This window comes from Vitis riparia, chromosome 1 (genome assembly GCF_004353265.1).
Source record: "Vitis riparia cultivar Riparia Gloire de Montpellier isolate 1030 chromosome 1, EGFV_Vit.rip_1.0, whole genome shotgun sequence".
In the NCBI taxonomy this organism is placed as follows: domain Eukaryota; kingdom Viridiplantae; phylum Streptophyta; class Magnoliopsida; order Vitales; family Vitaceae; genus Vitis; species Vitis riparia.
Genome location: NC_048431.1, coordinates 22,828,635 through 22,900,723, shown reverse-complemented (window position 1 = coordinate 22,900,723; position 72,089 = coordinate 22,828,635). Strand labels below are relative to the sequence as shown.

The following is a 72,089-nucleotide window of genomic DNA, read 5'->3' as shown; positions in this document are numbered from 1 at the left end:
TTAAATATGAAAATTTGTCTATATTAAATAAACATAATAATTTGGAGTTCTTAACAACTGATATTAATTATGATTGTGTGAAGAGTAAAATAGCTTCGATGAGCCATCGATTGATTGTGTAATTTTATCTCCCAATCGTCACCTATAATACATTAAATGCACAATAATTAGTTAAATGATCGATCAATACTTTTAAAAAATATCTCTAATGGCTAATTTGCTTCTAATACATACATAAATGCCATCCAACTCTTCTTAGAAGAACCCAGTATTCATTATCACTCATTGAAAGAAAATTTTACACTACACCTTTGTTTAAAATCTTACATTTCCGTTTATTGCACCTCAATCCTAATTTCACTTGTTTTCCTTAAAGTGAAATTCTAGAACTAAAAATTTGTTTCAATGAATTACTTGTATTTTTGTGAAAATCTAATCATAAAGTATTACTTAAGAATTCTTAAATGTGAGGTATCATTTAGAATGATTTTTTAAAAAATGAGGTACCTATTGAAAGAAATTATAAACGTTTTTTGGAACAATAATCCAATTTTTAATAGTTTAAAGGTTTTGGCTCAAAAAATCCTATCGATAATAAAGCACTCACTTGAGTAGAATTTGCAGAAAATGAACATAAGTCAGGATTGGATCAAACCATTATAAAACTTGTCTTTGCATTTTCTCTTCCATTTTTTTTATTTAATTTAAATATATTAATATTTTATTGTTTTATATAATATTATTGCTCAAATCCTCACTTGCATTCAAAATTGCAAAATTTTCAAAAAGCAAGTATCAATTAATTCACCTCACCACCTTGGTGATTACTTAGATTGATTAGAGAATAAAACAAATACTAAACATTTAGATAATTATTATGGGTGGGTAATATTTTGGATAGGCCACGTCCTTTCATATAAAAAAAATATATATATATATCGGGACAACATGTAGGCCTTGAAGCTTAACTTTTTTTGGAGAAAACAAAATATGGCCCACATGTACGTTTAAATTGTGAATCGTTCGTTTTCCGTATTTATACAACTATTTTTAAAAAACATGTTTTGAAAATAATAAATAACCAAATATATTTTCATATTTTTTTAATCTCAAAAACAAAAAAAAAAACTATTTTTAAGAATTAATAATTAACAAACATAGCCTAAATTATTTTGTTTGATTTAACCTTAAAAAATAAAAATAAAAATAAAATGTAATTAAAAATTATCCAAAAATTTCCCATTTCATATAATTTTTTTTTTTACAATTTTTCATATAGACAAAACCCAAAAATAAAAATAAAAATAAAAAATAAAAACTACTGTATTATATAGCAAAATCTATTAAATTTAGAGTTTTTTTTTCTTCCTTTTTCTTATACTTCTCTTCACAGAAAATCTATTTTTTTATAATATACTTTTACATAATTTTTCTAGGCTGTTTTTTTTTTTGTCGTTATTGAATAATTGTGCCAACTACATTAAATTTGTATATCAATTGCTTTTTGTTGTTGCTCATAATAGTATAGACATTGAAATGCTTTTTTCATCCATCATCATATTTCTTTTGTACCATGTGGTTCCATTAATCATGGTACAAATTGACTTTTTTTACTTGGTAAAAATAATTTCAAAGTCTATACTACTATTGACAACAAAAAGCAATTGATATACAAAATTAATATAGTTGGTACAATTATTCAATAACGACAAAAAAAGATTGGAATTATTGACATGGCACACAACGAAAACATCATCTGTTAGGCCTTGAAAATTTTAAGAGAAGTACAAATTGATCAGCGTACAAATTGACTTTTTACTTGTGAGGCTATATATATATATATTCCCATTTTGATTTTCATATACCAAATGCACTTTTGAGCAAACACGCATTAAGGAATATATTACTTAATATTTTTTAAATATGAATATGATATAATTAAAATAAATAAACAAATAACAAAAAGAAAGCATAAATTTCATTATAAAGATTAAAAATATTTTATAATTAAAATAAAAAATGTATAAAAATAAAATTAATTTTATCTTCTATGTTATAAATATATTATAATTTATAATTTCAATTTATCACAGGCTCACTGTAGACTTCCAACATGACATGGGAATAATACATATTAGCTCAAATAACCTGCTTGCAATGACAATCTTATCAATTTGATGTTTCAACAAAAACTAAAAGTGAGACCACGAATCCAAAATAGAGAAAGGAAAGAATCATCATCATAAAAATTGAAGGATGACCCAGCTGTTCATTGTTGATTTTGGGCTCTGTTTTCATTACAACAGTCGGACTGGTTTTCAGCTCTGTATATTTTCTTTCCATGGAAGAATGGGGACTCCAACTCGTCGATGGCTAAGACGAAGTAGCTACACCCCATAAACAACTGAGAATCGAGAAGCTTTGGGCTTCCCCAACACTGGGATCCTGACAGAATCAGTGAATCACTGTATGGTTTATTGCTCTACGCTGAGATCGCCCCACCGGACATTGTATCTGGCTGCAAGATAGTGAGCCCCAACCGGACCACGGCTCCCATGGGGATAGTACTCGGGAATAATCTTCTTCTCTTCCAGCTCTTTCAATAGAGGTGTGAAGAGTGCCCATGCGGCATCAAGTTCATCACTCCTTATAAATAGTCTCCTTTCGCCTTCTATGGCATCTAGTAGAAGCCTCTCATATGCATCTGGAATCTCCTTTGAGTACCTAAAAAAACCAAGCCAAATCAACATAATGCAGTTCATTACAGTAGCAAGCAAGTTCTGATGAAAGACTACATGGTAACCACAAATAGGGGATCAAGCGATGCATCATGGTTTTAAAAGTGGACGCCATTTCCAATTCATCTCGACTTTCGAAAGATTAAGATTGAAATTGAAACCAAATTTAAATGTTGAATGCATAACCAAAGCAATTTTCCCAAGTTTTAAACAGCAAGGATCTACCCATCATTGTATTTGCACCAGTTGGTTATAATCAAGGAGATGATAAATTTTCAGTAAGACACCAATCTTGATATACACGTACACTACAGGGATATATGAATGGAAAGGTAATGGGATTTTCTGCATCTATCATCTACCAGAAATTTAACTTTACCTGGCTGCATAGTGAAGATTTAGATTACTACGGTCCAATCTCATTCCCAAACCAGGGACTTTGTTGTTGATTTTCAAATAAATAGCTTCATCAGGCTGCACTCTTATGACAAGCTCATTTGTTGCTCTATCAAGATCTGTCCCAAAATTCCGGTTATATAAGTTACCAGGCACATGCCTAAACTGTACCCTTATCTCAGCCCTGAGAAAAGGAAAAAAAAAAACAACACTTACATGTCACATGATTGAAAACTAAACACAAGTATGACTTAAAAATCTGTTTCTTGATTCCACATACCCCTTAGTATGCAATGCTTTACCAGCTTTCATTAGAAATGGAACCCCATCCCATCTGGCATTATCTATAAAGAGGGCAGCAGCAGCAAATGTTGGGGTTAGGCTGTCTTTGGGCACAGTCTTGTCATCAGTGTAGGCTGGGTATGTAACACCTCCTTTTGTATGGCTCTTGTACTGCCCTATAACCACATCCTCAAGTTGTAGAGGCCTCATTGAGCGAAGAACTTTAACCTGGACACCAGAGTGCATGAGAATTAAAACAATTCTACAACGTAAGATGATAAAAGATGCTTGATATTCAGATTTTGGTAAAAACCTTCTCATTTCTGATATCTTCTGCATCCAAACTGACAGGGGTTTCCATTGCAAAGAGGGCGAGTATTTGAAGCAGATGATTCTGCATTATGTCCCTTATTATCCCATAATTGTCAAAGTACCTGGAATTAACCCAACAAAAGATAAGAATATAAGCTCTTAAATTAGATAGTGACTACTTCAATTCCCATTTGAGAAGGAAAAATACCCCCCACGTCCTTCGGTGCCAAAATCTTCAGAGAATATAAACTGCACATTCCTTATATATTGCCTTGACCACAAAGGTTCAAAAATGAGGTTGGAGAATCGGAGAACAGATAAGTTTTCCACCAGCTCCTTCCCAAGATAGTGGTCTATCCTGTATTAAAGAAAATGCCATCTAATCAGATTTAGCACATATTAGTTCTATCAAAACAACCTATCAAAAGAAAGGGTTCTATCAAAACAAATAAAACCCAGTTAAAAAAAATCCACCTGAAAATTTGATCCTCTGCTAAGTACTGCTTGAGGCTATTTGTCAAAGCAGCTGATGATTCTGAATCCCGTCCAAAAGGTTTCTCAACAATGACCCTCGTCCAGCCATTAGCAGAGGAAGCTGACAAGCTTGCACATTTTACAGCATCTATGAAAATATTCGGTGGGATTGATAAATAGAACAGGCGATTGGAGACCCTTCCAGCCTGCGCAACCAGTTTATCATTGTCATACCAGATAAGATAAGGTCCTAAACGTACAGGAAAAGGAAAACATTTAAATAAAATTTCAGACAAATGTAAAGGAGTTTATATATAAGAGGCATGAGGCATTCCTATAATACCAAAGGCAATTCATCAAAATGCTAAAAAACATTGGGAGCACGCATCAAGATTTGAGTACTTTCATATTATATTGCATTGAATCACAATGGCTATGAAATTGGTTCTTATAGTACTCATTGACCAAAGCTTAGGACACACCAGTGGGCCAACTTGTGTAATCCAATGCTATTATAAATTTTACCCACTCTCTATATTGTTTGGTACATTTGGAAGGAGCCAAAACAGAAAACTTTTGGGGGGTTGAATTATCAACTAGGTAGTTGAAGAAAATTGTCTTGCAATCTTTACAGAAGCTGTCTGAACTAGGAGACTCTTTCACAGTTCCCATTTATGCTCTAGGAATGACTGGAACTGGTGAAGTAATGTTTCTTTTTTCATTCTTATACTACACATTTTTTAATCTTTGGATTGATGTAACTCACAATATTTCCAATGAGTTTTGTTAGGACCCACTTCTTAGTTGGAAAAGTTTACCAATGTGGGGTGGTGGGGTTTTTGAGGAGAGAGCAAGGCAAAGTGAAAGGCAAGAGAGTGTCAGTGAGCTTGACATTAGTGTTGTATGAGAAGCTATATATACAACACATAGACTCTTGAGAATTTGGGAGAAAAAGTTTCAGTTTTCTCTTGGGTTTCTTGTAAGAAACAATGTAAGAGTTAAATCTTAACTACTGCTTCTGAAAATTAACTTTCATTAACTGTTAGTATGAGGACACCCAACATCATGATCCTTTTAGAATGGGTGTTGAGGTAGGTGACCACCTTCTAGGAGAGATTTTGAAGGAAAAATTTGAAGACACCCCCTTGAGGTATTGAGAAAAAACCAAGTAAAGACAACAATCGAAGTTGAGGAAGAGGTCCTCAAAAATAGGCATGGTATTGGATGACAACCATCCTTGACATGTTTGAAAGTCATATCCCATCTTCACATGTTCTAGGCAACCACTACATTTTCTTTAAGATTGGATGATCCTTTTTCCAGTGTCCACAAAGGGGCTTAAGAGGTGGCTTCTTCCATCTGACAGTAAGAGAACTTTCCATATATTCGCAATAGACAGGCTATGACATTTTGTGGGGATTGCAGAGCTCAAGAAACCACCCAAGGGACACTCATCCATGCAAAATGGCATCATTTCTCAGTGAGGGAATGAGATCCAAAAACCATGAAGTGAGAATTACATAGAGATAGAGACACTGTACATGAGTCAAGCTCCCAATTGGCCTGTTTTTCATATATTATTTCTTGTCAATTAAAAAAGAGCCACTGGTTCTGCTCTATATGCATGATTTTTGTGTACCATATCAAACATGCATATTTATCTATGCCAAGGTTTGAATTAGGATTATATAGAAAGCATTTTTGGACACCCAAATCTTGCATCAACAAGGGTCTAACATCAAAAAAATTTCTGTACTCAAAAGATCCTGTATGGGAAGAATTTTTATGCATTTCAATGTCATAGTTAGAAATTCTCATGTTATATCTCATTTAGTTCTGAACTCATCCATAAATATTTTATGCATCCTAGGTTCCACCAACACACTAGATCTAAATATACCACCAAATGGCACTGTAGTCGATGAACTCAATAACCCATGATAGCCCTATTTGAACAAGGGTGGTTGAGATGACAAGCATCAGCGAATTATAAGCTATTATTGAATGAAATGCTCCAGCTAATGCAACATCACTAAGTTTAGCCATATGAGTGAAATCCACATTACCTCGTGTTCCTTCAGCTTCTTGTCCAGCTCTGTAAAGTTGTCCTCAGAATCATACTGACCAGAATGATAAAAACATCTTTTAAGGAATTGCTCCATCTTTTCACCACAGTTCTCCCTGAAAACCCGAAAAATACATATAATCCCCAAAGAGAAACTTTATCAGTTCACATTTGTTTAGCTACCAAATACAATTATTAAAAAAAAAAAAAACTAACAAACTGTCTGAGAACTAAAATTAAACAAAATTTAAAATTCAAAAACTGTCAATTTCTCCTGAAAAAACAACAAACATGCATACCACTAAGGATCAAAGGTATAGCTCACCTCTTATCAATTCTGCAAGTAAGTGTCTTGCTAACCATGTTTCTAAGTTCTGCATCAGTCATCTTACTCCGAGCATAACCAAACACGGTAAAGTGCTGGGAAAAAAAATCCAAATGACTTATATAAATGTCACTTTTAAGCTGACTGTAAAAGGGAAACAGAACTGATATAATCCGAACCTCAGGTAGGCAATCCTCATAAAAAAGTGCGAAAAGTGCAGGAAATATCTTCTTTTTGGCCAGGTCTCCAGAGGCTCCAACCACAGTAATGCTGACAGTTGAGTTCTTGTCATTACTATCAAAGCCCACCACATCTTCACATTCCTCTGAAGATGTGGCTGATAACAACCCATCTTTCAATTTCTTCAAAGTGGAATCATTTTCAATAGGGACTATTGTGGATGATACTGCACCTACACCCAATTTTTTTGCAAATTAATAGCCAATAGAGAGAAATCCCAAATCACAAACAACAACTGATTAATAAATAAACAAGTTATAAAGTGACTTTTCAACAATGAGCAGCTGAAAGAAAAAAGATAACAAATAAATCTGAAAAAAAAAAAAAAATTTGTAAAACCCCTTCTGGAAACTGAAACAAAAAGTGACCAAAAAAAGGTGGAAAAAAAATTTAAAAATCAAAAGAAGGTCTCAACAAAACCAAACCGTATTGTATTAAGCTATGTGCAGTGAAGTTTCTGGTCTCAAATAGAGAAAAAAATAGAATTTAAAACACAAATTTCTTTTCTTTCCCCGATATTGCCTTAACAGCCAGGCACAAAATAAAATACAGAATCTAGAATTCAGAAGGCGAACCCAGAAACAGAAATGGCTAAATTGATATAAAAAAATGCCTTAGAAATAAACAAAATCAGATCCACAAAAGCATAATCCTCCAAAGTTATAAATCCACCCTTCAAAGAACAAATTAGTATGAAAAAAAAACATACCCAGGATTACCCAAAATATCAGATATCTAACAAATCCTAAAAATTAGCCAACTGAATCCACAATTATATCAAGGAAAAGGAACAAACCATCTTGCAAAAGAACCACATTCTGGTAGGAGTTTCTGGCTGATTTCACAGGAACAAACCGCTTAGGAATCGAAGAGAGCTTTGTTGAGCGTTGACGACGGGCATTGGAGGTTGAAGAATATGAAGCACTACAGTGAGAAGAAGAAAGGGTCGACATGGGTCTTTTCTCAAAAAGAAAAAGGAGGGCTGCGTAGGTGAGAGTTGGGGGGTGATGGTTGAAGAAGAAAAGAGAGGGAGGCCGAGTCTTTAGACTTCGGAATCATCGAGGGGGCTTAGGCCCTTTGGGATTTCCGAAAGGTTGTGCGTCCTTTGCCCATGTGAGGGTGGACAAATGGAATTCTCCGACTTAATGGAGCCATTTTTCATGCTGTTTTTTGCTTACTAAACAAAATTAAAATGTGACGTTTTCTTAATCAGGTGGTTTTAGTGGTTGCCTAAATTTATTTTTCCATTTCCATTTGTCTTTGGTGATGTATAAAATACGCCAAACTATGTTATGATTTTATAAAATTTTGACCATATTATATAACGTCGGTTTATAGCATTGAAGAGGAACCTAGTAAAAAAATACAATCAATCATGTCGAATCATGTCCATTTTTAGATGACATTACTTTATATCTTAATTTTATTTTTTTTGTCTTTTGTCTTTTCTTTTTATACACCAATGTATATCTTTTTCTACACTTTTAATAGTGGGGATCGAAATTTTAAAGGTATCTCTTATATACTTTAGTTTTTTTCCATTATACATTTTATTTTAAATCTAGTATTGACAATTATAAATACAAATTTTAATAGGTTTTGATTAGACGGAATAGTAGTAAAATGACCCATTTATAACTCATTTATTAATTTTATATAATTAATTTTTTTAAATTATAAATACTTTTTAAAATATAAATATCATATAGTTAAAAATTAAATAACTAAATAGTGTGAAATTATATATATAATGAAAATACTAAAATAAAATAATAAATTAATTAATATTTTAAAAAAACTTGAAATTTAAAACAATTAAAAGATAATTTAAAATAATATTGCAAGCTAAATGGGTTATAATGGTTTTTAAATGTTAAATAAGCTATAACAACTTAATCTATTTCATGAATAAAGAAGATTGTGTCATGATATCGATATAATAAATAAATCATGTTCATACTTATCGATTTAGGAGTAAAATTTCTTTATTTTTATCTTTAAGACAACATAGATATCACCCATATTGCGACACCTATATTTTTTATAAGCAATTGATTGATTTATTACACAATGAAACATGCTAATATAATATGGTATTAGGTAGTCACAGAGAGAGATTGACGTAGACTTTATGTACAAGAGGATGCGTTGGATACTTGCTTGCCACCTTTTGAATCCACAAATGGCTTTTTATTTATTTATTTAAAGCGATAGAGTGATGCGTCCGCCTGGTCTCTCTATGTTTAACTTATTTGGAAGAATAAACAGAAGAGGTGGATTTAATGTTTAACACATGCAATGAAAAACCATCTCCAAGAGTTGGGCAGGAGTACAAGAAATTTAGGAAATCAATGAAAATAAGTTAATTTTTTGGAATTAATTTTAAGTGTTTTTGTTTTTATAATATTTGAATAACAATTGAAAATATAAAAATATGATAACTTTGTGAAGGATAAGTCAAAAGAACAGTTTTCCACTACTTTTTTTGGAACAAAATTTTATTTCTAAAAATTAATTTTAATAACGGTCCGTGAAAACTAATTAGAAACTTCCTTTTTTTTTTAATTATTTATTTTTTTATATAATAGAGTAAAAATGATAATATTTTATTATTTATTAATTTTAAATCTATTTTCTAATTTTTTTTTCTTGCATTATGATCTTCAAATCTAAATTTTATAATATTTTTAAAAAATTCTGATTTTCAAATGATAAGTTCTAAATTACAAATATTTTTTAAATTAAATAATCTTTTGTTTTATTTGTTTTTTTTATAAATATTACGAGAAACAACTTAATATATTAAGTTTTAGCATATAAAAAAAATGGTTGTTTGAACTTTAAATTTTTTAATTATCAAGTTATAAATAGGAGACAAGTTAGACAATAATTCTCTTTATTTGATTTGATTTTATTTTTTGCTTCTCAAGTACTTTTGTTGGGATGGATTTAAAAAATACTTTTAAGTGTAATAAAAAGAAGAAAAACCTTCTTTATTCTCTTTATAAAAAAAAATTATTTAGTACCTCCATTATACCATATTAATATGTTGAAGCGATTAAATCTAATATGATGAATATTTAAACAACAAAGGATCATATGTAGACATTAAAGCATGCATAAAATGGAAATAAACGAAACACTCACCTTGATTACTGTTGTGAAAAACCATTTTCTTGTTCCACTGCCTCTAAGACGAAGCTTAGTCTGTGATAATATGTGAATCCGGGTTCAATGAGCTTTTCCTACACCCAAGATTCAGTCCAAGTGTGTTGTGCGTGCCCTCTCCAACCAAAGAAGAAGAAACAGAGAGATGAGTGAGAGAGAGAGCTATCTCTTTTTTTATCTCCCTTGTATCTAATTTAAATATGTTATTGTGAAGGTGAGGTGATGTGAAGTCATTTATCTTATGGTTCAATAATAGTTAGTGTGGGTGCGATTCTATATTTTCTGATAGGGTTCCACATGTTTGAACACTAAAAAGGAATATAGGATCTTTACCTACCCTTACTTTTAATCCATAAAATGACGTCAAAGCAACTTTCTCATGGTAATTAAGGACTTCCAAGGGTAAGTGTCAACATCTCAAGCCAATCTTTTACTTTTTATTACTTTCATAAACATCTTTTACATAATTTTTTTTTTCCTAATCCTTGAAGTAAAATAGAAAGTTTCCGTTAAAATCAATCATCAAATCATGTTTTTTAAACTAATTTTGGAGACAACTCAAATATTTTCTTGTATAACTTTATTTTCCTTTGGATTTATAGTAACTTGAGCATTTGTAGATCTTAAACTAAACATTTATATTATATTTGTTGATGACTTCAATAAATATAAATATTTAGTTGCTATTATTTGTTATATAATTATTGAATGGATTTTTTTAAATCGTTGAAGAAGAATTTTCCTATCATACTATATGACTAAAACAGAGTTGTTGTTTTTTTGTTTTTTGTTTTTTGTTTTTTTTTTTGTTTTTTTGAAAGAAAAAGCATAGAATATGATAAGTGATAACTAAACATAAGATAAGATATGAATAATTCATCTTATCCCATCACTAATCAAACATGAGATAAGATATAATATTTATTTTCTTATCCCATCCCATACTATATTGGGTCAACCAAATATGATCTTATGATTTTATAAAAAATAATAATAATAATATTTTTATTTTAATTAATTATAAATAATTTATAAATAATTTATATGCTTATGTAATATTTTATTTTTATAAAAGCAAATTTTTTGGCTTACATGGTATTTTGATTTTATAAATTAAAAACTTCTTAAATTATTTAATAGAAGATCATAAATATGATTTTTACTTACAATTTGATTAAGTTAAATAAAAGGTATTTGGTCTTTTTGCATTCAAAAGGTTACTCATATTATTTTCAAATAATTTTATTTTATTACGTTACATCCAATTTTTTCTATATAAAAAAAATAAATTATTGAGGAGTTTACTTTTCCCAAACTTTCTTATTTTTCCAAGAAAAGTTTTCTAATATTTTCCCCCTTTTTTCATGGTATTAACAATTCTTTTTAAAAATAAAACTTAAGAAAAATAATTATTAAAACAAATATTATTCTACTAATGGTTGGATACCCATATCACTTATGATAGTTTGGTCTCCAATCCAATTGGGTCAAATCATAAGCCCACAAAAAGTGGTTGTTTATTTATTTAAATTTTAAATGTGTATTAAATCTAAATAGAAATAAAATAGATATAAAAATTTCATATAGATTCTAAATTATTGAGTTAAAAAAAAAAAGACAAAATTCTAATTTTTAGATTTAAAATGAATATTTAAAATTCTTTAATAATATATATATATATATTTACTCATTTATCTCTCTATGACAAATATGAAGTTATAAGGATAAGGATATTAAAAAGATAACTAACTTTGTATCTCTTTCTTAGTTATTTTTTAAACTAATCTTAACTAAATAAAAACATTAAAATAAATAAACAAAACAAACTTTTAATACTTTAAAAGATTATAGGAAAATATAAACAATTTAAATATTAAAACTATATTTATACACAATATAATATAGTACTAATATATGGTATTATTTAATATAATATTTAATATTTGTCAAATACTTTTATATCTTAACAATGACGGTTATCAACAAATAGATAAATAAATATTTATTAAATTATAAATTATAGAATAATTTTTAAATAATATTAAACCTAAGAATTGAAACCTATTTTAGTCATATAGTATGGTATGAAATTCCTCCTTAATCAAATAAAAAATTAATATAAAAAAATATTTTTTTAAAAAATAAAATAAAATCCAAAAGATGTTCCTTGTGGAACCAAACATTTATATTTATTGAATGCAACAACAAATATAATATAAATGTTTATATGCAAATATCATATAGATTCTGAATTATTGAATTAAAAAAAAGAAGTAAAATTTCTAATTTTAAGAGTTAAATGCCACAAACACCATTACAAAACACATATCACCAAACCTCATCATTTGTGAAACGGTTATCACCCATGTATATTGGTAAAGTTTCAAATAATCTTGGGTGGGCCAGAATAGAGTTTTGATCCACAATGAAAATTAAACCCAGCCGTCATCATATCCGTAAATTTTCAATTTTCTATGGTGGCCCTAAGAACTACTTGTCAATATATATATAAGTCATTCACGAATATGGTTAAAGGATGTTTGTGTTTTTTTTTTTTTTTAATTTTTTGCTTAAAATAACTTTTTTTATTTGACTTATTACTTATTTTTAAAATTTTTTATTAAATAAAAATAATTAAAATATTTAATTTTTTCTAAATATTAAAAATGAATTACCATAACTAAAAGTAAACCTATTGGGTTTTTTTTTCTTTCTTTTTAATACTTAATAAAAATTAATATTAAAAAAATTGAACAATTTAATATTTAAACTATTTACTGTTAAGTTTTATTTAAAATTAAGTTAAAAAAATAATCATCACCTAAATCTAAACATTTGTAAATAAAATTATATAAAAATTATGCTTAGATATGAATAAATCAAGATGTCTATGACAAATGTATATAGAATTATGAAGTATTGATTCAGGTAATAATGATTTTGAAATTAAGCCATTCATATGTATGGTGAAATCTGGATGTTTAAGTAATATTATACAATATATATATATATATATATATATATATATATACTTAGATATCAACAAATGACATTGAGATATCTAAAAAAATCAAGAAGAAATTGAAGGGAAATAATATTTATTTTCAATTAAACTCATAAAATGACCTCAAAATCTGTTCAAATATTGTCATTTGTCTATCAAATTTAAGTTGATTAAATTAAATTTTCTTTATTTGAGTCAATGAAATTAATTTTTTTTATGAAATAAAATCTTAGTATTTTAAGTTGATATAGTAATTCATGTAAAATCTTTAAGTACAAATTTTAGAAATTCCCAATTCTTTTTAACTTTTAAGTTAAATTCTCAATTATTTCTAAGTTAAAATATAAGGGATTTATATTGGAAATTTTTGCACATAACTTCTACATTCCTGTTGAAACAAAAAATTTCGATATTGATGAAAAATGACCAAACTTTTGGCGATGCTGCAATTTCTTTAGACATTTTTAGCAAAAATAAAAAATAAAAAAAATGTGAGAATGAGTTTTTTTTTTTTCATTTATAAATTAATTAGATAAAACCAAATTGAAATTACAAGCATTCAATTAAACTTTACAATTTAGAAGTATATTGTTTATTATTCATTTAAAGTTTATATTAATAAATTGGTCTTAAAAGTATTCATTTATTCTAGTGAATTTGTTAATAAAATAGTAAAACTTTTTATGTTGTTATTTGGCTTGAAAGTTTTGTTTACATTTATTGACATTTATTTTAATGGCTAATGTAGATCATTGTATTCATCTAGTTGTGATCACATTCATTTTTTTTTTTTTTTGAAAGAAATATTGCTAAATTGAAAAATATCCTCATACCCTAATAATTAAATCAAAAAAGTTGTCAATTCATTTTTTACTGATTGTTCAACAGTTCTCGATTGAATTAGTGACATTAAGAAATTAATATGTATATATATATAACTAAAAATAAATTATTTTCATTTTTTCTATCTTTTATATAAATGTACTAATAATTCAAATTATTTTTTCTATTTTTTCTATCTTTAGGTCACGAGAGAGGGAATGTGTTGGGTAGCCATGGCCTATAGCTAGAGACCCATTTTGGCAACACCAGAGGAATATTTTTTTATTTAAAAATGTTGATAATTTTATAATTAAAATTAGTTTATTTATTATTTTAATTAATTAATATATGTGTAAATATATAAAATTATGTGCATTTTATAACAAGAAGGTAAATCTGTGCAAATCTATTTTGGTGGGAAAGGCTATAAATTTTTTTGCCCAGGCTCACTGTTCAAATCCCTTCACATGCATGTTTAAGTTATTTTCATAAACAACTTTAAAATGTAGTCCCACATCGGAACTCAAACCGGAAGTAAAAGCAATACCATATATAATAGGATAAAATCCATAACAATCCTAAAAGCAGAGAATCCACCAGAAAGACGTGTTGTGGAAGTACCTGGATGGCGAAGCAATTCTTGGAGGATCTTGGACCTTTGTGCGGCTTAGAGAGAAGATGTTGATGATGCGATTAAGCATTTGTACTCACCCGATCTAAGTCTTGGTTAGGGAATACATGTGATTTAGGAGGTGAACTTGTTGAGGAGGAAGGAGGATCGGATTGTTTGGATGCTGCCATTAGCAAGCTTGTTGATATTGGAATGAAGACATAATATTCTTGCCCTTTCATCGATCTAGTTGGTTTCCAAAGGCTATGTAAAAGTAGTTTCTATTTTCCTTGGTTTTTCAATATGCCCATTTGCTTGGAATTCTGATATCTTAAAGCTTGTATCTTATTCTCAAATCTTTTCTTGTCCGATGAAGTCCAATAGTATTAAGTTAATGGAATTAAATATGAAGAAGAAAGAGATCCATAACAATTATATGCTTGAATGCTTTCAAAATGAGTATGATCCATAAAAAGGAGACTATTACAAGATACAAAGAAATAAGAACCATTTTAGATGTGTATGATCATAAATGCATATGTTGTAGCATGACCTACCAATTCAAACACACATCCAATCGTTTGGAATACATTCATGCAAAAAAATCTGATGTAATTGTTATGGGTCTCTTTCTTCTTCATAATTTAATTTCATTAACTTAATTGGATAAGAAAAGATTTGAGAAGATAAAATCAGAATTCCAAGCAAATGGGCATATGCAAAGAACAAGGAAAATAGGAACGAACTAAGGGACCAATGTCTTCTTACAACAAATATCTCTCGCTTGAACTCTGTGGCAAGACATCCAATGGCTATATCATCTCCAAAAGCCGCTGCCTGACCTTCTCTATTCTCATCTACAGTCAATAAACACTCCTCGGAGATGATGTCATATTCATCATCAGGAGAAATCAATCTCTGCAATCCAATATAACAAAGAAAGATTCAGCAGAAACCAAGATGCATTTAGAGTAACAACCAGATGCTTACTGAGAGAAGGGGGAAAGTAAGAGAAAAGAAATGAAGGGAGAAGAGCCCAAGAAACAGAACGTTTAGAGCATTTCCCATTCTTTTCCTCTTCCAAGTCCCAACAACCAAACCAAGGGGAAAATGCTCAAGAAATAGAGCCTTTTTCCACCAACCTAACAGAGCCTTTCATCGATGAAAAAACAAGAAAATTACCTCTGCATTCCCGGATAAACATGCTCGTTAATGGAAGCATCCAAACCCACGATCCTCCTTCCTAGCCAACGACTTCACCTCCTGATCACAAGTATTACACAACCAGACCTCAGATTAGGGGAGTACATATGCTGAATCGCATCGGCACCTTCTCTCCACGCTGCTGAAAGACCCACGGTCTTCCAAGAACCGCTTCACCATCCCCGCCGGAGCTCCCGCGCCTCGATCTCGCACCTCATCGCCCCTTCGTAGACGCAGTTAAGAAGAAGAGACAGTGCCATCGGGATCCACATCTCCGCCGTTTGAATAAAACAATAAAATAGTACATTTAACTTGTTCCAAAAAGGTTTTAAAACATGAAAATCTTAAAATCATTATAAATTTTATTTTATTCAAGAAAACTATTATCATATTTTATTTGAGTGTGTTAAATTATTTTTTAGAATTTTAATAATTTTTATTTTTCTTTAATTGTTAAATAATTTTATTAGATAAACTTAAAAATTTAAAAGTTTTAATCACAGTTTGAAGACCATTTCTTAGTAAAAAGAAACAAAAATATATTTCTTCTTTTATAATTAATTGATGTAAATTAATTTTCAATACAAAATTAGATTAATACAAATGAAAGTATAGTTTGATATAAAAATTAATACATTATTCAATTTGATATAAAAGTATAGATTTTTTTTTTATTTATTAGTTATAATGGGCAAAAAATTAATTTAATTTGAAAAAAAAGTGAATATTCTAAGGAAAAATAAAAAATACTTAGATAAAATAGAGGTCAAAATATTAAATATGAAAAATAGCTTTTTAAAAAAATTGTATTATCTTTCATAAATATGAAATTTTTTATTTTGTTTCATAAATATAAAAATATTATTTTAATTTTAATTAAAACTTAAATCATATTATATAATTTTAATGTTATGATATAAAAATATTTCATAATAAAATATTGTATTATATTTCATAAATGTAATATAATTATTTTGATATTATTTCTCCATATAAATTTTAAGGAAAGGTTGTTTGTTTTTTAGTTTTTTTTTTTTTTTCTGAAAGTAATTTTGGATTTTAAGTTGTTTATTTTTTAATTATTGTAATTAATTATTTATGATAATTATAATATTTGTTTGTATTAGCATAATTAAAATAGGATAAATTCATTAAATATATGGAAAGATTAACAAGAAATAAAACTCCTTTCACATAGAACTCGAATTTCTCTAGCTTAAAATTTTATTAAAACAAATATTAGTCACCTAATGCTTGGATATTCTTTGGAATTTATTTATTAATTTATGGATGTAATAGCTAGAAAATGTCTATAAATTGCATGATTCTATTTGTATAGATAAGATAAAATTAAATAACAATATTTTAAATTTTATAAACAATCAATTCCAAGACAAAATTCAAGATTCTTTAATATTAATTTTCTATAAACCAATTTTAAATTAAAATTTTGATTTACATAAATTACAAAATAAAATTTGGTCTAAATTACAAAACATTGCAAAATTGATTAAGAACTAAATTTTTATTTTATCAACATTATTCAAGGAATCGATAAAATAAGATAAGATAAATAATAATATAAAAAACTAAAAAAATCTTGATTTGATGCACACAATTACAAAGTTTATAAAATATCTATCTTTTATTTTATTATCATATCTAAATAATATTAAATGTGAAAAATAGTTTTTAAAAATATTGTATGATCTTTCATGAATATGAAAATTTTGATTTTATAAAAGTATATAGACAAAAGAGAGATGAAAAATGTAAATAAATAAATAAAATAAAAATATGAAAGAATAAGGAAAGTTGTAATTTGATACATACCATTATCCTTATAAGTCTTTAATTGTCGGGAAGTTGCTTTGACATCCTCTCATACAATATTCAAATAGTAATTTTTGTTTGTATCTATTTTTAAAGGATGAATAATGCATATACTTATAAATAAGATTTATTTCAATAATTTTATTTATGAATATTTTAGTTTAATTAGGATTTTTTAATAATAATAATAAATTTTATACGGGTTATGGAGTCTTTTTTTTTTTTAAAAAAAGAGTTTTTTAAAAACTCTTCTTAAAAATTGTTTTTTGAACCGTTTTTTAAAACATTTCCAAACACACCCTTAACCTTTTTATCTCTTTATTTCCATACTTTCCCAAAATTTGAGTCAACTTGAATTATTTTTAAATTAGTAAGTGTCTATCTCTTTTATAACCATATTTTTTATATAGGCTATTTTCAAATAAACATTAAAAACGTAAAACATTAAGATTCGTTTTCTTGATCTTTTATTATTTTCATTTATTTAATAACTGATTGTCTTTCGAGTTCTTCGTTCATACGACCTTACAGGCGTTGTGACTCAAAAAGGCAATCCTAGCTCTCTTAAACTCGGCATGACATCTACTCTTGCACAAAGATGATAGAAGAGAGAGGGAGTTGATAAACTCCAAATTAGAATGATAATGGGAAAGGAGGAATCCATCAAGAATTGCATATATATATATATATATATATGGTGGTGAGCAATTTCTCTTCAACCTCTGAATTCTTCTTATTTTGAAATCGGAAAACCCTTAAAAGAAACATATTAAGCCATAAGGGTACATCTTGTATGGCTTAGGGCTTCCATGGAACCCTTTTTAGACTAGGTCTCTTTTCTTCTTCATCATTCATCATCCATAATCCCAACCAGTTGAGAAAGATGGATTCCTTCATCTCTATATTTTTTTAGAAGTTATGATCAAAGGTTGTTCTTTTTTCATCTCTCTTGTATCTAATTTAAATATGTTATTACGAAGGTGAGGTAATGTGAAGTCATTTATCTTATGGTTCAATAATAGTTAGTGTGAGTGCGATTCTATATTCTCTTATAGGGTTCCACATGTTTGAACACTAAAAGGAATATAGGATCGTTACCTACCCTTACTTTTAATCCATAAAATGCGGTCAAAGCAACTTTCTCATGGTAATTAAGGACTTCCAAGGCTAAGTGTCAACATCTCAAGCCAATCTTTTACTTTTTATTACTTTCATAAACATCTTTTACATTTTTTTTTTCCTAATCCTTGAAGTAAAATAGAAAGTTTCCCGTAAAATCAATCATCAAATCATGTTTTTAAAACCAATTTTGGAGACAACTCAAATATTTTCTTGTATAACTTTATTTTCCTTTGGAATTATAGTAACTTGAGCATTTGTAGATCCTAAACTAAACATTTATATTATATTTGTTGATGACTTCAATAAATATAAATATTTAGTTGCTATTATTTTTTATATAATTATTGAATGGATTTTTTTAAAATCGTTGAAGAAGAATTTTCCTATCATACTATATGACTAAAACAGAGCTGTTGTTTTTTTGTTTTTTTAAAGAAAAAGCAAACTTTTTGTTAAAAGTAATTTGATTTCAAACTTCGAGTTATTTATTTTTATTTTATTTTTTTATAATTTGTTATAATTTTTTTTTTGCTTTTTAATGCTTAATAGAAAAAAAATGTTACAAAAATAAACAATCTAATACTTAACACTATTAAATGTTATTTAGTTTTAATTTCTATTTAGAATTAAGTAAAAAAAAAAAGAAAAAAAGAAAAACAAACACTACCTAAATTTTAATATTAATTTAGAAATTATTTTATTATTTATATATTTGTTGATAACAGTCTTGTTTAAGATATAAAAATATTTTGTAAATATTAAATATTAAATATTATATTAAACAATACTATATATTAGTATCATACTATATTGTATTATACATATAGGTCCAAATTCCTTTTTATTGTAGTAAATAATTATTTATTTATTTGTTGATAATAGTTAGGATACAAAAGTATTTTATAAATATTAATATTATATTAAAAAATACTATATATTAGTATTATAGATATAGTTTTAAATTTTAATCATCCAAATTCCTTTTTATTATACTTCTTTAAATTATTTTGGTTTTTAATATTTGAATTGATTATATTTTTTCTAGAATCTTTTAAACTACAATTTAATTTGTTTTTATATTTTAATTTAGTTAAGATTACTTTAAAAAAAAAAAGATAAATAAAAGCTTTTAATATCCTTATCCTTATGAGATAAATGATTAAATATTTTAAAAGAATTTTAGACAAGATTTTCATGGTTTTTACATGATGACAACATAAAATATTAATTTGAGTTATAAATGACATCCACATGATTATTATAGAAAATATGAATTTGAATTATAAATAACACCCACACATTCCCAATAAGAAGACAAATAGTAATTCAATTTCAAATAAACTGATTCTGATTGATAAGTAAAATTGAATTATAAATAACACCCACACATTCCCAACATTCCCAATAAGAAGACAAATAATAATTCAATTTCAAATAAACTGATTCTGATTGATAAGCAAAATTGCAGTTTTGATAACTATTAAGATGTTGGAGGAAATCAAAAAACAATTAATTGAGAATGAAACATATGTAATAATAAAAGAGGTAGAGATACTGTTGTTACAATATTCTTGAATTCGCACGGTGAGTGCAGTGGACCAACTTTCAAGTTTAATACAATTAACCACCTTTCTAATGAGGTTTTCTTAATTAATATTTAATTCTATTTTTCATGGTATTAATAATGATAAACAATATGATATAGGTATCATTTCACCTTATAAATTATGCAAAACATTTTTCTACTTTTACAGTACAAATTTCCTAAAGAATCTTGAACTAAAAAAAATCCAAGAGCTTGTTTCATCCTAATTAAAAAATAGTTTTCTGTTTTTAGAAATATAAAAAGTTTTAAAAAAATCTATAATAATGTTGGACCATTATTTTCTATTTTCGATTTAAAAAAAATTAATAGAAATTTTCAAATAATTTTAAAAAATAAAAGGGAAATAAAGAAAAATTTAAAAACTATAAAACACAAATAAAATTTTGAACATGAAATCATTATTTTTTTTTCTACACAATTTAATACTGATGTAAAAAATATTCAAATATGATATTCCTTTAAATTATACATGTTTCTTAAAATCTTTTTTAACTTTTCTAAAAAATTTTATTAAGTAAATAAAATTCAAATCAAACCATGCATGATCCATAAAATTGATTAATTTTTAAAAATAATTTAAAACTAAAAAACTTATTAATTAGCACTAAAAAAATTATGAAACTCAATAACATTCAAAAGTCATAAACTAATTAAAACTAAAAAACTTATTAATTAGCACTAAAAATTTATGAAACTCAATAACATTCAAAAGTCATAAACCAAAATTTATTTTAAAAATAGTGTTCAATTAATACCAAAAATTTATGGAAAAAAACTTGGCTTAATTAGATTTTATTGTTTCTTTTTTACATAAAATTACTACGTTCTTCTTTGTTTCTTTCTTTTTCACTAGACAATGATTCTAAATTAAACAATACTTAATATGTTGGATTCATTAATGAGTCTAGCAATTTTAAAAAATAATTTAAAATTTAAATGATGATACAATTAATACTATAAATTTATAGACAAAAATTAGTCTAAAAAAACTATTATTTTCCTTCTACATAGGATTATTATTTTTTGGTTTTTTTTCATTAGGCAAATGAACTTGAAATAAGCAACACGTAATACATTGGATTCATCAACAAGTCTAGTCATTTTTAAAAATAATTTGACTAATAAACTTATTAATACTAAAATTTATGAATAAAAATTAGTTTACAATGATTATATTATTTTATTTTTTGCATATAGTTATATTTATAAAAAAATTACATGAAAAATAAACTTCAAATCAAATGATACTTTGTATTGAATTTAATAGATTTAACAAGTTTATAACATAATTTAGAACTCAAAAATAGATCTAATCACTAAAAAAAATTAATAAAACAAATTTATATATTATGATCCATAATTTCACTATTTCTACCATATACACAATTTTTTTTTAAAATTTTTCACTAGGTAAATAGATTATAAATTAAGCAAGACTAATTAATAATTTAAATTCTTAAATGAATTTTTTAATATTTAATAATAATTTGAAATTCAAAAAATCGATCCAATTAATTAAAGATTAAATCAAAATATTCTAAAATATTATGTTTGTAATTGAGTACTAAATATGTACATATAATGAAAAACCTGGTTCATTTAAGTATTAAAAAATTTATTCGTAATTCATCTTAAATAAAATCTTATTAATAATTTATTTAAATAATTATTTTTTATTTAAAAAAAAAATTATGAAAATGTTAATATCCTTATGTTTCTAACTTATTTTAATATAATATATTTATTATGTTACTAACATATACTAACATAGTATTTTTTTATTAAAACATATGATTTATGATTTTATTGTAATATTATTATTCATACCTACGCATATTTATTTTGAAAAATAACTATAATAATAATAATTATGTTAATAAATGATTTTATTTTATTATATTATATTATATTATATAGCAACTTTTATCCTTAATATTGGAATAAGGTAAACAACCCTATTTTATTACATCATTTAAGTAATCTTCATATAAATTATGTTCTTATCATATAAGAACCGTGATGATAAGAGAAACCATTCCCAAACACCATTATTATAGCCTCCTCATTCATGCCTCCACGCATACCTTCTATCTCTCAAATATATCATAGGTTTAATATTTATTCAATAAAAATATAACTTTTGATAGGTAAAGTTTAAAATCAAGATATGGAGTATAATTATTAGAGAAAAAATTTATCATTTTATTTATTTTTACTATAGGATGTTGACATGGTACAAGGGAGTTACCAGATCCCTCGTCCTGACTCCTAATAGCATGGTTGGAAAATTTTAAAATATTGGAATTTTCGGCGAACTTCATCTCCAGCCCAAGTTCATTTCAACATTTAACCATTTGGGTTTTAGCCCATACTTTAATGCCCATTTGACGGATCATGAGTTTTGATATATGGGCTTTGCAGTTATGTCTTTTTTTTTTTTTTAATCATCTCTTTTGCATGAAAAGAAAAGAATTCCAATGAAGTTTGCCCATAAATAACAACATATGACTATCATTTGTTCATCTAATATACTCATTCTTAGCATATCGGTTATACTTATTCTTAAATATTAAGATGTTGGAGTAAACTAAAATTCAAGATTAAGATTTGGATGGAAGATATTTTTGATAAAATATCTTCGTGCAATGGGTCATTTGACCAAGTTTTTTAATAATATTAAATTGTTTTATTTTGAGTCTTATATCTGTTATGTTATCTTGGTCTATAGGAAATTGTTTATTGAAATTCAAGATTAAGATTTGGATGGAAGATATTTTTGATAAAATATCTTCGTGCAATGGGTCATTTGACCAAGTTTTTTAATAATATTAAATTGTTTTATTTTGAGTCTTATATCTGTTATGTTATCTTGGTCTATAGGAAATTGTTTATTGAGTCTCTTTATTATCTCCTAATTTTTGGTGATGGTGGCAGCAAATTTATTGAAACATGGTTTCATGGTCCTATTTTTATGCCTTTGTTGTTATGGCTTTGTCAAGCTAGTTGATTGTATTGCCTATTTATTGGTTGTCTCAGTACAAATAAAGTGTTGGAATTGCTTCTTTGTTCTGGTTTTACTTTTGCTCAGTTTATTTTATCAGTGGTCTCAGAGCCCGGTTAACGTTAGAAAAGTGGGTTAAAACCAAAAAGTGAGAATTGAGAGTGCCAAAACAGAGAGAGAGAGTTTGTGAGACAGAGAGTCATATAGCAGCAGCTTTGTTTATTTTCTTTCAGCAGCACAAAAAAAAAAAAAAACAATGGCCTCTGAAAATTTTGTGCAACCTACAATTCCACGTTTTGATGGTCACTATGACTATTAGAGCATGTTGATGGAGAATTTCTTACGATCTAAAGAGTACTGGCAAGTAGTCTCTGGAGGGATAGCAGAACCAGCAACGAACTCACCAATGACGGATGCGCAGAAAACAGAGATTGAAGGACAGAGATTAAAAGATCTAAAGGCAAAGAATTATTTGTTCCAAGCTATTGATCTTTCCATCTTGGAAACTATTCTGTGCAAGGACACCTCATAGCAGATTTGGGATTCCATGAAGAAGAAGTACCAGAAATCAACGAGGACCAAGAGACAGCAGCTTCAAGCACTTCGATATGAGTTCGAAACGTTTCGAATGAAGCCGGGGGAGTCAGTTTCTGATTACTTCTCAAGAATAATGGCAATTATCAACAAAATGCGAATTCATGGCGAGAAGATGGAGGACGTGACTGTTATTGAGAAAATTCTTCGGTCAATGACGCCAAAATTTAACTATGTTGTTTGTTCTATTGAGGAATCGAAAGACCTTGATGAACTATCAATTGACAAGTTGCAAGGATCTTTGTTAGTTCATGAGCAGAAAATCATCCAGGAGGACAAGGAGGAGCAAGCTTTAAAGGCTTCAACTAACAACAATGCTTTGACAATGAATAGATCAACAGATCGAGGTAGAGGCAAAAGAAGAGGAGTTCGAGGAGTTAGAGATGGAGGTAGAGGAAGAGGTGGACGAGGCAATTTTAGAGTTGATGAAGATCAACCAGATTTCCAAAATAAAGGTAGAGGTCGAAATCAACAATTTGACAAATCCAAGGTAGAGTGTTTTAGATGTCATAAATTTGGCCATTACCGTTCTGAATGTTATACTAAATTACCTAACGACAAAGAAAAATGAGAGAAATCTAATTATGCAGAAAAGAAAAAAGTTGAAACCTTGTTGATGGCTGCTCAAGTCAATGAACAACCTCAGGCAGAAGTGTGGTATGTGGACACAGACTGCAGCAACCACATGTGTGGTAGTAAGTCTTCTTTTTGTTTTCTAAATGAAGGTTTTCGTTCTACAGTGAGCTTTGATGATTGTTCTACTGTGAATGTAATGGGAGGGTGATATTAATATTAGAACCAAGAATGGTTTTGTAGAAACAATTTCCAATGTTTTTTATGTTCCAGACTTGAAAAGTAATTTGTTAAGTGCTGGTCAATTGCAAGAAAAGGGTTACATAATAACAATTCAGAAGGGTGCTTGTGAGATATATGATCCTTCGAGATGTGCTATTGCTGTTGTTCAAATGGCTTCAAACAGGTTGTTTCCATTGAAGATTGATAGTGTTCAGTCTTTCTTAATGGCTGAAGTGAAAGATCTTTCATGGCTTTGGCATTTACGCTATGACCATTTGAATTTTGGTGGATTAAAAACTCTCCAACAGAAACATATGGTGACAGGTCTTCCTCAAATTTCCATTCCTTCTCAAGTTTGTGAAGAATGTGTTGTTGGCAAACAACATCGTTCTCAATTCCCTCAAGGAAAGTCGCGAAGAGCAAAGAATGTCTTGGAACTGGTTCACTCTGACATTTGCAGTCCAATTAATCCAACTTCTAATGGGGATAAAAAATATCTAGTTATCTTTATTGATGATTATAGTCGAAAAACGTGGGTTTCTTTTTTGCAGGAAAAATCAGAAGCTTTTAGTGCATTTAAAAGCTTCAAGGCACGCGTTGAAAAAGAAACAGGGAGATCCATCAAAATTCTCCGTACTGATCGTGGTGGAGAATATTGTTCAAATGAATTTGAACATTTTTGTGATGATCAAGGCATACGAAGAGAACTCACAACTGCTTATACACCGCAACAGAATGGTGTATCAGAGAGAAAAAATAGAACCATCCTCAACATGGTGAGGAGCTTGCTTGCAAGGGGCAAAATTCCAAAGAGTTTTTGGCCGGAGGCAGTGAATTAGAGTATCCATGTGTTGAACAGAAGTCCTACATTTTCTGTTCAAAACATGACACCGGAGGAGGCTTGGAGTGGACGGAAACCAGCTGTAGATCACATCAAAATTTTCGATTACATCGCCTATGCACATGTCCCAGACGAGAAAAGGAATAAACTTGATGATAATGGTGAAAAATGTGTTTTTCTTGGCGTAAGTGAAGCATCCAAAGCATATAAATTGTTCAATCCACTCACGAAGAAGATTGTGACCAGTAGAGATGTTATTTTTTATGAGGAGAGCACCTGGAATTGGAATGGGCAGCAGCCTACTCAAGTCATTTTTGACAATGATGCTGAAGAAGAAAGGCAATAGCTTCTACAACAACAAATTCCTACGGTTTCTATACCTGAAAGTCCACCAAATGATGCTCCAACAGCAGTTGAAACTTCATCAACAGCAGCAGAGAGTAATGTAGTTGCTGAATCACGACTTCGCCGTGTTCAAAAAAGGCTCGCATGGATGAAAGATTTTGAGGTAACTGGAGTTCAATCTGATAACTATGATACAATTGCCCATTATGCTTTGTTATCAGATTGTGATCCCATTACATTCCAAGAAGCTATCAAGGATTTAAAGTGGCATAAGGCTATGAATGAGGAGATCGGGTCTATAGAGAAAAATAATAGTTGGGAGCTAGTTGAACTTCCAAAAGGGCAAAAATCCATTGGTGTTAAATGGGTTTATAAAACGAAGTTGAACAAAGATGGTGGAGTTGATAAGTACAAAGCTCGGCTTGTTGCAAAGGGGTACAAGCAAGAATTCGGAGTGGATTACAAAGAGGTGTTTGCTCCAGTAGCAAAGCTTGACACTATTCGCTTTGTGTTATCCATGGCTGCCCAAAACTCATGGTCTATCCATCAATTAGATGTGAAGTCAGCATTTTTGCATGGAGAGTTGGAAGAAGAAGTCTATATTGATCAACCCCCTGGGTATGTGAAGCAAGGTTATGAGAATCAGGTATATAAGTTAAAGAAAGCACTATACGGACTGAAACAAGCACCAAGAGCTTGGTACAGTCGTATAGATGCTTATTTTACTGAGGAAGGTTTTATTAAATGTCCATATGAGCACACTCTTTACACTAAATATGGTGTTGATAAGAAGATTTTAATTGTGTGTTTATATGTTGATGATCTCATTTATACTAGTAATAATAAAACCATGCTTGCTGATTTTAAGAAGTCTATGATGAAAGAATTTGATATGACTGATATGGGATTAATGCACTATTTTCTTGGTATTGAGATAGTGCAATCATCTGCTGGTGTTTTCATTTCTCAAAAGAAATATGCTCTAGAGATTTTGGACAAGTTTATGTTGAAGGATTGTAATTCAGTCATCACCCCAAGTGAAGTTGGTCTGAAACTCTCAAAGAGTGGAGCAAGAAAGAGGGTGGATAGTACTCTTTACAAGCAGATCGTTGGAAGTCTTATGTATCTGACATATACAAGACCAAACATTATGCACGCAATCAATTTAATCAGTAGATACATGGAGAATCCAACTGAAGTTCATCTTTTGGCTGCAAAAAGAATTTTTCACTATTTGAAAAGTACTGTAGACTTTGGGATTCTATACAAAAGGGGTGAAAAATCAAGTTTGATTGGTTTTTCAGATAGTGATTATGCTGGAGATCTTGATGATAGAAAGAGCACTTCTGGAGCAGTGTTTATGTTGAATTCTGGAGCTATTACTTGGTCATCAAAGAAGCAATAGATTGTGACTTTGTCAACTACGGAAGTTGAGTTCGTTGTTGCAGCATCAAGCTCATGTCAAGCTATTTGGCTGAGAAAGTTACTTGAAGTTTTGTACAACCAGCAGCAATGTCCAACAGTGATTTACTGTGATAACCTCTCTGCAATAAAACTCTCAAAGAATCTAGTCTTACATGGGAGAAGCAAACACATTGATGTGAGGTACCACTTCTTGCGTGATTTATGTAAAGATGGAGTTATTGATTTGGTGTTTTGCAAAAGTGAAGATCAAATTGCAGATATCTTGACTAAGCCCCTCAAGCCTACTATTTTTATGAAACTTCGAAGTATGCTTGGAGTTTGTTCTTCAAAGGAGGTTGTGGCTGCTTCAGGAACGCTTTGCAAATTGATTCCTAAACTGATTTCTGCAGATATCAATTTAAGGGAGGGTGATAAAATATCTTCGTGCAATGGGTCATTTGACCAAGTCTTTAATAATATTAAATTGTTTTATGTTGAGTCTTATATCTATTATGTTGTCCTGGTCTATAGGAAATTGTTTATTGAGTCTCTTTATTATCTCCTGATTTTTGGTGATGGTGGCAACAGATTTATTGAAACATGGTTTCATGGTCCTATTTTTATGCCTTTATTGTTATGGTTTTGTCAAGCCAGTTGATTGTATTGCCTATTTATTGGTTGTCTCAATACAAATAAAGTGTTGGAATTGCTTCTCTTTCTGGTTTTACTTTTGCTCAGTTTATTTTATCAATTTTGGTACAAGAAAATATAAAAAATGAATTTAGATTAGCGTTATATTTATTCCTAAACGTAGACTAATTCAATATCAAGTTGATTTTAACTCCAATTATAAAAAATTCCAAATTAGTTGGATTTGAATTTTAGGTTAATGTCTATTTTACAAAATGATGGATGTTGATGCTTGATTTTTGTAATGACGATTGTAGTATAGTAAATTCTTTATAATCTAATCATTATGTTTTTTTGTTAACTATTAAATTACTTGTAACTTAAAAATAAGATTGTTTTCCCTGTTTTTATATTAAAAATAATCATACAAATATGATGGATGATTAAAAATAAAAATAAAATTTATTTTTAAAACATATCTAGAAATATAAAAAATGGCTTCAGAATATATTTTCCTTCTATAAAATAAACCATTGTTTTCAAAAACTATTTTTTATGACATATTTAAGATGTTTTCAAGTTTTTCTAAGTTAAAATGAAAAATGATTAAAAATAAAATATTATAAATAAAAGTTATTTTCAATATATATATATATAATAAATTAAAAACATTTCAATTTTTTAAATAAAATTTTATTCTATAAAATATTATAGGATAGTTTTAAAAAGACAAATTTTAAAAAACACTTCTTATTAAGATTTTTTTGGATATACTTTTTGTTTATTTTAGAAAAAAAATGATAATAGACTTTGTATAAAGTATAAAACTCTTTTATAGTAACTTTAAAAAGGTAGTGGCTTTTATAAATCATTTAAACAAATTGAAATGCTCAAGTTTTATTATTATTTCAAATTTATATAAAAATTATATTTTACATTTTTTTTTCATTTTTTTTTTAAAAACGCATTCAAACCGACACTAAATTTGTGAATTTGTACTTCCTAAAAATGGAAAATAATGTTTAACTTTTGTTTTAGAATAAAATGCCAATATCATTTTTTAAAAAAAATTTTTATTCTTGATTTCATTGAGAATAAGTTTCATTTGATTTCGTTGAGTATTAGCCTGACCCATTACTAAAGAATTGTTTAACTTTTTAACTTTCAATACTTTTTTTTGTGTGCGTTCATACAAAAAATATACCTTTCCTACTTTGTGGCCCATAATTGGAAGGATAGTGAGAAGAATGGGTTGACCATGGAATCCCATTTTGCCCTTTTTATCATATAAAAATTATATTTATTTTTCATTATAAGAGTATTTTATCCTCTTCTAAATGTTGAATTTGAACATCGCAGCTCCATCATAGCGACCTATAATTCACTCCCTTTTACGATAGGAATAGAGTTCAAGTAAGCATTAAAAACATTAAAGAAATAAATGGCCATAATTTCATGGGATAATGAAAAAAAAACTTATATTTAAGTATTTGTTATCATTTTTATTCATTATTTTTTTCCCAAGATTTCTATGGAATATATATATATATATATATTGCAACTGAATGAATAACTTGAAACAACTTGTTAGAGAAGATTAGTTAGGATTAGTTAAGAATTAGTTTTTGAATTAGTCTTAACATCTCATGCCTAACAGATTGTAACAATACTTAAGATGTATAAATATATAGAGGAAACAGAGAGAGTCTACTTCTTGAGCAAGAGGAGACACTTTCTTGACAGTCTTCCAAAATAACTTTTTCCTCTATCTTCTTTCCAGAATCTTCTTTCTTAAAATTCTATCATGGTATCGGAGCATGAGTCTTCTTCAATGGAGGTCAATATCAATCCTGCAATAGCAAACACTAATCCTTTGTCTTCAACTCATTTTGTTCCAATTAACTTCAATCACTCACTGTTCGTGAAGCTTGACAACAAGAATTTCTTGATCTGGAAACAACAAATCATCTCTACGATTCGAGGCTATGGGCTACAGAAATTTGTGTTCAGTGATGATGAAGTACCAGTTCAATTTCTCACCAGAGAAGATGCGAGATCTGGAAAAGAAACTAAGGAATTCCTCGAGTGGGAACAACAGGATCAACTACTGCTCTCTTGGCTTCTCTCATTTGTTTCTAAGTCAATTCTTCCTCAGTTAGTTGGTTGTGATACATCATTTCTTCTTTGGGGACGATTAGAACAATAATTTGCGTCTCAGACTCGAGCCAAGGCAAAACAGTTCAAGACTCAACTTCAGCATACCAAGAAAGAAGGTTCAACAATTGATGAATAGCTTGCGAAGATCAAGGTTTGTGTTGATTCACTTGCATCTGTTGGTGTTTCTTTGTCAACCAAAGATCATGTTGAATCAATTCTTGATGGTTTACCCAGTGATTATAAATCTTTTGTTATCTCAATCACTTTAAGAAATGATGATTTTTCAGTTGAAGAAATTGAAGCTCTCTTGATGGCTCATGAATCCAGAGTTGAGAAGAACAACCATTCTCTTGACTTCTCTCCTTCTGCTCATGTTGCAAGCTTTAACCCTATAGAAAAAGGGAATCGTTTTAAGCAAAATTATTATGTTGCTAACTCTCAAGGTAGTCATTTAGGTTACAATGGTGGTTTTGGACTAGGTGGAGACTTTGGTCGTAGAGGTGGCTTCAATGGTAGTCGTGGATTCAATTGGAATGATAATGGAAGAAGTAATAGAGGTGGTTTTCATGGTAGAGGAAACAAAGGTGGTTTTCAAGTAAGACCTCCTTGGGACTTTAACAATCAGAATGAAAAACCAGTATGCCAATTGTGTGGTAAAATAGGTCATGTAGTAGCACAGTGCTATTACAGGTTTAACCATACTTTCTATGTACCATAGAATCTGTCAGGTAGGAACCCTTATCCTCAGGCTAATTACAGTTTTTCACCCCAAGTAAATGGTGTTATCCAAACTCCTGAAGTATTTGGTGATGACAATTGGTATCCGGACTCTGGAGCTTCAAACCATGTGACACCTAATCCTACAAATCTGATGAAAAGTGCTGAGTTTGCTGGGCAAAATCAGGTTCATGTTGGGAATGGAACAGGTTTGTCCATTAAGCAGATTGGTCAATCTGAATTCTTATCTCCTTTTTCATCTAAACCTCTTATACTAAATCACTTGCTTCATGTCCTTTCCATTACTAAAAATCTCTTGTCAGTTTCCAAATTTTCAAAGGATAATAAAGTATTTTTTGAATTTCATTTTGATTCTTATTTTGTCAAGGATCAGGTAACCCAAATTGTTCTAATGGTTGGGAAGGTTAGATATGGATTGTATGCTTTTGACTCCTCACATCTTGCTCTCAGACCAACTCAAAGCTTATCGAAGTCTCCTTTTGTTGTTGCTAGTTCCTTTTCTTCTAAAGTTTGTACAACTTCTTTGTCATCCACCTTTGATTTGTGGCATAGAAGATTGAGTCATTCTTCAGCTACAACAATTAAAAATGTTCTGTCCAAATGTAATGTTGCCTATATAAATAAAATGGACTCCAACTTCCGTTCTTCTTGTTGCTTAGGTAAAATACATAGGTTTTCTTTTTCTTTGTCTCGTATAACTTATACCAAACCCCTTGAGTTAATTCATTTAGATTTATGGGGTCCAACCCCGGTATTATCTAATAATGGATATAGGTATTATATTCACTTTGTGGATGCTTTTTCACGATTTTCTTGGATATTTTTACTCAGAAATAAATCTAAAGCTATCAAAACCTTTGTTAACTTCAAAACTCAAGTGGAATTGCAATTTGATTCAAAAATCAAGTCCTTGCAAACAGACTAGGAAGGTGAATTTCGTGCCTTTCAATCTTATCTTGCTAAAAATGGCTTTGTACACCGTGTTTCTTATCCACACACTCAACAACAAAATGGTGTTGCTGAACAGAAGCATAGGACCATAGTTGAACATGGTTTAACACTCCTTCATACAACTTCTCTTCCTTTTAAATTTTGGGATGAATCATTTAGGATTGTTGTTTACCTCTTAAATAGGCTTCCCACTGCAGTACTTCATCACAAATGTCCCATTGAAGTCTTGTTCAAGTCCATCCATAACTATTCTTTCCTCAAAGTCTTTGGCTACTCCTGTTTTCCCAACTTACGTCCCTATAACACCCATAAAGTTCAATATAGGAGTGAAGAATGCACTTTTCTTAGCTATAGTATAAATCACAAGGGTTACAAATGTATGTCTTCTAATGGTTGAGTCTATATTAGTCGTGATGTCATTTTTAATGAAACCTCATTTCCTTATTCTAAAACTATTCAAGCTTCATCTTGTTTACCTTCTACTGTTTCCCCCTCTACTTCTCATTTTTCTCCTTCAGCCTCTCCTCCAATATTGTCTCCAACAATGCTGCCAGCTCCTACTTCTCCCACTTCTTTAGCTAGACCAATAAGTGAAATGGATAATGTTGTTTCCACTCACCCACATGCACCTAATAGTATTGATACTACTCCAGCACCTGCACAAGTTCCTAGTTTTATTGTTTCTCCTCAGCAAGTTGTTTTTAATCCAATTGTTACTCCCGTACAACCTATTGTCTCTTCCATTGCAGATGCAAGTGTGACTAAGAGAATTGCCAAGGATGCTGATAATACTCATCCGATGATTACTAGAGCAAAGAGTGGAATTGTTAACCCCAAAATTTTATTACTGCAGTCAGAGAACCTTCGAGTGTTGCAGCTGCCCTTCAACAAGATGAGTGGAAAAAGGCTATGGTGGCTGAGTATAATGCATTACAAAGGAACAACACCTAGTCACTAGTTCCTTTGCCCGTTGATAGACATACTATAAGTTGCAAATGGGTTTACAAAACTAAAGAAAATCCAGATGGCATTGTTCAAAAGTATAAAGCACGGTTGGCCGCCAAAGGCTTTCACCAACAAGTTGGCTTTGATTTTACTAAGACCTTTAGTCCAATCGTTAAGCCTTCTACAATAAGAGTTGTCTTCACCATTACTCTCTCAAGGAATTGGGCAATCAAGCAACTGGATGTAAATAATGCGTTCCTCAAGGGAGATTTGCAAGAGGAAGTGTTCATGCAACAACCACAAGGGTTTATTGATGAGTAAAATCCTAATTTGGTTTGTAGACTTCATAAGGCCTTGTATGGCTTGAAACAAGCCCCACAAGCCTGGTTTGAGAAACTCCATCGAGTATTGTTGAGTTTTGGGTTTGTATCAGCCAAGTCTGACCAGTCACTATTCTTAAGGTTCACTCCTAGTCATATTACATATTTCTTGGTCTATGTTGATGACATTTTGGTCACTGGTAGTGACACAACTGCAATTACTTCCCTAATAGCTCAATTGAACTTAGAATTTTCCTTGAAAGACCTCAAGGAAGTGCATTATTTCCTAGGAATACAAGTTTCGCATACCAATAATGGATTACATTTATCCCAAACTAAATACATTTGAGACTTGCACCAAAAGACAAAAATGGTGCATTGCAAACCTGTAAGAACTCCCATGCCCAATGGTCTAAAATTGAGAGTTAGAGATGGTGATCCTATGGAGGATTTACATGGTTATCAGAGTACAGTAGGGGCTCTTCAGTATGTGACCATCACGAGGCCTGAGCTATCCTTCAATGTGAATAAAGTATGTCAGTTTATGCAGAATCCTATAGAGGAGCATTGGAAGGCTGTGAAATGAATCTTGAGATATTTATAGGGCACTTTGCAGCATGGTTTTCATTTGAAGAAATCATCTAACCTTGATTTAGTTGGATTTTGTGATGCTAACTAGGCATCTGATTTGGATGATAAACGCTTGACCTCAGGCCATTGTGTATTTTTGGGACCCAATTTGATATCTTAGCAATCCAAGAAGCAACATACTGTTTCAAGATCTAGTACTAAAGCTGAATATCGAAGTCTTGCAGGTTTGGTAGCTGAAATCACTTGGTTAAGGTCATTGTTGAGTGAGTTGCAACTTCCACTAGCTAAGCCTCCTCTGGTTTGGTGTGATAACCTTAGTACGGTTTTGCTTTCTGCAAATCTTGTTCTTCATGCAAGAACAAATCAAATAGAGCTTGATTTCTATTTTGTACATGAAAAGATCATTTGGAAGGAGATAGAGGTTCGCCATGTCCCCTCAGCTAATCAACTTGCAAATGTATTCACAAAGATAGTTTCCTCAACTCAATTTATTGAATTTAGACACAAACTCAGGATAGAAAATCTTTCTACCCTGAGTTTGAGGGGGGATGTTAGAGAAGATTAGTTAGGATTAGTTAAGAATTAGTTTTTGAATTAGTCTTAACAGCTCATGCCTAACATATTGTAACAATACTTAAGCTATATAAATATATAGAGGAAACAGGGAGAGTCTACTTTTTTAGTAAGAGGAGACACTTTCTTGACAATCTTCTAAAATAACCTTTTCTTCTATCTTCTCTCCATAATCTTCTTTCTTAAAATTCTATCACAACTAAAGGTAATCCTCTATTTAACAAGATTTATGGATGGATTTAATTGTAAATCATTTTGTTTTGATTTATTTGGTCATGATTGCTTAGAGGTCTAAGTTCTCAGGTTGAAGTTCTAATGTATGCCTTAAATTCAAAATTGAAAAGTTTAATGGTAGAATAAAAGTTCAAATCTTACTATAAAGTTTATAACATTTTTTCAATATATATTTTTTTTGTTTTGAATTATTCATATTATTATTAAAGTAAAATTTAATGTTTTGAAAATCGAATCAATTATTAAGAGTATATTTGATAGTGATTTTAAGAAATGCTTTTAATATTTATAATACTTGAAATTTTTTATTATTCAAGTATTAGAAATATTATAAACGCTTTATAAAATCACTTTCAAACACACTCTTAATAATAATAAAAAAATTATTGATTCATGATTCAGTAATTGAATAGGTGGTTGGATTATAGTCCATCAGTAATATTATAAATATATAATTTGTATTTTATTAAAAACAAAAAAAAATTATAAAATATGTATAAAAAAAACTTGAAATCAATAATATTTGGTTTTTAAAAGATATTAGGTTATTTTATTTACATTATTACCAAATTTATTATTATATAAATAAACATACACAAATTTAAGTAACTGTGGAGTTATTAAAAAGTTTGTGTTATTTTTGGGATAAAATTTTATCCTGCACCCACTATAAAATGTTAACTTGTTTTTGGATTTGAAGAATTTTAAACATTAAAATTAGAATTAATTTACTCCGATATATATATATATATATACTATTTTGAAAGTTGAATACTGCCATTTGTGTTGAATTCATCCAAATTATGTTAATGCCAGAAAAAAAAAAAAAAAAAAAAGAAAAAAAAAGAAGAAGATAAATTCAAGTATTCTAAAATCATAATTTTCTGATGTTTTATTTTAAAACGTGATAAATTAAATCTTTATAAAACACCATTTTTTTATATTTTATTTTAGGGACTATTATCTCTTTATAACATGATAATAGACTAAGCATTCATCCTTTTATTTTAATTTTCCAAGATTAAAATATATATTTTATCTCTTTTTAAGATAAGAATAAGCTAAGCATCGGATTGATGTTATACGAAAATAGAGTCTCCTCCAATTTAATCCTAGAAATGTAGAATCAAAATTCAAGTAATTTTATTAATATTAACCTTCAAAATTCAAGCAATTTGATTAATAAACCTTATTATGGTTTAATGATTTTTCCTAAAAAAAAATAAACAACATATCATAATAACATAAACAAAGCGATTTGTATAAGCTATTGGAATGAACTCCTTAATATTAATCTCTAAATGTCAATCAAAACTTTAATTTATTGTCGATAATTTTGTTTTAATATATTTGAGCCAAATCACAACATAAAAAAGTTTTAACGGTTATATATACAAATTCATTAAGATGAATGAATTGCTTTTGAAGACAAATTTATTAATATATTTCTAAATAATATACTTTATAGCTTGTAATGTTTAATAAATGCTTGTAATCTCAATTTGGCTTTTTATATAACTAGTTTATAAATGCAAAAGTGAAAAACAGAATTCATTTTTTTTTTCGCTTAAAATGTCTAAAGATGGTGGAACATCGGAAAAAGGTGAAGTTTTGGCCATTTTCATCAAAATCGAAAATGTTATCTCTAAGAAATTTTCAATATAAATCCCTTATATTTTAACTTAAAAAGAATTGGGAATTTCTAAAATTCGTACTTAAAATTTTAGATTACTCAAATTTACAAAATTTAATTTAATGTATATACCAAGATTTCAATGGTTTTTACATGATCAGAACAGAAAATATGAATTTGACTTATAAAACGTACCAAGACATTTCAAGTTGTAGACAAAAGGTAGTTCAATTTAAAATTTCTGAATTTGATTACAGTTTTGATATATATTAAGATTTTGGAGTAAACCAAAAAAACAATTAATTGGGAATGCGAAATGAGAAACATATAATAAAGGAGATAAAGATACGTGTGACTATTACAAGTAGAGATTAAAATATCCCAAAGTTTCTTGAAAATTTTGAAGATATTGATATAAAAAAAATATAGAGAAAAATTTTATTGGAATTTTTTTTTATTTGCTGAAATTTTGGGTTCAAATGATGATGAATGCATTTATTTGGTGTACAAATACCCGATTTCATAAGTTTTTTTTTTTTTTTTTAATTTTTTGTGATTTTATCTAATTTTTTTTTAATAAATTTGGTGTTCAAATATTAAGTATTAGGGTGGTTAGAGAAAACCCAAAAAAAAATTAAGGTTAAAACACTCCAAAGCAATAGGTTCTTGAACTCAGTAAACATCTACATAACCAAAACAAATTTGACTTTAATAATATTAGTTTGCATAAAGCATGTATTAATGAGTCTTTCTATATATGCTTTATATAATAATTAAATACAAGAAAAATAAATACTTACAAATAAATTTATATATATATAATATTTTTTATGAGAAAATTATCATAAGATGGGTTATAAGTGATAATGACCTAAAATGGTCATTAACTTAGACAAGATAAGATAAGAAAGAGAAAATCCTCCGAGGCCATTTAATAAAATAATAGACTGAAATTTCTCCTTCAATTAAAAGCGGATGAAATTCAAGGCGTTTAAAGCACAAGTTTTATTTTTTCATTGCATTTAAAGCATGTGGCCTACATTACTTCTTATCATTAACACTCAATTTTTAAACCAAAATTTTGGATTTTAATTTGTTATGTACGGTGTGATAGTATAATTTGCTATTTGAAACCATAAAAACTTAAAGAAATATTTTCAAAACAACATCAAATTTATTTTTTGACACATTTATATTTTTACTATAATTTTTACTTTTATTAAAAAAAAAAAAACAAAAAGACAAGTTTGATGATTATCTAATAAGAAAGATGGATTTTTCATTTTTTTTCTTCTAATTTTAAAGTGAAAAATTATGTTTTTGTATTGGAAGTGGACGAATTTCACCACTAAACGAGAATTGAGTTCGAGGCAACACGAACCATCGGTGTTCGCGAGAAAGTGAATTTCCGTGTTTGTGACAAAAGAACTTTTATGTTGGTGAGAAAACAAACTTTCGTGTTCTCATGAACACGAAAGTTTCTGTTTCAAAAGAATATTTTTTGTTGAGTTACATTCAATAACATTGAAACACGTGACAAAGAATTTCTCTATAAAATAGGAAAGTTTTAGAAGTAATAAAAAAAAACATAAAAAAATTCAATTTTTTTATAGCAAAATAGTATTGAGTATGAGGTAGACAAAATGTTTAATTTTCCATTTGGGTTGTATAAAAGAAAAGAATTAGAAAATGATGAAGAATATTTAATTGTTTTTAATTTTTTATAATAAAATAATATTTAAAAAATTATATAAGTTTTATATTATATATATTTCTTTTTTCAATGCATTGAGGGACAATGTTAATAGGTATGATGGGTTGGATGTAAATGAGAAATAAAAAGCATCTCTAATACTATTACTTTTATTATTAAATATAGGTGATATAAGAATATATTATAATTATAATATAAATTTATATATATTACAATACATTATGATGAAACCTAATTGCAAAAATTTTGAACTCTTTTATGGGACTAATATTTTGTATGATCATACTATACTCCCTAGTATACTTATATTGCAAATCATTTTTGAAACCAAATAAAACAGTAATTTGAAGTTATGAGACTCATACTTCTTTTTAATGCATTGAGTGAATGGTCTTAATGTACTAGTATGATGTGTTAATATAAATGCTAATAGGGTAGATATTTTTAAAATTATTAATTTTATCATAAATATAGGTACGACATGTATTATACTTATAATATAAATATACTAACATTATAATACATTATGACATAACTTAATTTATGTCAAGTTATTTTTATCAAATAATAGACTTGATAACAAGCCTAAGCATCCAAGTTTCAATACATTTAGGTAACCATTTCCTTATGAAAAAATCTTGATAATTTGATAGAACAGGGGTGAGAGGTTTACCAAGAAAGTTATGGATTAGTTGTATTTCTCAAAATTTTCAAGATTTTTTAAGAATATTATACTCCAAATTATTTTTATATAATATTAAACTCTCTAAAAAATCTAACTATGTAATTTTCCTCTTATTTGAACAATAGCCTATTAGGATTGAACTCTTGAAAGCATGAAATGATGTAATATAATATGGTTTTATTAATAAATTTATTTATTATGATTTTAGTTCTTTTTTTTCTATACTTATTTGCATTAAATATTATCTAAACATTCATGTCCCTATCACTTATATTGTACATCCCAAGGGTGAATTAGGAGTTGATAGAAGATCCAAATCATGAGTTTCTTACAAGATAATAAATAATTCATAATTGATTTATAAATTTAAGCAATTTATCTAAAATTATAGTGCATTACCTTTTTAATTTGAAGGATGACATATTTTGATCATCAAAATGATTTTCTCATTAGTGATTGCACTAATGTGCATAGTTACACATTAGACAAGAGTCATGATGAATCATAATATTAACTATTGCCTTGATTCACTGAGCTATTATGCTATATTGACTTTCAATCTTGAGAAAATATTAAGCTAATATTGAGGTCACTAGTGGCTTTGACCTATGGGCGTAACCCTAAAATGGTCATAAATTCCCTATAAATTAGGTCACTATCGATTAAAATAGGTGACAATAGATATTTTCAATAAAGATACCAGAATATCTTATAAGTTTGATATAATGTTTTATCTTAGGTGATCTTAAGGATATGAAATTAGAAAAACCATGTCCATAATAATTTTTTAATTAAAATTTAACATATACTCTTTGTGACCTAGAGTATATCAATTGATTAGGATTTGTAACTCAAAGATTGAAGAAGTGATCTTAAAAGGATGATAGTTTTTACCTTGTCACTTAAACCCATAGGGAATCGTGTATAAACTCCCTTAGGAGTTTGGAGTTGAGACTTTTGACACTTTGTCCATCATCTTCCAAAGAAAGAGAGCAAACCCTAGTTACCCTCAAGAGAGGAAGAGAAACATACCTTTTTTTGTTTTAGGATCCACGAAAGGAGAAATTGGGTGGAAGACCATTAGATAGACAAGATCTACAAAGACTATCGTGGATTCAACATCTTCTTTGAATTGGACTCGATTTAGGAACATCTAGATCACAATTATGATTCTATATCTTTAGATATAGGTTTTACTATGATTTTTATTTCTATTCCTATACCTTCTTAAAAATAATTTAAATTTATTTATGGATGAAAATGGATTCTTATCCTTTTTCCTATAACACTTAGCACATACAAATAACCTTATTAAAATCACACTTGGAATCCATCTTTTTATTTTTAAATCTTTGAAAATTATTAAGAAAAAATCTTACATATTTGAAATAGGATTCGTAAAAGGTGAAATAAAATTTTGAATTATTCTTTAATTGGTGATGATTTAACATCATGCCCACACAAATAAGAAAACAAGCATGAAATGGCAATTTTTCTGAACTTCTCACTGATTTCAATAATAAATGGACCAATAATTTGAAAAACAGTGAAGATGGGTTGACTATTGAGTTCCAATCTAGTTCCATGTGGACCTTTTGTTTATTTGTTTGTTCTTATGTTGTTAATGAATATTTAAATATATTATTTATATTTATTTTATTTTTACTGCATTTTTTTATATACAATAATTATTCATTTTCCAAATTAATAATTATATTAAAAGAGCATATAGAGAAGATGACATAAAAAATAATTTTCAATTATCTCGTTCCAATGTTTATATTTAAGGCTAATAGATACTTGATCATAATTTTTTATTTTATTTATTTTATTTTAAAATAGAGAATATATCTTATTCTTCTTCTAACTAAACAAATTATTTTCATTATATTTAACGTTTTTTTCATGCTAATTATTTTATTATCTCTTAATATTGAATGTGATAGTTTCACCATAGCAGCATAGACTCCATTTTCATTTAGAAATAGGGCTCTAATATACACCAAAACCCAATGTTTTCAGAATTGGACCGGTCATTGAACCGAAAAAGTTATTGACTTACGGTTCATTAGTTGGATCGACGGTCGAATCGTAGTTGAACCAGTTACGTCATAAATAATTAAATATATAATTTATAAATTATTAAAATTTTAAATAATTATAAAAATAAAAATAATAATTTATATATTATTTAAAAATTAAAATTTTTATTTAAAAATCAGAAAATTAGTTTCAAATTATAAATAAATCAAAATTATAATATAAAAAAAATAGCACATTAGATATAAAACACACACACATATATATATATATATATATATATATATATATATATAAATATATATCATCCCTACAATCCTCTTGAATTTAATTAAATGCATCGTTTTCACTCTAGAAGAGTCGTATCTCCTATATCAGTTTCAAACAAACACCAACCAAACACTCCTAAAATCAATTAAATAACTAGTCCTAATTTGACACGAAATCTAAATTCTTCCCACAAATCCATTCCAAGAGGTAACCGGCCAAGATTCATTGGAGAACATTAAAAATTCGAAAGAGAAAGAACGAAATCCCTCATTTCAAGCTAAAATTTCACCAAAAATATTACATGAACATAATCTCTCTCTGCTTCTTTACACATAAGTAAAAAAAACTGAAAGAAGAAGATGATACAAAGGAGATGTGCACAATTTTTCCTAATTATTATTTTTTTAAACAACATAGCAGAAACCATTAACATTACATTTCCCATCATATTACAACCCTTGCTCATAATTAACCCCAAAATTACACAGATCATACAAACATAGAGATACATACTAGTAATTATCCTCCTCCTTCATCCCAATCCTTTGTTTTTTCTTGATTTTTCAAATCTTTTTTCCATTTAAAAAAATCATGGAAAAATGGATCGTTGATTCGTGAAAGACGCGATGGTGAGACGAAACAAGGTTAATTCAAATCCCAATAGTTCCAGGTCCAATAGTCCTAATTTGACACGAAACCTAAATTCTTCCCCACAAACCTAAAAGTTGAACATTACAATAAAGATTGAAATGCCATATAAAATGGGTTCAAATCATACTCTTGAAAATTTTGATTGGTAATGTAGAAGACTTCTAGTTTTGGGGTAAGAAATATTGTTTTAATATTAAAAAGATTTCAAAAATCAAACTTAAATTACACTAGGTTCAATCCTTTTTAATTTCCTCTAATATCTTAAATAACATATCATTTTCTCTAATATCTTAAATGGTATGTCATTTTAACTCGTTGAATGCTATGATATATGATATCTGTTAAAACTAAAATAACATATGTGAACTAAATTCATCAGAAGTATATTCATGTGTATTTATGAGCTAACTTCATCCAATTATGTTCATGTAGTGCAAAAAGCATGATAGATGAAATCATTCTACAAGCACCTTTCTTATGAGGGTACCCTCTTATTTTATTCCTTTTGTACCATAAATTGTGCATTGATCTCTTTTAAGTACAAGAGCAAGCTGATCAGTATTAATAGGGGACTGATAACGCATAAAAGTTCTGTAAGCTTGAGTTTATTGTCACAATGGTTCGGGTCCTCACTATTGCTGGCCACCAAACATTTGGCCGATTTTGTCATCTAGGGACGTACCTATAACTTTCAATATATTGGCATGTCCTCCCAATATATATAGGTAATCAGTATCATCTTCCACGCCACACCAACAATATATATGGTACAAAAGCAAAGATTCAGTAAAAATAAATAATAAATAATAAAAACGAGAGATAAACATTATTTCTAATGGAACTTCAATATTATTATTTTTTTGCAAGTAATTTTGTTTACCTTTCAGCAAAATCACAATAAAAAAGTTTTAGTAACAAATTCAACAACATAAATGGATGGTTTTAAGGCAAATTTAATAAGATAAGTTTTTAAATGAATAACAAATGATATATTTTATGACATGGAATGTTTATTTGCATGCTTGTAATCTCAGCAAATCAAATGTTCAAGGGTTTGCCTTTTATCAGTTAATTTATAAATGGAAAAGTAAAAACCAAACCCGTTCTTACTTTTGGGCTAAAAACATAATAATAATAAATAAATAAAAACAGCAAAAAGCTTCCTTTTTTCTAAAAATTCTTTGATTTTTTGTTTTGGATATTTAATTAAAAAAGAATCATGTAATCATGTATTATATACAAAAAAATTATATTTTTAAAAAGTTTGATTTTTGATTTTTTAAGTACATATATTTTTAAGAAAATAATCCTCAAAACATGTATCTTTTTTAATAGAGGATTTTATTATTGTTTTGAAGATTATTTTTCTTAGGATATATATATTTTAATAGTCAAAAGTAAAACTTGTACTTCTTATTCTTCTTCAATCTTGTTTAGAACCTCTTTAATCAAATTCTTCTCCACCCCCATCTCCCTCTTTGTCTCTTGAGGCGTGGGTGTCTCCTAAAACCTCCACTCCTTTCAACAAACTCGTCCTAAATCTCGGCAGTCGGAGACTGTGAGCCCAAAAGTTTCCATTCTCCAATGAGGAAGAGAATGATGGTGTTTCCTACTAGGAACAAGCACTTGGCTTTGAAGAAGAAAGACCATATATTTGGGAGAGAGGAAAAGAGAAAATGGTTGATGGAAAACCACAGAGGGAAACCAATAAGGATACGAAAAGAACAAGCTACAACCCAATGCAATGAGAGAATAAGCAATGTGGTTGACAAAAACCTGACTCCTAGGCTGATACATTGCTGAAATGGGTGAAGAGAAAAAGAAATCTAGTGGGGTCTGGGCTCAAAGGAGATTTTGGGGAAGATTTGAGAGGGAGAGACTTGGAAAAGTTGAGGATTTCCATCTGATTCGGACCAAGAGAAAGCAAAACAAAGGCTTATATTTAGAAAGAAGGAGATATCTTATTGGGATTCAACACATGCTGCTTTACTATATTGTTTTTCTATGCATGGGGTGTTACTGTTTGAAAAGCCATGGTAGGTAGGTTTGGGAGGTGATTCTTAAGATTCCTCTGATGTAGATACCGTTTTTCTTTCTTCACTTCTCTGAGTTGATGGTTTTGAATTTTTCTTCTCTTTTTTTTTAATTATTAATTTTTCCAAAAGCTAACCTCATAATTATATCTAGAAGATAAATAAAAAAGAAATGACTTGGAAGTTGGAACTCGACCCTTTCCTTAGCTAGAGCTCCGATACCATTTTGGCTAGCCGCCTTGGCAGAAAAGTACCAAGCTTTTTCATTGTTTGGGCATAGTATAACTTTCCTACTTGTAATTGAAGTAGTTAGGGGCACAGGGGATCAAATGTGAGGGACAAAAGAAAGGTTTGTAAAGTAGATGTAGACTCAAGAAAGGAGATGCAAGCTTGTGTCAAAATAATTTGCCTACTCGATAGGCTATTGGACAAACAAATAAAAACCCTATAAAAATTTCATTCAAAACCCAAAAATTCGATGGTAAGACTAGAAATTCACTCTGGGGAAAAGGGAGGAAAAAGTGATAGATTAGTTTTAGGAAGAACAAGATCGAATCAAATGGTAAAATTTAACTTATAGTTATAGTCTTTTTGTGCTTTACAGCATAAATAAGCACTCGATCTTTGTCTTAACCGCTATTGTATGCAACTCACCCGTAGATGTCAATTTATTTTCTCAGAAAGGAAAACAATGATAATTTTCTAAATGGGAAATGAGTAAAATATTTGAAAGATTTCTCAATACAAAATAATGAGGTAAAATGTTCACTAAAAGTGGCTTTAGAGGGCGGTAGGGTGGTAGGGTTTGGGTTGTAAAGGGGAGCAATAAGTGAGGTAATCAAGCATGTGTAGTTGGTGGAGCTTGGTTTGTAACTTAATGTTAAGTGGTAAGTGTACACCCTTTTGATCGAATCTTCTCCATTTCTCTCAGTACCATTTATAATTGTTGCCCCCTTCTTTTGAACCTTTGAGTGCAAAGGTTCAATGAATTAGCTTTTTGCTTTTGGAAAATGGTGGTTTTGATTCTCCTAGGGAGATTTTTGTGCACAGAATTTATGTAGAGAACAAAGGAAGAGATGGATGAAGGTTCAAAGGAAGGAGATTTTTTAGAAAAAATGCTAATTAATGCTTTTAGTATTGCAGTAATTGGTGTAATTAGTTAAACTTACTTTTAGAGGATGCTTACTTGATTAAGAAAAAGTGCATAGTAACAATTTTTCTTTACTTTTCCTTGCTTGACATTAAGTCTATGTTTGATTTGGAAAGTTTGAGAGAAATAAAATAGAGAGAAAAAGAAAAATAGATTTAAAAATCAATAAAATATTTTTATATATTATATCAAACTCATTTTACTTATTTAATTTTTTTATATAAATATTAAATAATTTAAAAATATATACATTTTTTATTAATTTTAATTATATTTGACTTTCTTTGGTATTTTTCATAGTAAAATCAAATATGAAAAAAATAATTTTTTAAAATATTTTTATTTTTTTTAATACTTTTTGGAAATCTAGCATAATGAAAAAAAGAGGGTGAAAGAAATGTGAAAAGTACATAATTTTCACTTTATTTACAAATTACTTCAAGTATTTAAGTCTTTTTTAGAGAACTTCATTATCACGGTTTGAAGGTTTTCAATAGAACTTTGTAGTATGGGCTCCACACTTCTAAATATGTAGATTTTGGACAGGTACAAAGATCCATGCTTTTCTTCAAATGTACTATAAGATGCAAATTTTAATTTAATTAAAATTTTTAAAATTTTCAAAATTAACACTTATTTTTCGTATTATAAGATTATATTTGGTTCTGAGAGGTATTAAAGAAAGAAAAAATAATTTTCTCAAGTTTGGTTTTACTATGAAAAATACAAATATATGTATATATAATTAAAAATAGTTAGATTTATGTAATAGGGGAAAATAAGTTAAATGAATTTGAAGAAATATATAAAATTAATTTATTGATTTTGAATTTATTTATTTTTTATTTTTTTATTTTTATTTTTATTTTTTTTTCTCACATTTTCCTTCAAATTTTTCGACAACCAAATATAACCTAAAATATTTTTAAAATATATTTTCCTGATATAAAATCTTATTGCACCAACTAATTCTACTTATACCCCTACTATTCAAGGCAAAAGAAACAATATCCCAAATAAGCTTTACTCAATTAATTTCCATTGCTTGCTCTATTAAACAATTTTTAAATAAAATTTAAATTTAAATAGACATATTTAAAAATGTGATATTCCTATTTTATTCATATCCCATATTGTACAAAAAAAATTATGTCTTTCTGAAGTTACATGGACTTTCCAAAAATTATACCATTTTTTCTATATTTTTCTGCAATTATAAGGTTAATTTTAAATTGTTACACATTGATGGACAAAATATATAGTTAAAAAAATTAATTAATTTTAATATTTTTTGCCAACTCAAGCCAAAAAGTAAGTCCCTCTTTCCTTTTCTGTTTGGCAATATCACCTCCCTCAATTTTGAGTTCAGCCTTTGGATCTCATAATGCTACTTTTCACCAAATAAAAGATTTTTATTAACTTTAATTTATGTCACAATAATGACAAATCCATACAGACAACTGATCAGTTTATGGAGGATTTCTGTTAGAACTGCATGTCCTCAGGACTGCTATCATCATGAACCAGTAATTTGGCTTCAAGCCACCTTTGTTTATTAATCCTTGCAATGAACTCTTCAACTCTTTTGTTGAGTTCCTCGGCTGGTAATCCAGGTTGATCTTCTTCTCCATCTTCATCACCATCTTTTTCTTCTTCCTCTTCTTTCTCTTCTTTCTCTTCTTCAACCTTATGCAGACTCTCCTCAACCAAATTCTTCTCCAACTCCATCTCTTTTGCCTCTTGAAGAGCAGACAGTACTCGTCTAGAAGCTCGACTCCTCTCGGCATACTCGTCGTAAATCTCAGCAGCTGGAGACTGTGAGCCCAAAAGTTTCCATTCTCCAATGAGGAAGAGGATGATGGTGTTTCCTACTAGGAAAATGCACTTGGGGTTGAAGAAGAAAGACCAGATATTTGGGAGGGAGGTGAAGAGAAAATGGTTGATGGACAACCACAGGGAGGGAAACCAATGGGGATATGAAAAGAACAAGCTACAAACCAATGAAGTGAGTGAGTAAACAATGAGGTTGTGAAGAAACTGAGAGTTCTTGTGATATATTTTCATGGCCTTAGGCTGGCCTATTGCTGAAATGGCCGAAGAGATGAAGAAATTTAGTGGGGTTTCCAACTGGGTTCAAATGGGATTATTTTGGGGAAGATTTGAGAGGGAGACTTGGAAAAGTAGATGATTCCCATGTGATCATGAACAAAGAGAAGCAAAAACAAAGGCATATATATAGTGGGGAGCAATGATATTTTAGTGGGATTCAATAGTTGATGCATGGGGTGTTACTTTTTGAAAATCGGTGGGGTGCTTCTTAAGATTCTTTCTTTTCTAGCGTCCATTTTACTTTCTACTCTTCTAGTTGATGGTTTTGAATTTTCCACTGCCAAAATATTACTTAAAGAAGCATATATACTGAGCATCAGCATATTCAACTTTTAAAGGGGAGGAAACAACCATGGAGTTTGTCACAAAAAATATGGCAAGAAAAAAAAAATTAAAGTTTTATGATTTTGGGTAAAGGTAGAAATATACCAACACTTTGGCCAAAGAATAGTATTGATGTCAATCCCTCCCCCAACATAATAGTTAGTGCATAGCTATTTCATCACGGTCTAATCTTATTTGACCCTCCTTATCGTATTACTTGTTGAGTTTAAGAGTGTATTTGATAGTGATTTTAAAAAGGATTTTTAATTTTTATAATAATTTAAAATAATAAAAAATTAAATATTAAAAAAGTTAAAAGTGTTTTGTAGCATCACTATCAAAGGGTTCTAAGACTTTAACCATCTTAATTTTGTGATGACTAATTGATCATAAGTAAGGATGTGACCATATCTTTTTTGTGGCATGATTCACACCAAGCCCAAATTCATTTCTTTTGGGAGGATGAGGCACTACTATTGCAAACTTAAAAGTATGTTATTATAAATTTTTGTTTGCTTTTATATATATATATATATATATATATATATATATATATATATATATATATTTCATTAATTATTAATTTATATTTCTTTGGATTATTAACATTTTCTTAAAAAAATTATTATCTTATACATTTAACGAGATTATTAATTTATTATATTAATCGGAGTTGAAACTAGAAGATTTTATTATTTAAATGAAATTATTAATTTATCAAATTTTTATTTATTGAGATTTTAGTGTACTTAAAGCATTTTTCCTTTTAAAAATTAGGGTTTAATATTTAAGGTTTAAAGAAATCACTTTTAAAAAGCCTAAAATATTGGTTGAAATGATTTTTGAATTAACATTTTTTTCTTTTATCTTACTACCAAAAATACCTTTAGAATACTTTTTCTTCTTCTTCTTTTTTTTTTTTTTTTTGATAGATATTTATAAAAGTGTTTAGGGGCTAAAATCACTCTTACAACTACCGGTTAAAAGGCATCTTATAGTATATTCCTTCAGTGCTTGAAATATGGTGCTTTAGTATTGTTCATTTGATTTGACATAGATTTTTTCTCATGATCCAAATAGTTGGCGGCAGGGGTGTCGAATGGATAATAGAAAGGGTACCTTGAAAAGCATATTTAGATTCCAAGAGAATTTATCAAAAGAATTTATCTTTTACCTTTCTCGGTTTCATTACACTACCAAAGGATATTTTTGGCTCACGGAAAAAATACCATCGATCAAGCATTGTCATGTATATAATTTTTTATTTTATTATTTATATTCTGATCCCATTTATTTATACATTTATATTTTCATCTCATTAGTTTATATTTTTATTTAATAACCTAAATTTTATCATACATATTTCATCAATATAAACAGCTTATCTCACCGGTATTAATGAATACCTTAATATTTTTCTTCTTTAATAATAAAAGAAAGATGAAAAATCCCATTAATCTTTTTTACAACCATCCATTAATTTCCTTTTTCCCTTTCGTCTTCTTTAAACAAATCACTCAAAAAACATATAAATTTATATTGTACTTTTTTTAAAATCAACAATAAAAATAACAAAGAAAATTCAGATTTATTTAAAATATATTTTTGTTTAAGTTAAAAATGATAATTTATTGATGCTCTCATATCATAAAGTAGAATAAAGTGGTGAGGTGAAATGTTCACAAAAAGGCAAATTTAGATGGAAGTGGGGTTGTAAAATGAGATAATCCAGCATGTGGGGTGGTGGGGCTGGTTACACACTTTAATTGAAATTTTCCCATTTCCTCCAAGAAAAGTTCATATGATCTTTATAAGCAAGTTCAATGAATTGGGCTTTTTTATTTTATTTTGGAAGATGGTTTTTTTTATTCCCGTGGGTTATATTTGTTCCCAAAAGTATTAAAAAAAGAATGGAAGAGAAAAAAAAAAAAGGTGTGTGAGAACCAAAGTTAGAGATCTTTTAAAAAAAAAATGAAAATTTTAATTATACACTTCTTTATTGTTTTATTAAATATTTTAAATTTTTATGATTAAATATATATAAATTTATTTAAGTTATTTAATATTTTTAACTAGGAGGAAAATAAATTAAAATTTTAGTTATACATACTATTTTATTTAATATTTTAATTGTAAAGTATTTTAAATTTTTATAATAAAAAATATATATAATTTTACTTAAGTTATTGATTTATTTTTTTAATTAGGAGTTGAATCACCTCAAGTGGAAAAATCATCTCTAATCATCAAGTGGTTAATAATAATTTTAGACCATACAATATACTAATCCAGCATTTATTTTTATTTATTGCCACCAAAATTTTGTTCAACAATAAAACAAAAAAAAAATTAAAAATATAATTAAAACTTTAAAAAAAAATTAATAATGTAAAAAAAAATATATATTGATTTCCTATCCAAAAATAGTGATTGCCTACCCAAAAATATAAATAAAATAAAATAAAATATTGAATTTCTATGGTGACGTTGAAAGATAGATTCAAGATTTTGAAGTTGAATAATCATGAATGATGGTCAAATTCATATATATAAATGGTTATGGTACCCCTCCCCAATAGGAAGCCTTTGTTGTTAATGAGAAATCCATACTTTCGCATATGGAAGTGGAAGAGCTCGAAGATTATTAGTCAATGAACAAATCCGCGTAATGTCATACAAAAAATGCGTCGGTGTGGATGATATATTTTCATAGCAACTAATTTCAAGCTAGCTCTATGTCACAAGCTTATCCAAATGAGCCTCCCCATGGCCTTATATAGAGTCAGGAAGCTTCTGGAGACTCCTAGAGTGGGAAGAGTGTGGAAGGTTCTAGAGAAGCCTGGAGGGATCCACACAATTCTACACCATGGTGGAAGGCACGAGAGGAGTCCGGGGCTTTCTAGAGAAGTCTAGAAGACTCTTGTATATACTTGTATATAGGCTTGTAACTAGAATGGTGTAGGACATTCTAGAATAGTCTTGAGTTGTAAGGAACCCTCCAAGGTTCCAGAGAGTTCCAATGGTGCCTATAAATAGGTGAGGGCCTCATTTGGCCAAGGCACCAAGCAAGTGAGCATCCAAGCACTTGTAAAAGCTTCTTTGAGTAATAAAGAGCTTCCATTCTTTCAAGGGTTGCCTACCAAGCTTCTTAAGCTTCCGAGTCGCGAGTGTCTTAGCCGAGCAAGCTAAGCATTGGGGATCAAGGCTGACTTAGCAAGATCAAGCATCTTGACTTGCCTAAGTGCCGCACGAGCTTAGTGAACGACTAAGTCCGTGACAAGTGGTATCAGAGCACGGTTAAGAGGTGGGCATATAGAAGGAAGCATGTCGGGCTCTAATGTGGAGGAAACTAGCGAGCAAACCCGTGGACGGGAGATGGAGCATACTGCACGGGGCCGAGGCAGGAAGGATAAGTCTCGTGACGCCTTAGCCAACATGGAGGCAAGGCTAGCCAAGGTGGAGCTAGCCATGGCGGACACCCGGGAAGGGGTGGACTTGATCGAGCAAGGCATGGAGAAGGGCCTAGAGGATCTAAGGGAGCAGATCCAAGACCTTCGCGAGGGGATGCAAGGCTCACAAGTTCAGCCGGTGTCACACGAGGAGTTCATGTCCTTCCAAGACAAGGTCATGACCATGTTCGCTAGTGTGGAGTCAAGGATGGAGGCCTTGGCTGCACGCATGGATGCCCGAGATCAAGAAATTCGTCAAGAGCTGGCCATCTACAAGACCGCGGTGTCAGCACGAGTCATGGCCACTCATGAGGCACCAAGGGTGGAGGTGCCCAAGCCACACACGTTCAGTGGCAAGAGGGATGCTAAGGAGTTAGACAACTTCTTGTGGCACATGGAGCGTTACTTTGAGGCAATTGCATTGACGGATGAAGCCACTAAGGTACGCACCGCGACCCTTTACCTCACCGATAATGCTACTCTATGGTGGCGTCGACGGTTTGCCGACATAGAAAGGGGGACGTGCACCATAGACACATGGGACGCCTTTAAAAGAGAGATCAAGAGGCAATTTTATCCCGAAGACGTGGCTTACCTAGCAAGGAAGAGTCTCAAGCGTCTCAAGCACACGGGCTCGATCCGTGAGTATGTCAAGGAGTTCTCTACTCTTATGCTTGAGATACCTAACATGGCCGAAGAGGAGCTACTGTTTAACTTCATGGACAACTTACAAAGTTGGGCCGAGCAAGAGTTGAGGAGGCGTGGTGTCCAAGACCTAGCCACGGCCATGGCAGTAGCGGAGTCCTTGGTGGATTATAGAAGGGGAGACTCCACCAAGCCCAAGCCACCATCCAAGGGGAACCAGGCCAAAGGTGGGGGAGATAAGAGGTCGCAAGGCCATACTTCTAAGGAAGGATCAAGCAAAGGCCCTAGTGGCAAGGATGGCAAAGGCAAGGACAAGCGGAAGGAGTTCACGCCCAGGACCAATTGCTTCCTATGCGATGGTCCACACTGGGCACGGGACTGCCCTAAGAGGAAGGCTTTAAATGCTATGATTGAGGAAAAGGAGCAGGAAGGCGATGCTAAGGTGGGATCGTTGCAGCTCCTAAATGCCCTTAAGGCCAAGCCGCTGCCTAAGACGCCTCAAAGCAAAGGGCTGATGTATGTGGAAGCCCTTGTCAATGGGAAGGCCACCAAGGCCCTGGTGGACACAGGTGCCACCCACAACTTTGTCTCGGAGGATGAGGCAAGAAGGTTGGAGCTCCAAGCATCCAAGGAAGGAGGATGGCTCAAGGCAGTCAATTCAGCCGCTAAGCCATCACATGGAGTAGCTCGCGGGGTGACTATGCACATCGGCTCGTGGGAAGGAATGGTCGACTTCACAGTGGCACCCATGGACGACTTCAAGGTGGTGCTAGGAATGGACTTCCTACAGAAGGTCAAGGCTGTGCCACTACCCTTCTTACGCTCAATGGCTATCCTAGAGGAAGAGAAGCCATGCATGGTCCCTACGGTCACTGAAGGTACGCTCAAGACCCCTATGCTATCTGCTATGCAAGTAAAGAAGGGGTTAAAAAGGGAAGAGGTGACCTACCTCGCGACCCTAAAAGAAGGAAAGGATGATGGGTCGGGAGAACCCATGCCTAAGGAAATAGAAGGAGTCCTTGATGAGTTCAAGGACGTGATGCCGCCCGAGTTGCCTAAGAGACTTCCTCCTAGGAGAGAGGAAGATCACAAGATAGAGTTAGAGCCGGGAGCCAAGCCCCCTGCTATGGGGCCATATAGGATGGCACCACCCGAGCTGGAGGAGCTAAGGAGACAACTCAAGGAGTTACTAGATGCGGGGTTCATCCAACCCTCCAAGGCTCCCTATGGCGCGCCGGTTTTATTTCAAAAGAAGCATGATGGGTCCCTACGAATGTGTATAGATTACCGGGCACTCAACAAGGTGACGGTGAAGAACAAGTATCCCATCCCGCTCATTGCTGACTTGTTCGATCAACTTGGAAGGGCCAGGTACTTCACAAAGCTGGACTTAAGGTCAGGCTACTACCAAGTCAGAATTGCGGAGGGAGATGAGCCAAAGACCACTTGTGTGACCAGGTATGGCTCATATGAGTTCTTAGTGATGCCTTTCGGACTCACCAATGCCCCAGCAACGTTCTGCACCCTCATGAACAAGATCTTCCACCCATACTTGGACAAATTCGTGGTGGTGTACTTGGATGACATAGTCATCTATAGCAACACCCTGAAGGAGCATGAAGAACACTTGAGGAAGGTCTTTAAGATCTTAAGGCAGAACGAGCTATACGTGAAGAAGGAGAAATGTTCGTTTGCTAAGGAGGAAGTGAGCTTCCTAGGGCACCGCATCAAGGATGGCAAGCTGATGATGGATAATAGCAAGGTGAAAGCCATCCAAGAATGGGATCCACCAACCAAGGTACCCCAACTCCGATCTTTCCTTGGTTTAGTTAATTACTACCGGCGGTTCATAAAGGGTTATTCGGCAAGGGCCGCTCCACTCACTGATCTTCTCAAGAAGAATAAGGCATGGGAGTGGGATGAAAGGTGCCAACAAGCCTTTGAGGATCTGAAGAAGGCTGTGACTGAGGAGCCAGTGTTGGCACTACCCGACCACACCAAGGTCTTTGAGGTACACACAGATGCCTCAGACTTCGCTATTGGGGGAGTCCTTATGCAAGAAAGGCACCCAATCGCATTTGAGAGTCGCAAGCTGAACGACACGGAGAGACGATACACGGTGCAGGAAAAGGAGATGACTGCTATCGTCCATTGCTTGCGCACCTGGAGGCACTATCTGCTAGGGTCTCACTTCATAGTGAAGACCGACAACGTGGCCACTAGCTACTTCCAGACACAGAAGAAGCTGAGTCCTAAACAAGCTAGGTGGCAAGACTTCCTGGCCGAGTTCGACTATACGCTGGAATATAAGCCAGGAAGTGCTAATCATGTGGCCGACGCCCTAAGCCGCAAAGCCGAGCTGGCGTCTATGACGAGTCAACCCCAAGGAGACATAATGGATCTTCTAAGGGAGGGTTGCAACATGATCCAGTGGCTAAGAGCCTCATCGCCCTGGCTCATGAAGGGAAGACTAAGCGGTTTTGGGTAGAAGATGGCCTACTCTACACTAAGGGGAGACGACTCTATGTACCTAAGTGGGGGAACCTAAGGCGGAACCTGATCAAGGAGTGCCATGACACCAAGTGGGCTGGGCACCCTGGGCAACGACGCACTAGGGCACTACTTGAGTCGGCTTACTATTGGCCTCAGATACGGGACGAGGTTGAGGCCTATGTGAGGACTTGTCTTGTGTGCCAACAAGACAAGGTGGAACAGCGACAACCTAGAGGCCTGTTAGAGCCACTACCTATAGCAGAACGCCCATGGGACAGCGTCACCATGGACTTCATCATCGGGCTACCCAAGTCGGAGGACAGCGGGTCGATCATAGTGGTGGTAGACAGGTTCTCTAAGTATGCAACCTTCATAGCAGCCCCGACTGACTGCACGGCGGAAGAGACGGCGAGGCTATTCCTAAAGCACGTAGTCAAGTATTGGGGGTTGCCGAAGTTTATCATCAGTGATCGCGACCCGCGTTTCACTGGGAAGTTTTGGACGGAGCTCTTCAAACTTATGGGTTCGGAGTTTCACTTCTCCACAAGCTTTCACCCACAGACGGATGGGCAGACCGAGAGGGTGAACGCGTTATTGGAGCTATACTTGAGGCACTTCGTGAGTGCCAACCAGAAGGATTGGGCTAAGTTGCTAGATATAGCCCAGTTCTCATACAACCTACAAAGGAGTGAAGCAACCAACAAGAGTCCGTTCGAGCTAGCCACAGGACAGCAACCCTTAACTCCTCACACTCTCACGATTGGCTATACGGGGAGAAGTCCGGCGGCTTTCAAGTTCGCAAAAGGGTGGCATGAGCAAGCTGACATAGCACGCTCATACTTGGACAAGGCCGCGAAGAAAATGAAGAAGTGGGCAGACAAGAAGCGACGGCACACGGAGTATAAGGTCGGAGACATGGTGCTTGTCAAGCTCCTTCCTCAACAATTCAAGTCCCTAAGGCCAGTACATAAGGGCCTTGTGAGGAGGTATGAAGAACCCTTCCCCATACTTGGGAAGGTTGGCAAGGTGTCCTATAAAGTCGAGCTGCCCCCGAGGTTGAAGATTCATCCTGTCTTCCACGCAAGCTACTTGAAGCCCTATCACGAAGACAAGGATGATCCAAGCCGAGGGTTGTCCAAGAGGGCACCTACAGCGGTCGTGACCTCCTATGATAAGGAGGTAGAACACGTCCTCGCAGACCGGGTCATCAGGAGACGAGGGGTACCTCCTGCTACGGAATACCTAGTGAAATGGAAGGGACTACCAGAAAGCGAAGCTAGCTGGGAGCCAGCAGAGGCACTATGGCAGTTCCAAGAGCAGATCGAGCGGTTCCGGGCAGAAGGCGCGACGAGGACGTCTGCGGCATAGGTGGGGGAGAGTGTCACAAGCTTATCCAAATGAGCCTCCCCATGGCCTTATATAGAGTCAGGAAGCTTCTGGAGACTCCTAGAGTGGGAAGAGTGTGGAAGGTTCTAGAGAAGCCTGGAGGGATCCACACAATTCTACACCATGGTGGAAGGCACGAGAGGAGTCCGGGGCTTTCTAGAGAAGTCTAGAAGACTCTTGTATATACTTGTATATAGGCTTGTAACTAGAATGGTGTAGGACATTCTAGAATAGTCTTGAGTTGTAAGGAACCCTCCAAGGTTCCAGAGAGTTCCAATGGTGCCTATAAATAGGTGAGGGCCTTATTTGGCCAAGGCACCAAGCAAGTGAGCATCCAAGCACTTGTAAAAGCTTCTTTGAGTAATAAAGAGCTTCCATTCTTTCAAGGGTTGCCTACCAAGCTTCTTAAGCTTCCGAGTCGCGAGTGTCTTAGCCGAGCAAGCTAAGCATTGGGGATCAAGGCTGACTTAGCAAGATCAAGCATCTTGACTTGCCTAAGTGCCGCACGAGCTTAGTGAACGACTAAGTCCGTGACATCTAGCCCACTTTTAACCAAGTGGTGCTAGATTTATTATTATTATTATTATTTGATGATGAATCTCAATTATGAATAATAATTTGCTTTATGTAACAATGATGTATTTATTTCTTAGTAAAATACTTTATTTGCTACTTTTTATATTTATTTTTTATTATATGGGAGATCATCCATACAATTTTAATTCAATATCTCTACTTGGAAGAATCAATTTAGCTTATTTGAAAAAATGGGTAAGAACAAATAATGGTGGACATAATAAAATTTTAGGAGACATAATTGTAAAGAAAATACGATACCCATACTTCCATTTAAATTAAATATAAGAAAATAATGAATGTATACATAATTCAAACAATTTATAGAACTAATTACCAACATTTCACAAAATAAAAATTTTAAATACTACTAATGTTGTTGATGAAAAATTTGATAAAAGTTCAACAATATTTTCATTTTAAAAAAAAAAATTGAAAAAAAAATTTTAAATAAAAAATAATTCTTAATTTAAGAATGATAGTTTTGTGATATAAGTGATATTTTATAAAATTTTCATTTTTTTCCCATTTTATCAAAACACCTTTATTCATATTCACAATACTAAGTAAAAACAAAAATATTTATTCACCTTTATTGATATTCACAAAACATCTTTATTGATATTTTGAGACATAATTGACTAATTGCAAAAGGAATCATGTAAAAATAAAAATAATTCTTAAGTCAAGTTCAACAATAGTTTGAACTTTAATATATATTTATTTACATTGATCGTGCAAGAGGTGGCATGTCACTCATAAGAAATGCAAAAGTGGGTATTAAGAAGAAATATTCCATGCATGGATCAAGAGAATTTTGAGTCAAAATGGAAATAGGTGATGGAGGCATGTTTGGGATGTATTACCCTCATCTCAACCTCTCATTCCATTCACATAAACTTATTTTCATTTTTGTACTAATAAAAAATTTAAACTAGATGGAGTAGATATAAGAATTTCTCATACATGTTCAACCATATTTAATTTTTTATAACTTTTATTTAAAAAAAACTTAATTACATTATAAATAAATAATTTTTATAAATAAATAAATGCTATAATTTTTTATAACTTATTTGGTTGAGAAGTAACTTTTTATTATTTTATAAGTATTAAAAATGAAAAAAGAAAAAGAAGAAAAAATTGGAACAAGACAATACTTACCTTCTTACGTGTAAATTGGGGTAATTTGTCAAGAAAAATCTGAAATGGAAATCGTACTCAAGATTATTCCAAGTATGTATTCACCCATATTTTTCTCCTTTTACACTCAAATGAGGAGGGTGTAAATAGAGAAAAAGTGGGTGAGTTTAACGTTACCCATAATGGGCTACTACCGTAATTTCACACCCTTTCGCCCAATTCCAAGATTTGTCCAGTGCAAAATGGGTTGCTAGACGTGCAACATTTCGTGGGCTTGAGATTCGACCCAATTAGGCCCGCAACCAAGCTAGCTCAAGCCTAGCCCACTAAAGTGTAAATAATGGCTTTATTTATAACAAAACATTTTAAATCCTCTATTTATTTTTTATATAAAGAGGAATAACAATGAAATATTACAACAAAAGACATCATTAGTTAATTTTTTTATTCATTCTTTTATTTTTATTTTGTTTTTCATAGTAAAATAGAAAACATTTTTTTTAACAAAATCTTTAGATACCTCCAAAAACCCATATGGGAGAATTATAAATGAAAATATTTATTTATTTATATAATTAATTTTATATTTGAAACTAAAAAGTTAAAATGGTTTTATTAAAAATAAGAATGGTTTTGAAATGTAAAAAAAAATATATATATAAGTTTAATTTGTACTTTAACAAAATAAGGTATTTTCATATAATATATTTTATTTGTTTCTTTATTATTTTCACTTGTTTTGATTGTTTTAGAAAATAATTATATAAGTATATAGAATGATTAAAAATAAACTATAAATCATTTTATATAAAAAATATATTTTTAAAATATTTTTAAAAAGTATTAAAAGTCGAATAAAAATATTTTAAGTTTTCAAAAAAGACTTTTATTTTACACAATATTAGAAAACAATTTTCAAAAGCTATATTCAGAAACAATCATGAGGAACTTCCTTAATATACATTATAATAACGAAAAGATGTTCAAACCTTTTCCAAATTCCAAAGAATTGAATTCTTGTGTCCTTTTCCCTTTATTAAAATACTTTTTGTGGTTTCTAAGATTGAATCTCTCTAACTTGCTTATAAAATATTCTTATCATCAATGTAGCAAGGAGTTATACATAGGATAAGGTAAATTTTCTTTGCATTTGATGTGGACAATCTCTTCAAAATTGCAAAAATCAGATAATGGGACCATTTTGGAAAACCCAATTATATTATTTCATTTTAATTTCAGATCCATTTTTGGAATTCAATTCCCTAATTTGAAGAATTAATTATTAGTTAAGATTTTACTTCAAGAGTATTAAATTTTACGTTATAACTCCAAAAGACCTCAAATCATTAAAAAAATTAATGATGCTCATTATTTGATTGATGTTCTGGAATGAAATGATTTCATCCTTCCCGAAGATGAAATTTAAATAAATTGATGAAATCATTTCCTACCATGGGAGGCCTTCCTATCCAATTTATAGTTTGTTGTTTCCACCACATTCCTTGCACTCAGCATTTGGTCTAAGAGAGGCTCCCAACAGAAGCTATGGGAAAGGTATCAAACCCTAATTATTTGTTTGGTTGTTGAGAAATTATAAGAAGAGAAAGGGAAAAAAAAACCATGGTAACAATAATTCTATTGGTTTTATTAGTTTTAAGACTGTGTTTGTTTTATTAGTTTAATATGATTTTAAGAGTTTCTTTGGAAATTATTCTTGAAAATAAGTTTTTAAGTTTAAAAATATATTTAATAATTTTTTTATTAAAAAATATTTTTTTTGAGAATTTATTTTGAAAATACTTAGTTTTTAAAACAAATTTATAGGTGTTTTCAAGTGTTTTTTTTCTTTTTTTAAAAAAAACACTCAAACTTTTCAATATAATTTTTTACATTGTACGGGAAAATTATTTTTCATATTTGAATTCTTAACTGTTTTTTAAAACTCTTCCAATAAATTGTTTTCTAAAAACTACTTTAAAAAATGGAACAAAGCCTGAAATTTGATTTTTGGACAGAAAAATGGTGAAAATGAGAAAAAAGGCATAACAGGGGATCCAAAAAGTGGAGATAAGAAGCAAGAAGAACCAAAGGAAGATATCATTTTGAAGGTTTACATGCACTGTGAAGGATGTGCAAACAAGGTTTTGAAAAGCCTGAGAGGTTTTGATGGTATGACTCTACAAAAAAAAAATATAATAATCACATCACATGTTTTAGTTAAAAGAATTTATAGTTTGTTTTTTTTTTTTTTTGGTGCATATTTTTACATTTATTAATCCTTTTATTTCTCTAATTTTTTATGTGGTTTTTTTTATTTTATTTTTATTTTTATTTTATTTTATGTTCCATAGGGGTTGAAGAAGTTGAGACGGATCGAAAGAATCATAAAGTGATAGTAAAGGGAGAAAAGGCTGATCCATTGAAGGTTTTGGAGAGGGTTAAGAAGAAATATGGGAAAAATGTAGAGCTTCTCTCTCCCATTCCCAAAGCCAAAGAGCCTCAAGAGAATAAGAAAGAAGAGAAAGAAAAGGTTTTATTTATTTATCTTAAAAAATAATAATTTTATAAAAAAAAATTATATTATTTTTATATTTAATATTTGATTTATTTTTATTTTCGCAGCCTAGAGTGATGATTGTGGTGCTCAAGGTGTATATGCATTGTGAGAATTGTGCGGTAGAAATCAAGAAAACTATATTGAAAATGAAAGGTAAATCAAATCACTCATTTGATATTCCTTTCCATCTTCTACTCGTATCTCTCTCTATATATTCATTTTGACAAGTCAACTAACCCTTTACTCTTATTAGCATGATTATAAATAAAAACAACATTTGTCTTTAATTTTTTAGGAAATAAATTGGTAATTTTCAAACAAAATTATTTTTTTATTGAAAATTTTTATACTAATTTTTGGCCACTTAAATTTGATAAAGAAGGAAAATATATAAGAAAAAAAAAAGTTGAAATCATAAAAGGAAAAACCCCTTACATGATTTTTTTTTTTTTTAATTTGAATTTGAATTCATTTATTTTCTCTTCTCTTCTATACAAATATATTAAAATTAAAGACTCGATCATCTCATCTCAAAGTCAATAATGAAGATACCTAATTGAGTTTAATCCATCCCAAACAACACACTTATCTCCCTATCTTAGGACCTTAACTTATCTCAAGTCATTTCAACATGTTGCATCTATGATTTGAACCGATAAAATAGCTATGATAATACTTATTAGGATAAAAAAATCTGACATCTTATTTGAAAACTAATTGATTATTAGGGAGATCAAACTAATCATCTATATGTTGGTCAATGTCACATTCATTTATTGATTTTAAGATTTAACCATTTTAAAGTATAAAGAGGGTTTAACCAATTCACAAACTTATCCATAGGTATTTTTTAATTATTTTTTTTTAAGGAAAAATATATTATAGCATACCTAAATAAAATAATATGGAATTTGAATATTATATTTTTATTAAAATATTTAAATATTTTTCTTAGGGTTTGTTTGAAACTGTTCTATAAACATAAAATTGTTTCTAACTCAAAAAACACTTGCTTATTGAGATTTTTTTTTTTTTTTTTGTGTTGAAAACAAATTATTTTTTAAAACAAGTTTGAATTACCTTAAGGTATTTTTGTAAATTAAGTGTTCTAAACAACAATTGAAAATATGAAAAATATTTTAAAATTTTTCATATTATAGTGTTTGATTTTTTTCATTAAAAATATGCAAAAAAAAAAAAACTATTTTTCCAAATAGAATTTTATTTCTAAAATTAGTTTAAGAACTATTCTCAAAATCTAATTTTGATAACTATTTTTAAAAACTTTGCCAAACAAACCCTTGAATTCCTTCCTATATTTCCCTTTTCATTAAATTTTTATAATTCAAATGAAAATTATTGATTTATTTATTTTTTCTTTAAGAAGTAAGAAAAATATCTATGAATTTCAGGAGTTCGAACAGTGGAGCCAGATACAAAAAACTCGACTGTGACAGTGAAAGGAGTGTTTGATCCACCAAAGCTGGTTGATCATCTCCATAATCGAGCAGGAAAACATGCAGTAATCTTAAAGCAAGATGAAGAGAAGAAGCAGAAGAAACAAAAGGTGAAGGAGATGAGGGAGACCGACAAGAAAAGTGACATAAAAGAGGGAATCGAAGAGCAGTGGGGAAATGAAATTGATTCCAACTTTTTCTATTATAATTCTCAATATCCTTATCAACATTTATACCCTTATCAATTTTTGAGTGAGGAAAATACTAATGCTTGTTCGATATTGTGAACATTCCCAAATATTTGAGTAAATGAATCATTCTGATGAATATTGCTCTATTATTATTATTGGTTTAGTTGTAATGTTATTACATTTGCTTACATGTCCTAAGGCTATATTTGATTTTGGAAAGTATTAAAGAGAAAAAAGAGAACATATTATCCAAAAAAGTTTTCTCATATCTGGTTTTATTATAAAAAAAATACGAAAAAAATTAAATATAATTAAAATCAACTAAATTTTATGTATTTTAAATTTATTTATTTTTTATATAATGGAAGGTAAATTCCACTCTACCTACATAGAAGGATCATTATTCGTTGACTTTCTAAGGTCCAACCTTTTGCTCCCCTATTGAAAAGGGGTAAAGGCACTTCGCTTCACTATTAGACTACTTAATATTCAATTCAAAATGCTTTATTTAGTTTCGCAAGCCTTTGTCATTTTCAATCAATTAAGTAGGGTTTGAGACCTCTTGTGAATTTGTAAATTCGAGGAGCATGTTGCAACAAAAAGGATGGACCCCTATGCATTTCATTCTAATTGGAAGGGGAAAAAGAAAAAAAAAATACCCCCCCTTCGTGGTGAACCTCACCTTGTGATTGAGATGAGGTAGATGCCTCCGATTTCGAGTCAAGCGCGGATGGAATTGAATCAGAGTTTCATCTTTCTTGGTAATTAAATTAAATACAAGTACATCCTTTTATTTTGAAGCAAAATGGTGGTGAAATAACAAATAAAAAAAATAGATGGGTATTTGATAAATTTTCAAACTTTAATCATATGATGAATGAAAATAAGTGAAATGAGTTCAAAGAAATTAATCATCTAATGAATATAAATAAATAAAATGAGTTTGAAAAAATATATAAAAATAATTTATTGATTTTAAATGTATTTCTTTTTTACTTTTTCTCTTTATTTTTTTCTCCTAGATTTCTTGGGATCAAACACCACCTAGATTCATTCATTAAGTTTATATATATATATTAAAAAGGGGGGAAAAAATCTCCTTGGAGAAGCCTTAAAATAATAACCAAAAGAAAAAGAAAAATGTAAAAGTCCAAAATCTACCTAAATATAAAAAATTATAAAAATATTAGTCATATAAATTTTTTCACCCTAATCTTTATCATGTTGTTAAATAATAGATAATAATTGCATGTTAATAAATTTTTGAATTTAACAAATTAAAAATATTTTTTTATTGATATTAAATTATAATTTTACCATATAAACATGTCATAAAAATAATAAGAAAAGTGGTAGGATGCATAGCATCTTCCAAGAAAAAAATCATGTGCCTTGATGTCATATACAATCTTTTTTGGTACGTCTCTTATCACCGTGTAGTGGAGGTTTCTGCAACGTGAAAAATGCGAGGGAGCTGCAAAACCGAATGGTCAAACTTCTTCATAGAGAATATTCAATAGAATATTTCTTTATTTATTTTGTCTTTTGCTCTGCCAACCCACAACCCACACAACCCACACCCCCCACAACCAACCCCTTCTGATATTTATTTTATTTTATTTATTTATTATTATCTTTAATGGGTGCTATACATTCAAAATGTGATTTTCTTGGAAATGATGCTTCTCATTTTTTTATTTTATGAGATTATGAAATACAATCATTTTTATATCATATCTAAATCTCAAACATAAAATGACAAATCAGCAAACACGTATTCAAAGATTAAAAATAACCTTTTTAACGAGAATGAAAATAAAAAAAAATATTTAAATTTTTTTATATATAAAAATAATTGATTAAAAAGAACAAAAAGATCTTGTATTTGTAAATTTAATATTTTTAATCTTAAAAAAATACCATATTTTTAATATAAATACCTCTCAATATATTGATTATTGACAAAATGTAAAAATATTTTTGTTCAAAACAAAAATTCTTTAAGCTTAAAAAAAAAGATGAAAGTTCAATTCATAAAATGATAATGATTTTATCATTTTTAATCAAATAACCCTATATATAATTAATCCGTATAAACTTTACTTTTTAGAAAAATTTTAATCATCTCATGAGAAAGTATAATTGTTTTCAAATAAATGGTCATAATGTTTTTTAATGTGATTAGGGATGAGAATAAAAAGAGTTTCGGTATGTGTCTTGTCCCATTCATAAAAAGTTGAAATTTGAGGTAAAAGTTAAACATAAAAATTTTATTTTTTTATTAACAAGTATAAGGTATTTTCTTATTCGACAAGAATCCGATAGTACCTTATTTTGCTTCATCTCAATTATATTGATTTTAATATAATTGAATTTTGTAAAAATAAAAAATAATTTTAAAAAATAAAATAGGGTGAATATGATAATTTATTATAGAGATAAACATTTGAATATCTTGAAAAAAATTTAAAATACTTTGTTTAAATTTAAATTATTAACCAAACCTTATAAAATTAAAATATTTTTCTTAAAATTTATATATATCAATGTTTGAGATTGAAAATCTAAAATTAAATTGATCCTCCCTTAGTCAAAATTAATCAATTTTGATTTAAAAATAGGATAAAAGATAGTCAAACTTGATTTACTTCCAAATAAGTTTGACACGAGGAAATATCCATGTAATTGATCAAATGATGTAACCCTTTTCATAAAACAATATATATTTTTTTATTTATCAAATCCTCTGTCAATAAAAATAAAAATAAAAATAAAAAAGACCTCCTGTGGGCCCAAGCAGCCGTCTGGCGAACGGGTCGAAGTTGGCCGTGCACCAACACCTCCAATGTTTATCATTCCGGGTCATGGTCCAAGACTCCAAGGCGGCCCAAGGGTTGAAATTCTGTGGTAGAAGAGGGTAGCTGAAAGACTAAAACGACACTTGAGATGTCGTTTTCATTTCTCCAACTTCCATATCTTGCAAAAGGGTAGGTGCTTTTGGAATTTTACTTTATTGAAATGTTACCGTTACCACGAGCGGGTGCGTAGTGTGACTACGTTACCCAAGACGTCAGAAAAAGCTGCACGTGGCGTTACTGTCCTCATTCAATAAGATTATGACACGTCAGCACTCGAAGAGATAAACCCACATGGGTTTCGTTCACCAATTGGATGGTGCCCTAAATGAAATTATTAACGTATCTGAATTTATCATAATTAGCTTTTTATTCATAAAATATTTTTTTCGTCATACTTTAAATTTTTATTTTTATTCTTATATTAATACTAATTTAAATAAAAATATAGACAGATTTCCCCGAAATTTGAGTTAAATAATATTTTGATATTGTTTAAATTGATTTTTAAAATTTTATTTTAAAATTATTGATTTTAAATCATTTTGACTCATAAAATTAGATTTTTGATATTTTTATTTTATAAAATATCAAGACAATGAGAGGATAAGCCAAAATTAGGTGGAAATGAATGCATCCTTTCCATGTTTTTAATTGGATTTGGTTTGGTAATGAATCATGCAACGGTTTAATCTACACCTTTATGCCAAATCTGACTTGGCATCACTCCATTGCGTAACTGTCACAGCTTGTTAGAATCTCGCACTGGATAGGACCCGCCAGTTAAAAAATTGTCCAATCATGATCCGCCATGTGGCAAAAAAACTATCTGGCTCAGGCTCAAATTAATGGTCGTGCGCCACCTGGCAAAATAAATATTTCCGTCTCAAGTTTAAATTAATAATTGTGGTCAACCGGCCCAGGCTAGCACTTCTCCAGGGTCAGGAAAACCTAGAATTTCTAAACATCAAGATACTGCCACGTGTATAAAACTCTCCCGCGTTGTACATCTATCCGTTAACCCTAATCTCTCCCTCTCCCTTTCTCTCTCCTCTCTCCTCTCTCCTCTCGCGCTCTCTCTCTCTCTCTCTCTTCTGCAACTCCTCCATTGAGGAAGAGAAAGGAGAAGACACATTCTTTTTTGAAAGAAAATAAGAAAAATAAGGTGAAAATGGGAAAATTATTGTATGATTCGCCGGGAGGAGGTGAGTCGTTTCAAACTCCATCTCCGACCGGTCATTGGAGAGATCCGCAGGTGACTTCGGTCGATAGTAACGAGGTCGTCGATGTGGTGGACCAGGTCACATGGGAGAACGTAAGCGGCCTACAGGACCAGCAGAGAAGGCATCTACAAAGAATCCACCAGAAGGGCGTGCTGTGGAAGTACCCGGACGGTGAGTCGTCGCCGGCGGCGGCTAAATCGGTGGTATTCCGGCTGTCTCACGGCGGAGATGTGGATCCTGATGGGAATTGCCTCTTCACTGCGTCTAAGAAGGCGATGAGGTGCGAGATCGATGCCCGGGAACTCCGGCGGCGGACTGTGAAACGATTCTTGGAAGATCTCGGATCGTTAAGCAGCGTGGAGAGAGAAGGCGCCAACGATGCGATTAAGCATATGTACTCACCCGATCTAAGGTCTGGTTGGGGAATCCATGTGATTCAGGAGGTGAAGTTGTTGGCGAGGAAGGAGGACCGGGAGGGTTTGGATGCTGCGATTAGCGAACTGCTTGATCTTGGAATGCAGAGGTAATTTTCTTGCTTTTTCATCGATCTAGTTGGTTTCTGGGAGACGAAAGGCTCTGTTAGGTTTGTGGAAAAAGGCCCTCTTTCTTGAGCATTTTCCCCTTGGTTTGGTTGTTGGGACTTGGAAGAAGAAAAGAATGGGAAATGATCTAAACGTTCTCTTTCATGGGCTCTTCTCCTTTCATTTCTTTTCTTTTACTTTCCCCCTTTTCTCAGTAACCAAACTGAGGGTCAGGGCATCTGGTTGTTACTCTAAACGCATGTTTGTTTCTTCTGAATCTTTAATGAACCTTGCTTTAGAAATGTATATGTATGTTAAAGAAAATTCTGATGTATGAATAAAAGCATAAACTGATGATGAATTTGGCCGGTTGTTGTAACATTAAGTTCTATCAATTTGTTCTCTGAAGTTTTATCATTTTACTTTTCATGATTGAAGAGAAATGGCAGCAGAGTCTATTTACAAGGAGAGATGTATTGCTGTGGATGACGGCTCGAGTTGGGCCAAATACATGTCTATCTCTGGTTCTCCTGATGATGAATATGACATCATCTCTTTGCAATATACTGAGGAGGGTTTATTGACTGTAGATGAGAATAGAGAAGGTCATGCTGCCGCTTTTGGAGATGATATAGCCATTGAATGTCTTGCCACAGAGTTCAAGCGAGAGATATTTGTTGTAAGAAGACATTGGTCCCTTAGTTCGTTTCTATTTTCCTTGGTTCTTTCCATATGCCCAGTTGCTTGGAATTCTTACTTTTTAATGCCTGTTTCTTATGCCTTTTCCTCATCTCAAATCTTTTCTTATTCAGTTAAGTCCATTAGTGTAAAATTAATGAAATTAAAAATGAAAAAGAAAGAGACCCATAACAATTACATCAGATATTTTTTTGTGCCTGAATGTATTCAAAATGATTGGATGTATGTTTAATTGGTATGTCACAACATATGTATTTTTGTACATTTTACTGTAGGATGTTACTTTGGTGATTTGATTTCAGCAAACAATCATGATTTACACCATTAAAGATGAATTTGCAGAAATGTGAATACAATCAATATCTGTTGTCTGATTATTACTTAAATTTTATTGTATGAAAGGTGTTCCAATTGATGATATTGTATACATATATATTCAGATTACAGTTTTTATAATTTTAAGCCTCTGTAAGAGCATTATACCCCATTTTTTCATACCAGCATTTAAATTTTTTGTTTTCATGGTGCTTCTGTTTTAATTTTTCAATTGTTTCTTTTGGACTGATGGTGCTATTGGTTATTAATGGCATATAGTATTTAGTTGTTGCAGATTGCCACTAAAAGTGTTTGTTACCTGGGAAAACTTTAGTCATGCATACTACTTAAACATCAATTCCCAAGACAATCTAATTGAGCAAGAGATTAATAAATGCAGACATCTTAACCATGTAAGGGAAATGGAGAATCTGTCAAATGCGCTTGATAGGTTTGCCTTGTTGTTTAGTTGGATTAGATGCCCATAGATACTCTAATTCACTATCCTTCCCTATATAATGATTTAAGTAAATAAATTAAAGAAGTCTGACTAAAATTAATTTTCTACTCTTTGCACAATAATATATTTCATTTGAAGCAAAGTATCTTTTTTTTGTTTAACTTCTTGGATATTTACAAGTAAATTATTTATTTTTGAGCATCTTTGTCTCGATCCCATGTTGTACAGGTGCAAGCACATGGATCAGATGCAATGGTTGATGAGGAAAATTGTGTTTTCTTCTTACCACATCGTCCGAGAGGTCGAATTTGTGAACCTCCCTTCTTTCTTTTCATGAAAGGAACAGGTAAGAAATCTTTTTCATTATTGGATTTTACCATTGTTCCTCATGATGGAAATTGGATGCCAAGCTTGGCATGCGTTTCATTACCTGTGGAGTGCTGAAATAGTTTTACATTTGGTCCATCAGATCAGCAATAGAGGAATGCTTGTTAGTCATCACTAGGCGAATCTGTTTGTTCTTCTATTATCTTCAGTTTTGCTGTTTTCTTTATTAGTGCTAGATTTTGAGTTTTGAAGATCTTCTAATCATGCAGGCTGGAGTGGTGCTGGAGCGGATCACTATGAGCCCCTGATTGCTCATCCTTCTTCAGCCGTATCCCAGGAGAAAGTTGCTTGGGTACTCTGAAGCCCCCCGTGTCTGGCATGCAATCCAGTTTTCGGAGACGAAGAGAATTTCGTGGCACTGCACTCCATTTTTTTGTTAACAATATCTAGATTAGGTGACTTCAGTCTAACTTGCAGGTTTCTCTGTGCCTGCCTTTGAGCAACCCTTACCGGCTTCTGCTGTTGTCTTTGTTGAGTTTCTTGACATTTTGTCCGAGTTGGAATAGTATACCATTTGTTGTATCTTTTGCTAGATCTTGTCCGAGCTGGAATAGCATACCATTCGTTGTATCTTGTGCTAGATTTTGTCCGAACTGGAATTGTTTATACCATTTGTTGAACAAAATTTCTGTTATTCATTTTTACAATGGTTTATGTTGATTTAAAATATAAACAATTCCAAGGCTATATATTTAGGAACAAAATTGATTAAAATTCCTTCAAAATTCTAAATAAACTTTAGAATATCTAAGATCGAATCCTTGATATGTAAGTGCAATTAATTTGTACCCAAAGACACAAAAGATTAGGTTAGTATTAATCCAAGAGAGAATAAAGTTATACAAGTGTCTTTATCTCTTTGAACATGTGAATTTGTAAAAATATGATTTTAATTGAACCTCACCACTTAAATTCATGAAATATAAATGCATTTTATTTAATATAAAAAAATTGTCAATAAAAATAATATTTATGACCTTTTATTAAAAAAGTCACATAAGCAAAAATTTTAATTTTATAGAAATAAAATATTAGAGAAGCATATGAAATGTTAATAATTGATTAAAATAGAATATCGCCTATAATTTATTTATTTATTTTTATGAATCCCTTCAATTTAACTCTTCTTTTTATCGGCCCTCTCAAGAACTTCATTTTGTTAATTTAAAAACCAATTTTGCTTTTGTAAGAATTCTTGGTTATTTTAACTTTATCTTTTACATCAAAATCACTTGATTTTATTATTTCATGTGTTTAATTTTTTGTGGGTTGATTACAACAAATCTTGAAATTATTAGCTTTTTATTTTTTATTTGGTTTGGGATAGTGCCTTTTTTATTTAAATTACGCATGAAACTCTTTTTCCTTCATATTCAAATTCACGGCGAGTACAGTCAAAGAATTCAACACAAAACTTTAGACATTATTTTAAAAAATATCAATTAGCCTCACTAAAATATATTTTAATCTTTTTCAAATATTTTGATTCTATCATTGCTTTTCCTAATTTTCCCATGTTATCTTTCCCTCAACCTTCTCATGAAAAATCAAAAAGGTTTTTTCTTTTTTCATCTCTATTTTCTTTGGCTTGAGCCTTCAAGAACCTAATTATAGGTTTTTTTTGGTTCTAACTTTACTACTTGGTTTCTAAGTTGGTCATACACTAGTTTTGGAATGTTTAGTTTTAAAATGTTAGTTAAAATGATTTCAATTTCTTGATTTTCTTTATACTTTTATTTTTAATTTTTAATTTTTTTTTCCGAGTTCTCCTCTTACTTTTTATTTTTTTATGTCCATGAAATTTATGTTTTCAAAGAGAAAAATTGCAGAAGTTAAAAAAAATTGTTTTTTTTTCTCTATATTTTGGATATCGTACCCTTTTTAAAGGATGCATAATGTGTTTAATCTAAATAAGACTATACTTTAGTTTAATTAAGACTCATTTTTATGATTATAAATTTTGTACAAGTCTTAAAAAAAGGTTATTTAACTTTTTTTTCCCTAAATTTTAGTCTAAGTAGACTACTTTAAAATTAATAAGTGCTTGGAAAAGAATGCTCTCTTTTTTATCTCTCTTTTATAACTATATTTTTCATATTGATTCTTTTCAAAGAAACATAAGAGACATAAAAGGCTAGAATTCTTTTTATATTTTTCTTTTTTCTTTTTTTTTTTCTTTCTCTTTTATTATTTTTAGATATTTAATAAATTTTATTCTAACTAAATTATTTGAAAATTAATAAGCGTCTAGGCAAGGAATGTTCTTTTATTATTATGAGGATTTTTTTATATTTTTATTTTTTCTATTATTTTCATCTATGAATTTTAAGTCTTACTAAATTATTTTAAAATTAATAACTACCTGGACAAGAAATGCTTTTTTTTTCTCTCTTAAAACAATATTTTTCATATTGGTTGACACAAAATATTCTATTATTTTCAACTCTTTAATATTTTTGTTTGTATCTTTTTTTAAAGGATGAATAATGCATATACTTGTAAATAAGATTTATTTCAATTTATTTCAATAATTTTATTTATGAATATTTTAGTTTAATTAGGATTTTTTTAATAATAATAAATTTTATATGGGTTATGGAGTCTTTTTTTTTTTTTTTTTTTAATAAGAGTTATTTAAAAACTCTTATTATTTTTCTAAATACAATTTTATTTATGAAAATAATATAAAATAGTTTTTAAAAACTCTTCTTAAAAATTGTTTTTTGACCTGTTTTTTAAAACATTTCCAAACACACCCTTAACCTTTTTATCTCTTTATTTCCATACTTTTCCAAAATTTGAGCCTACCTGAATTATTTTTAAATTAGTAAGTGTTTATCTCTTTTATAACCATATTTTTTATATAGGCTATTTTCAAAGAAACGTTGAAGACGTAAAATATTAGGATTCGTTTTCTTGATCTTTTATTATTTTCATCTATTTAATAACTGGTTGTCTTCTAAGTTCTTCGTCTATTGACGGGCATTGTGACTCAAAGAGGCAATCCCAGCTCTCCTAAACTTGGCTTGGCATGTATAACTTCTTTCCATTTTGGCCAATCATTTTTATGTCGGCATTCTTCCACATTTCATGGTTCAGGATCTTCATCATTTCTTATGATATCGGAGGCCACTTGGAAAGTGAAAATATTGTTAATAATAATATTATTTTGATCTCATTTTTCTCCCGTGTATACATAACTTATTGAGATATCACAATTTTCAGGTACTTGTGCCTCTTCAGGGGCTTCTTGTTTAATATTTGCCTCTTTAGGGGCTTTCAACATTATTTGTGCCTCTTCTAGGGCTATAGATTTATCAATTTTAAACTGATTAATTATTTTTTATGGCCTCTTTTAGAGTGCCAAGTTTTTCTTGGGTTCTCCTATTCCGGAAGTTACATCATTTAAGCCGACAGGTCTACCACGCTTCAGGCGTATATTAAATTAATTTGTTAATTGTCCTACAGGGACATCAATCCGTGTTGGAGTATTTGCAGTCGGGATATATGACTTTGTCACTTTCTTTATATCAATGAATGCATCTTGTAATTGATTTGCAAGATTTTGCAAATGAATGATCCTTTGAACTTCTAGTTCACATTGATTTGTATGAGGATCAAGATGAGTCAAAATCAATGCATTCCAAATAATTTCACGCCATTCTTCTGGAACTGGCTCTTCTCCTCCTAACAGCAAGAAAATTGTCTCATTAAAATGATAATCTGCACAACATGTCATTCTACCTTTTAAGTGTATAGGTAGACTAGTCACTAAATAAAAACTTCTAGTTTTATAATATACATCCATATGACCTTTTACCCTAGGGGACCAAGTTGGTCTTACAAGATTCTTCTGGATCTATCATCGTATAAAGTGTCATTCACATGGAATCAAATACTACTAGTGACATAGTATAAGCTCTTCTGGAGCCTTGAATTAGGTTTCTATCACCTGATATAGTATTAATATTGTTTGTCGTCAATGTTGTGTAATTAATGAGACAAGAGTTTCATCAAAGTAACAAGTCATAAAACATTGTCATAAAGACTTCGTCTTTATAGAGTTGAATAAATATTATCATAGAGAAAAAGTTAAAATCAATGGAAAAATATTAGTCATCGATGATAACTTAACTTAATAAGTTGTGTAAAAGCAATGAGAGCGTATATAACATAATAAAATAAATATGAAAAGATAATTTAAAGTTATATATTTCATAAGTATCTCACACATTTGATTTTGTAAGTGTGGAGCAATTTATACATAAAATAATTAGGAAGTATTTCAATAATCAAACTAATTGTAGTGATAGATCAATGTATGAGAGAGATCCATGTATCTTCAAGTATAAATAAAGAAAAAAATTTAAATGATAAATAATAAAATGTGAAATAAACTATAAAAGATGAATAATAAACCATGTGTTCAAATATGATAACAAATTAAGCCTATTTCCAAATAACTAAATAAAAACATAACGTTTAATCATAACAAACATTTCCATCACCAATTAGATGGTCAATTTTTCCATTAGGATTCTCAAAGAAATCCGAAACATCTAAATGGGTTAGATCCACTTGGCCATCACTATCAATGAAGTTCATTTCTATTTCTTTTCCTTTTGCTTTTATTGATGTTTGGTAAAGGTTGACCAAATGTTTGGGCGTACAATAGGTACGCGACCAATGCCCCTTCATACCACATATATAACAATTATTCTCATGGTTCTTAAGAGGTTTATCTTGTAAACAGTTCCCATTTTCTTGTTTTACCTCAGTATTATTCCACTATGGTGGTGCAATG

General features: G+C 30.4%; 4 protein-coding genes across 7 annotated transcripts; 2 read left to right on the top strand and 2 right to left on the bottom strand.

Annotated features, from left to right (window-relative positions):
• Window positions 1-2,114: 2,114 nt before the first annotated feature.
• Window positions 2,115-7,936, bottom strand: LOC117922492 (glucose-6-phosphate 1-dehydrogenase, chloroplastic). 2 transcript variants are annotated; one of them, XM_034840624.1, is made up of 10 exons: window positions 7,629-7,936; window positions 6,772-7,004; window positions 6,593-6,687; window positions 6,269-6,383; window positions 4,203-4,408; window positions 3,937-4,086; window positions 3,730-3,850; window positions 3,415-3,644; window positions 3,118-3,318; window positions 2,115-2,724 (listed from the first exon to the last, which is right to left on the bottom strand). In XM_034840624.1, exons 1-10 carry the CDS (start codon window positions 7,783-7,785, stop codon window positions 2,475-2,477), a joined length of 1,758 nt encoding a protein of 585 aa, XP_034696515.1. In that variant the 5' UTR covers window positions 7,786-7,936; the 3' UTR covers window positions 2,115-2,474. The 2 variants fall into 2 exon arrangements, with proteins under 2 accessions (XP_034696515.1, XP_034696519.1); XM_034840628.1 differs by having other exon boundaries at window positions 6,772-6,998.
• A 38,039-nt stretch (window positions 7,937-45,975) lies between these two features.
• On the bottom strand, window positions 45,976-46,559 carry LOC117921272. Its single transcript, XM_034839124.1, has one exon. It carries the CDS (start codon window positions 46,557-46,559, stop codon window positions 45,981-45,983), a length of 579 nt encoding a protein of 192 aa, XP_034695015.1. The 3' UTR covers window positions 45,976-45,980.
• Window positions 46,560-56,685: 10,126 nt separating this feature from the next.
• On the top strand, window positions 56,686-60,921 carry LOC117921255 (heavy metal-associated isoprenylated plant protein 7-like). The gene is made up of 5 exons (XM_034839100.1): window positions 56,686-56,713; window positions 58,670-58,789; window positions 58,972-59,150; window positions 59,243-59,330; window positions 60,590-60,921. The coding sequence occupies exons 1-5, from the start codon at window positions 56,686-56,688 to the stop codon at window positions 60,919-60,921; spliced, it is 747 nt and encodes a 248-aa protein (XP_034694991.1).
• A 3,834-nt stretch (window positions 60,922-64,755) lies between these two features.
• On the top strand, window positions 64,756-67,932 carry LOC117924154. Of its 3 annotated transcripts, XM_034842747.1 has the most exons (5): window positions 64,756-65,426; window positions 65,863-66,103; window positions 67,127-67,244; window positions 67,368-67,411; window positions 67,495-67,548. In XM_034842747.1, exons 1-4 carry the CDS (start codon window positions 64,852-64,854, stop codon window positions 67,376-67,378), a joined length of 945 nt encoding a protein of 314 aa, XP_034698638.1. In that variant the 5' UTR covers window positions 64,756-64,851; the 3' UTR covers window positions 67,379-67,411; window positions 67,495-67,548. The 3 variants fall into 3 exon arrangements, with proteins under 3 accessions (XP_034698638.1, XP_034698631.1, XP_034698623.1); XM_034842740.1 differs by having other exon boundaries at window positions 67,368-67,583; XM_034842732.1 differs by lacking the exon at window positions 67,368-67,411 and having other exon boundaries at window positions 64,757-65,426; window positions 67,495-67,932.
• Window positions 67,933-72,089: the final 4,157 nt, after the last annotated feature.

What these genes read in the sequence shown, in the direction of transcription:
- LOC117921272 (XM_034839124.1), bottom strand. Translation starts at nt 46,559, where the DNA reads ATGAAAATATATCACAAGAACTCTCAGTTTCTTCACAACCTCATTGTT.
- LOC117922492 (XM_034840624.1), bottom strand. Translation starts at nt 7,785, where the DNA reads ATGTCGACCCTTTCTTCTTCTCACTGTAGTGCTTCATATTCTTCAACC. An exon ending in ATGAGGATTGCCTACCTGAG is followed by an intron (nt 6,688 to 6,771) that starts GTTCGGATTATA and finishes TTTTTTTCCCAG; the next exon opens with CACTTTACCGTGTTTGGTTA. An exon ending in AATCTTCACTATGCAGCCAG is followed by an intron (nt 2,725 to 3,117) that starts GTAAAGTTAAAT and finishes TGGTTTTTTTAG; the next exon opens with GTACTCAAAGGAGATTCCAG.
- LOC117921255 (XM_034839100.1), top strand. Translation starts at nt 56,686, where the DNA reads ATGGAAATCGTACTCAAGATTATTCCAA. An exon ending in CGTACTCAAGATTATTCCAA is followed by an intron (nt 56,714 to 58,669) that starts GTATGTATTCAC and finishes AAGGCATAACAG; the next exon opens with GGGATCCAAAAAGTGGAGAT. An exon ending in AGAAAGAAGAGAAAGAAAAG is followed by an intron (nt 59,151 to 59,242) that starts GTTTTATTTATT and finishes TTATTTTCGCAG; the next exon opens with CCTAGAGTGATGATTGTGGT.
- LOC117924154 (XM_034842732.1), top strand. Translation starts at nt 64,852, where the DNA reads ATGGGAAAATTATTGTATGATTCGCCGGGAGGAGGTGAGTCGTTTCAA. An exon ending in TCAAGCGAGAGATATTTGTT is followed by an intron (nt 66,104 to 67,126) that starts GTAAGAAGACAT and finishes CATGTTGTACAG; the next exon opens with GTGCAAGCACATGGATCAGA. An exon ending in TCTTTTCATGAAAGGAACAG is followed by an intron (nt 67,245 to 67,494) that starts GTAAGAAATCTT and finishes CTAATCATGCAG; the next exon opens with GCTGGAGTGGTGCTGGAGCG.